We start from the raw sequence: 60,948 nt of genomic DNA on the forward strand, positions 1-60,948 counted from the left end.
GCATTCAGCCATCATTTCAGCAGACTGGGAGCCTCCCTACACAGCCCAGCAGCCCAGAACTGCCCTGGGGGGACGGCACTCACCTGTGACATAGCACAGTCATCCCTCAACAGAGGACCCGGGGTGCACAGCCTGGAAGAGGGGACCACTTGCAAGTCTCAGGAGCCATACACCAATACCAAAGACTTGTGGATCAGTGGCAGAGACAAACTGTGGCAGGACTGAACTGAAGGATTAGACTATTGCAGCAGCTTTAAAACTCTAGGATCATCAGGGAGATTTGATTGTTAGGGCCACCCCCCCTCCCTGACTGCCCAGAAACACGCCCCATATACAGGGCAGGCAACACCAACTACACACACAAGCTTGGCACACCAATTGGACCCCACAAGACTCACTCCCCCACTCACCAAAAAGGCTAAGCATGGGAGAACTGGCTTGTGGAGAACAGGTGGCTCATGGACGCCACCTGCTGGTTAGTTAGAGAAAGTGTACCCCACGAAGCTGTAGATCTGACAAATTAGAGATAAGGACTTCAATTGGTTTACAAATCCTAAAAGAACCCTAACAAGTTGAGCAAATGCCACGAGGCCAAAAACAACAGAAAATTATAAAGCATATGAAAAAACCAGACGATATGGATAACCCAAGCCCATGCACCCAAAACAAAAGATCAGAAGAGACACAGCACCTAGAGCAGCAACTCAAAGAACTAAAGATGAACAATGAGACCATAGTACAGGATACAAAGGAAATCAAGAAGACCCTAGAAGAGCATAAAGAAGACATTGCAAGACTAAATAAAAAAATGGATGATCTTATGGAAATTAAAGAAACTGTTGACCAAATTAAAAAGATCCTGGACACTCATAGTACAAGACTAGAGGAAGTTGAACAACGAATCAGTGACCTGGAAGATGACAGAATGGAAAATGAAAGCATAAAAGAAAGAATGGGGAAAAAAATTGAAAAAATCGAAATGGACCTCAGGGATATCATAGATAATATGAAACATCCAAATATAAGACTCATTGGTGTCCCAGAAGGGGAAGAAAAGGGTAAAGGTCTAGGAAGAGTATTCAAAGAAATTGTTGGGGAAAACATCCCAAATCTTCTAAACAACATAAATACACAAATTATAAATGCTCAGCGAACTCCAAATAGAATAAATCCAAATAAACCCATTCCAAGACATATACTGATCACACTATCAAACACAGAAGAGAAGGAGCAAGTTCTGAAAGCAGCAAGAGAAAAGCAATTCACCACATACAAAGGAAACAGCATAAGACTAAGTAGTGACTACTCAGCAGCCACCATGGAGGCAAGAAGGCAGTGGCACGATATATTTAAAATTCTGAGTGAGAAAAATTTCCAGCCAAGAATACTTTATCCAGCAAAGCTCTGCTTCGAATTTGAGGGAGAGCTTAAATTTTTCACAGACAAACAATTGCTGAGAGAATTTGATAACAAGAGACCTGCCCTACTGGAGATACTAAAGGGAGCCCTACAGACAGAGAAACAAAGAAAGGACAGAGAGACTTGGAGAAAGGTTCAGTACTAAAGAGATTCGGTATGGGTACAATAAAGGATATTAATAGACAGAGGGGAAAAATATGACAAACATAAACCAAAGGATAAGATGGCTGATTCAAGAAATGCCTTCACGGTTATAACGTTGAATGTAAATGGATTAAACTCCCCAATTAAAAGATATAGATTCGCAGAATGGATCAAAAAAAATGAACCATCAATATGTTGCATACAAGAGACTCATCTTAGACACAGGGACACAAAGAAACTGAAAGTGAAAGGATGGAAAAAAATATTTCATGCAAGCTACAGCCAAAAGACAGCAGGTGTAGCAATATTAATCTCAGATAAAATAGACTTCAAATGCAGGGATGTTTTGAGAGACAAAGAAGGCCACTACATACTAATAAAAGGGGCAATTCAACAAGAAGAAATAACAATCGTAAATGTCTATGCACCCAACCAAGGTGCCACAAAATACATGAGAGAAACACTGGCAAAACTAAAGGAAGCAATTGATGTTTCCACGATAATTGTGGGAGACTTCAACACATCACTCTCTCCTATAGATAGATCAACCAGACAGAAGACCAATAAGGAAATTGAAAACCTAAACAATCTGATAAATGAATTAGATTTAACAGACATCTACAGGACATTACATCCCAAATCACCAGGATACACATACTTTTCTAGTGCTCATGGAACTTTCTCCACAATACATCATATGCTGGGACATAAAACAAGCATCAATAAATTTAAAAAGATTGAAATTATTCAAAGCACATTCTCTGACCAATATGGAATACAATTAGAAGTCAATAACCATCAGAGACTTAGAAAATTCACAAATACCTGGAGGTTAAACAACACACTCCTAAATAATCAGTGGGTTAAAGAAGAAATAGCAAGAGAAATTGCTAAATATATAGAGACGAATGAAAATGAGAACACAACATACCAAAACCTATGGGATGCAGCAAAAGCAGTGCTAAGGGGGAAATTTATAGCACTAAACGCATATATTAAAAAGGAAGAAAGAGCCAAAATCAAAGAACTAATGGATCAACTGAAGAAGCTAGAAAATGAACAGCAAACCAATCCTAAACCAAGTAGAAGAAAAGAAATAACCAGGATTAAAGCAGAAATAAATGACATAGAGAACAAAAAAACAATAGAGAGGATAAATATCACCAAAAGTTGGTTCTTTGAGAAGATCAACAAGATTGACAAGCCCCTAGCTACACTGACAAAATCAAAAAGAGAGAAGACCCATATAAACAAAATAATGAATGAAAAAGGTGACATAACTGCAGATCCTGAAGAAATTAAAAAAAATTATAAGAGGATATTATGAACAACAGTATGGCAACAAACTGGATAATGTAGAAGAAATGGACAATTTCCTGGAAACATATGAACAACCTAGACTGACCAGAGAAGAAACAGAAGACCTCAACCAACCCATCACAAGCAAAGAGATCCAATCAGTCATCAAAAATCTTCCCACAAATAAATGCCCAGGGCCAGATGGCTTCACAGGGGAATTCTACCAAACTTTCCAGAAAGAACTGACACCAATCTTACTCAAACTCTTTCAAAACATTGAAGAAAATGGAACACTACCTAACTCATTTTATGAAGCTAACATCAATCTAATACCAAAACCAGGCAAAGATGCTACAAAAAAGGAAAACTACCGGCCAATCTCCCTAATGAATATAGATGCAAAAATCCTCAACAAAATACTTGCAAATCGAATCCAAAGACACATTAAAAAAAATCATACACCATGACCAAGTGGGGTTCATTCCAGGCATGCAAGTATGGTTCAACATAAGAAAATCAATCAATGTATTACAACACATTAACAAGTCAAAAGGGAAAAATCAAGTGATCATCTCAATAGATGCTGAAAAACATTTGACAAAATCCAACATCCCTTTTTGATAAAAACACTTCAAAAGGTAGGAATTGAAGGAAACTTCCTCAACATCATAAAGAGCATATATGAAAAACCCACAGCCAGCATAGTACTCAATGTTGAGAGACTGAAAGCCTTCCCTCTAAGATCAGGAACAAGACAAGGATGCCCGCTGTCACCACTGTTATTCAACATTGTGCTGGAAGTGCTAGCCAGGGCAATCCGGCAAGACAAAGAAATAAAAGGCATCCAAATTGGAAAAGAAGAAGTAAAACTGTCATTGTTTGCAGATGATATGATCTTATATCTAGAAAACCCTGAGAAATTGACGATACAGCTACTAGAGCTAATAAACAAATTTAGCAAAGTAGCGGGATACAAGATTAATGCTCATAAGTCAGTAATATTTCTATATGCTAGAAATGAACAAACTGAAGAGACACTCAAGAAAAAGATACCATTTTCAATAGCAACTAAAAAAATCAAGTACCTAGGAATCAACTTAACCAAAGATGTAAAAGACCTATACAAAGAAAACTACATAACTCTACTAAAAGAAATAGAAGGAGACCTTAAAAGATGGAAAAATATTCCATGTTCATGGATAGGAAGGCTAAATGTCATTAAGATGTGAATTCTACCCAAACTCATCTACAGATTCAATGCAATCCCAATCAAAATCCCAACAACCTACTTTGCAGACTTGGAAAAGCTAGTTATCAAATTTATTTGGAAAGGGAAGATGCCTCGAATTGCTAAAGACACTCTAAAAAAGAAAAATGAAGTGGGAGGACTTACACTCCCTGACTTTGAAGCTTATTATAAAGCCACAGTTGCCAAAACAGCATGGTACTGGCACAAAGATAGACATATAGATCAATGGAATCGAATTGAGAATTCAGAGATAGACCCTCAGATCTATGGCCGACTGATCTTTGATAAGGCCCCCAAAGTCACTGAACTGAGTCATAATGGTCTTTTCAACAAATGGGGCTGGGAGAGTTGGATATCCATATCCAAAAGAATGAAAGAGGACCCCCACCTCACCCCCTACACAAAAATTAACTCAAAATGGACCAAAGATCTCAATATAAAACAAAGTACCATAAAACTCCTAGAAGATAATGTAGGAAAACATCTTCAAGACCTTGTATTAGGCGGCCACTTCCTAGACTTTACACCCAAAGCACAAGCAACAAAAGAGAAAATAGATAAATGGGAACTCCTCAAGCTTAAAAGTTTCTGCACCTCAAAGGAATTTCTCAAAAAGGTAAAGAGGCAGCCAACTCAATGGGAAAAAATTTTCGGAAACCATGTATCTGACAAAAGACTGATATCTTGCATATATAAAGAAATCCTACAACTCAATGACAATAGTACAGTCGGCCCAATTATAAAATGGGCAAAAGATATGAAAAGACAGTTCTCTGAAGAGGAAATACAAATGGCCAAGAAACATGAAAAAATGTTCAGCTTCACTAGCTATTAGAGAGATGCAAATTAAGACCACAATGAGATACCATATAACACCGGTTAGAATGGCTGCCATTAAACAAAGAGGAAACTACAAATGCTGGAGGGGATGTGGAGAAATTGGGACTCTTATTCATTGTTGGTGGGACTGTATAATGGTTCAGCCACTCTGGAAGTCAGTCTGGCAGTTCCTTAGAAAACTAGATATAGAGTTACCATTCGATCCAGCGATTGCACTTCTCGGTATATACCCGGAAGATCGGAAAGCAGTGACACGAACAGATATCTGCACGCCGATGTTCATAGCAGCATTGTTCACAATGGCCAAGAGATGGAAACAACCCAAATGTCCTTCAACAGATGAATGGATAAATAAAATGTGGTATATACACACGATGGAATACTACGCGGCAGTAAGAAGGAACGAGCTCGTGAAACATATGACAATATGGATGAACCTTGAAGACATAATGCTGAGCAAAATAAGCCAGGCACAAAAAGAGAAATATTATATGCTACCACTAATGTGAACTTTGAAAAATGTAAAACAAATGGTTTATAATGTAGAATGTACGGGAACTAGCAGTAGAGAGCAATTAAGGAAGGGGGAACAATAATCCAAGAAGAACAGATAAGCTATTTAACGTTCTGGGGATGCCCAGGAATGACTATGGTCTGTTAATTTCTGATGGATATAGTAGGAGCAAGTTCACAGAAATGTTGCTATATGGTAACTTTCTTGGGTAAAGTAGGAACATGTTGGAAGTTAAGCAGTTATCTTAGGTTAGTTGTCTTTTTCTTACTCCCTTGTTATGGTCTCTTTGAAATGTTCTTTTATTGTATGTTTGTTTTCTTTTTAACTTTTTTTTCATACAGTTGATTTAAAAAAGAAGGGAAAGTTAAAAAAAAAAAAAAAGAAAAACAAGGAAAAAAAAAGATGTAGTACCCCCTTGAGGAGCCTGTGGAGAATGCAGGGGTATTAGACTACCCCACCTCGATGGTTGCTAACATGACGACAGACATAGGGGACTGGTGGTTGGATGGGTTGAGCCCTCTACCATAAGTTTTACCCTTGGGAAGACGGTTGCTGCAAAGGAGAGGCTAGGCCTCCCTATGGTTGTGCCTAAGAGCCTCCTCCCGAATGCCTCTTTGTTGCTCAGATGTGGCCCTCTCTCTCTGGCTAAGTCAACTTGAAAGGTGAAATCACTGCCCTCCCCCCTATGTGGGATCAGACACCCAGGGGACTGAATCTCCCTGGCAACGTGGAATATGACTCCCAGGGAGGAATGTAGACCCGGCATCGTGGGATGGAGAACATCTTCTTGACCAAAAGGGGGATGTGAAAGGAAATGAAATAAGCTTCAGTGGCAGAGAGATTCCAAAAGGAGCCGAGAGGTCACTCTGGTGGGCACTCTTATGCACACTTTAGACAACCCTTTTTAGGTTCTAAAGAATTGGGGTAGCTGTGGTGGATACCTGAAACTATCAAACTACAACCCAGAACCCATGAATCTCGAAGACAGTTATATAAAAATGTAGCTTATGAGGGGTGACAATGGGATTGGGAAAGCCATAAGGACCACACTCCACTTTGTCTAGTTTATGGATGCATGAGTAGAAAAATAGGGGAAGGAAACAAACAGACAAAGGTACCCAGTGTTCTTTTTTACTTCAATTGCTCTTTTTCACTCTAATTATTATTCCTGTTATTTTTGTGTGTGTGCTAATGAAGGTGTCAGGGATTGATTTAGGTGATGAATGTACAACTATGTAATGGTACTGTAAACAATCGAAAGTACAATTTGTTTTGTATGACTGCGTGGTATGTGAATATATCTCAATAAAATGAAGATTAAAAAAATAATAATAAAAAAATAAAAAAAAGATGAAAAAATAAAAAAATAAAAAAATAAAAAAGAAAGTCTTTTGGCAAATTAAAAAAAAAAAAAAAAAAAAAAAGACTCAAGTCTATCCTTAAAAAATTAACCTGTATATGGAAATATAGTCACTTGAAAATAAAAAAATATAAGAAAGAAAAAAAAAAAAAAAACGAAAGGAAGAGCCATGTTGAATACATGAAAAAGCTTTTCCCAACCCTGGCAATAATGAGTCACTCTAGCTTAAAGGGCCACAACGGACTGAGTCATGAAGTCATAGAGGCATTTGCCATTTGTGAGGAGTATCAACCTAAAAAGAAACACAACATCCCTTAGAATACATATTAACTGGAAAAGGGAATACAAATTTAAAAATCATCTTATTAATGAAGTGGTAGAGAAACATCACTGTTTTAACAAACAAGTGATTTAGAAATATTAGTAGTACAGGACATGCTATTACTAAATAAAATACAGGGTAATATGACAGTTTTACTGCTTTACTGTGGTGAAACTCAAAAATATTCAAAGGAGCTTTCATAGTTTCACTCATAACACACCATCTTCAAAGTTTTATCATCACATAGGCCCAGAGAATGTCCAATGGATCTCCAACCATGGGTATTTTGGGAAACATAACTCTCAAGGTTGAAGAGGAATTGATTCGGTTTCATAATTTAACAGGACACAGAAAAAGAGAACAATTCTTTTAAGGTTAGATGTCAATGAAGGAAATGTATTCTAAAGGCTTTTGATGTGTATTAATAAAAGAAGAAGAAATGAGGAGAATCCACAGTTTCCAATATACATTAAAACAATTAATAAAAACGAAAATTGAGACAATATTTTGAAGGAGTGGAGTGAGTTTTAAAAAAACAAAATTAAAAAAAAAAAACAGAAGTGCTAGAAGTAGCAGCTTAAAAGCAGGACCCTTGGGTCTGCAGGGTAACCCACACAGAGGATGGGACCCAGCTGCTCTGTGTCTTCACTTAGAATCAAATGAGGAAACATGGGCTTTTTTGTGTTTAAAAATAGGCACTGTAATCTGAACCATGCCAAATACTTTGGCATGTAAAATTCTATGTTTAACACATGTCTTTTTCTCTTTGTTGCTTGTACACATACTGCTATAAAATATATTTAATTTTGAAAATGCCCAGTTAGGTAACATTACATATAGAAATTAAAAATGCACAAAAGAAACTCAAAATGTAAAATTCTCATCTCATATAACTTCCTTTCAACTATTATTCATATTGTGAAGTATGACAAACTTTTTAATATTGAGTACGTAAAATGGGCAAGTGTTAGTATCATACGACAATTTTGGACATTTGCATTTCTCCTTTTACATGTTGAAATATGTCATAATATATCACGTAATTCTTTACCCTCAATTTCTTAACATGAAAGGAAAGTAAATTACAAATATTTAATAATCTGCCAAGTTTACTTTCTGGTTTTAGTTCTTCATTGCCCACATTTTGTACTTTGATGCTGCATCTAGCAAAACTGAGATGATAGATATCAAAGTCAGGGATCGCTTTTGAGAAGACAGCATATCATAGCCAAAAAAAGAGGGTAACTGTCTCTCTCTGTACCTCTGTCTGAAGAAAGTGAGGTGTAATTGTTTTGTTGTTTCAAGTGCTGCAATGCTTCCTGGTAATATATAAAATATTTGTGCATCACCTTGTACAAATATGGAATCACCACCTTCCAGTTCCAGATTCCACTGATTGAGAAGCTTTTCTCCACTTTAAAAGAAAACAGTTTGGAACTTCCACTTCCAATTATGAAAGATTAACTTGTACTAGGCTTAGCCTCCACATAGTAGCCAACTATAAGGTTGACCAAAATATATGAGATAATTATTATCTGGGATCAGACAGTAGGCAGCACAGTAATTCCTGAAAGAAGGGAAACACCAGAGGTGAGCTCCATGATCACCCCAGCCTGCAGGATGGGGACAACTTCCTAGTGTAGCATAGAGAACTGGATGCCAACAGAACCAAGGCAGTCCTGCTTAGCTGAGGAGGCAAAGTTCAGAGTTCAACGCTACTGAAGAAGATGGAAATTAGAGAACAAGGTATTAGAGAAAAGGGAGATGGACAGAGGAGTGGTCGCAGAAGTCTTTGTGGAATCCTTGGTCAAGAACTGGGCAGAGAAATTCTCTAAGAGGTCTAGCAGAAAGTGGCTCTTACAAGATTGAGAGGGAAACAAAGATATTAGAGATCATACAGTGTGGGCAGATGCTGCTGAAGTTCTGGCCTAACCAGAGTTGAGAGAATTGGTTAACACCCTCCACATTCAGCTGAAATATTAGAAAATCCATATCTTAAGAGTAAGGACCATGCCCTAACAATGCCTAACCCGAGTGGTGACAGGATTTGGAGATCCTCCCAGTAAGTTATCAAACTACAAAACAAAACTTAATAGTCCTTAAATAAAGGCTATGTGGTCATATTGTTTACACTATGTCGTGCACAATGTTCCACAAGCATTCCACTAAAAATCAATAAATACATGAAAAAGCAAAGAAATATAACCCAAAGTAAAATAAAGAAGGCAGTTCATAAAAAAAAGCCCCCAGGATGATTGAAATTTTAGAATTAGCAAGGATTTTAAAGTAACTTTTAAAAGATGTGCAAGGACTTAAAAGAAAATATGGTCTTAGTGAGTAAAAAGATGGAAAATATCAGAAAAGAAAGGAAATTATTGGCAAAAAGAACAAAATTGAAATCAATAATTAAAAGATACAATATTGGAAGTTAAAATTTATTTGATGAGTTTGTCAGCAGTTTGGAGGATGGCAAGATAGAGTCAGTAAACCTTGAACACATATTAATGAAATCATCCAATCTGAATAAAGAGGGAAAAGGATTTTAGAGGAGAACAGCTCTTCAAGGCCTGTGGAAAATATCAAGCAGTCAAACATATTGTAACTAGAGTCCCCAGAAGTAGAAGGGAGAGATAAGAAGGCATGAAATAAATATTTGAAGATATAATGATTGAAGTTGTTCCATTTAGTGGGAAAAAAAATGTCAAATTACAGATCCAAGAAACTCTATTAAACCCCAGAACAAATACAAGGAAACCATGCCTACACATATCATTGTAAAATTTCTGAAAACCAAAGATAAAGAAAACAGGCAAAGAAAACCAACACATGGCTACAGAGGACCACAAATATGAATAATAGCTGACTTCTTGTATGAAAAAGCTGAAGCCAGAAGACTTGCTAACTATGTGAGTAATAAAAATATTAGCTTTTTTTCCCATTTTAGTTTCCCTCTTAAAAGGAAAGCAAGTGAATCATTAAAGCAAAAATAATATACTTGTAAGGTGTTCTTTACAACCAATGTAGAATGAAATATTGACAAATTAGCATAAGAGATGGTGGTGGTAAATGGAATAATACTCTTTTAAGTTTCTTATATTTGTGAGGTATTGATGTGCAAGTGGTTGAACAGATATTCATAATATTAATTGTTAAATAGACCCTAAAAATAATATATAAAAAGTACAGCTAAAAAGCCATGAAGGAGATAAAAGAGACACCAAAAATATTCAATTAAACCAAAGGAAGTCATCAATGAAGAACAGAGGGGAAGAAAATGATAAAACATAAATCATAGGTCAATATGGTAGACTTTCACCCAACCAAACCAGTAATTACAAAAAAATAAATAAACTAAACACTCAAATTAAAAGGCAGATATTGTACAACTGGTTAAGAAGGCAAAATCCAACAATGTACTGTTTATAAGAGTGTACATTAAAAACAGACACAGAGAAGTTAGATGTTAAATGATGGAAAATATATACTATGCAAGACTTGAGCATAAAAAACAACTGCAAAATTAATGCATTGTTATATTAGTACTAAACAATGTATAACTCAAGAAAAGGAGTATTACAAGAAAAGAAGACATTTATAATAATAAAAAGGTAGATTCAACAGAATACACAAGCTTAAAATCTATGCCACCTCATAAAAAAGCATCAAAATATATAAAGCAGAAACCGACAGAGCTAAAGGAAAAACAGACAAACCTAAAATCATAGTTGGAGATTTTACTGACAAAACAGGTAAACAAAAAATAGCATGAATATGGAATATATAATAGATCTTGTAGAACATTCTTATCTAAATGACATTAACAGGAGACCAAAAAAAATAAATCTGGTCAAGTGAAATAAGAGCATTCACCAAGATAAAGTATATACCAGGCCATAAAATAAAATCTTAATAGATTTAAAAAATTAAAATTAAACAAAGTATGTGCTCTGACCACAAAGAATTTAATAGAAATTGGTAAAATTAAGATATCTTGGAAATTCTCATATATTTAGAAATTAAATAGCATGTTTTTACATGAAATGGTAGGAAAAATCACAAGGGAAATTTGAACTGAATAATAATAAAAGCAAAACGTATCAAAATTTGGGTGGTGCTGCTTATTTTAGTTTCCAGGATACCCAAGCAAATACCATGCAATGGGTTGGTTTAAAAAATGGGAATTTATTAGCTCATGGTTTTGAGGAAAAGAGAAAGTCCAAATCAAGGTGTCAGGATGGGGATGCATTCTTCTCAGACAGGCATCTTCTGACAATCCTTGGTCCTTTGCTCCTCTGTCATGTGGCAATGCATATGGTGGCCTCTCCTGGCCTCTCTGTTCTCTTCTAGTCCCACTGAATTTCAACTTCTTGCTTCCCATGGGTTTTTTTTCCTTCTGTTAGGTTTCATTCTGCTTATAGAGGACTCCAGTAATGGGATTAAGACCCTTCCTGGGCCATTACCTTCACTGAAGTAACCTCATCAAAAGGTCCTACTTATAATGGGGTCACACTCACAGGAATGGATTAAGTTTAAGAACATGTTTTTGTGGGGTACATACAGCTTCAAACCACCAAACTGCTGAAATAGTTCTTAGAGGAAAACTTAAGGCTTTAAATGCCTATATCAGAAAAGAAGAAAGATATCAAAAGAATTTTTTAATTTTCCACCTTAAGAAGATAGAAAAAAGAGCAATTATATCCAAAGCAAATAGAAAAAGGGAAAAATAGACAGCAGAAATCAAGTAGTAACCAACATAGACAAAATTAACAAATACAAAAGTTGAGTCTTTGAAATATTAATAAAACTGATAACCCACTAAGAAGACTGATTAGGAAAAAAAGAAAATTAGCAATAGAAATGAAAGGTAGGCTATTACTACAGATGTTTAGAAAATAAGGAAATATTATAAAATTTATGCCAGTAAACTAGACAACGTAAATAAAATGGAAAAATTCCTTGGAAATGAAAACTTATAAAACAGTATTCATTTTTTAAAAACTGACAAAAGAAGAAATAGAAAAGCCAATTAGCCCTTTATCTATTAAAGAAAGAGGTTGAAAGTTTAAAAGATGGAAAACATATATCATACAATCAGTAATTAAAAAAAAAAAAAAACAGTCTGGTGTGGTTATTAAGGCTACTAAAGTAATTGAATGTGTAATGCACAATAAACTTCTCCACAAAGAAAATCCTGACTTAGATAGTTTGGCTGCTAATTTCTACCAAGCTTTTAAGGAGGATAAAATAGCAATTTTACACAAAATATCTCAGACAATAAGGAGAAGGAAGCACTTTCCAATTTATTTCATGAGTACAGTACAACCATGATACCAAAATGGCAAAAATATCATAAGAAGAGAAAAGTATAATGTCTTGTTTTAGATCTGACATGAAAGAGCTTGGATGTCATTACGCCCATCATTAAACAAGAAAAAAATGAACAAACTGAAAAATCAATGACATTTCTTGGACCCATCAAAGAAACACAGGACAAATTGCCACCATGAAATTTGGAGACACGGGTGAATCCAGAGAGTCACAGGCATGGTCTGATTACCTGGAGCAAGGGCCACTGGACCCATAAAGTGGAAGGGACATTTAAATGGTAATTTTGATGAATTGTTGGAAGTTGGGTATGGACCTAGATTGAGAGTAACTCCTGTGGGACACAGCATTAGAAGGGGCACCCACATTCTCAATATAGGAAACCTACCTGGTTATAACAATAAAAAGCCAAGAAAGTCCCCCTCCTGGCTCTGGTGGGAGGGAGGGGAAGAGTAACCATTGCAAAATATGTGAACTCATTACCAGAAGACCTGCCCTGCAAGGAATGTTAAAAGAAGTTCTTAAACCAAAAGAAAAATGATATAGGTGAGAAAAATGGGTCTACATAAAGAAATGGTAATGTAGAAAGAATAAAAGAAATAAAATAAAATCTTTCATTTTTCTTATTCTTAATTGATCAAAAAGAAAAGTTTGTTTAAAGTAATAAAGTAGAAATATATTGCATAATTATAGCATAAGAGTAAGTGAAATGAATGACAGCAATGTCATAAGGGTTGGGATGGAGGAATTAGAAATATTCACCTGTAAGATACATTTACTATACATTACATTACTTGAAGGGATGCTTAGATTAGTTTAAAAACATATATTGCATGGTTTCTTTATAGCCAGAGCACAAACAACAAAAGAAAAAATAGATAAATGAGACCTTATCAAAATTAAAAAGTTTTGTGCTTAAAGGGTCATTACCCTGAAAGTGAAAAGACAACCTGCTCAATGAGAGAAAATATTTGGAAACCACACATCCAACAAGAGTTTAATATCCAGAATATATAAAGAACCCCCACAACTCAACAATAAAAAAAAATTTTTTTAAGTGGGCAAAAGATTTGAATAGACATTTCTCCAAAGAGGATATACAAATGGCTAGAAAGCATATGAAAAGATATTGAACATCATTAGCTATTAGAGAATTACAACTCAAAACCACAATGAAGGCAGGACAAGATGGTAGCATAGGGAAGTGTGGAATTTATTTAATCCCCTAGAGCAACTAGTAAATAGCCAGGAATAACTAGAAAATAGTCTGGAACAACTGTTTGGGAGACATCCATGACTGGACACACATTGTACCCCAGTCTGGAATGGGTGGAATGGCTCAGATTGAGCTGTAAGTAAAGCACCCCAAACTTTGGATCTGGTGCCCCCCACCCAACACTGGTATGGCAGGCTGAGTTGAAACACTTCCCTGTGGGAAAAAGAAGTGATATCTGCTGGAAGCATGGGAAAGTAGCTAAACCAGGCTCCAATCACAGTTTTAATTTAAAAAATTTGGATTACTGAATACAAGCTAGGAGCACAAATAAACCTGGAGCAAGCAGGAAAAGAATCTGGAGGTCTCCCCTGGCAGAGAGGAGGTGGGGCTGATGGAAAAAAATAAACAAATAAAAACAGGCTTTTGAAGTTGGCTGAACTCAGAATAATGGAAAAGGGCTATGTCCTAAGAAAAGGGTCACATAAAATGAGTACCAACTCTAGTCAGAGAAACTGGGGGGCTGAGACCTGGCTCTGAAAAGGAGTTTCTTTCTTTTTTTTTTTTTCATTCCTCTCATTCTAAGTAGCTCATTAGAGGAAGCTTCAGGCATTTACAAGTCAGCACTGACCCAGGCAAAGGTGGAGTTAAGATACTTACAGAGATAAAGGAAGAAATCAAGTGAAGGAGATAATTCCCTAAAGGGCTTATCTTCCCTAAGAAAAGGGGGCAGGGACCAGCTCAAGTGGCTGCCCTCCCTCAGAGAATTCAGACCTCAGGACCTTGGGATAAAGAAAAAGCAGAAACAGCTTAAGCATGGCTTCTGATTCACCCACTGCCTATGGCAGGACAGACTCTGCTGAGAATTAAAGTCACCTCTTTACACTGGTGGGAAGCTGTGGGCTGAAAATCATCACTTGCTCAGCAGGATATAGGAAAAGAACAGAGTCTAGAGTCCTTACAGGAAAATCTGACAATCTGTTGTGTCTCATCTTCAGGAAAACATGATACTTATTACACCCTCCTCCTGAGACCTGGGCCCATCTGATCTGGAAAAATCTGATTGGAGTAATCAAGGAAACCAGATGTCTAGACAACAACAAATTACAGATGTCTAGACAGCAAAAAATTATGATTCACACAAGGAAAAATGAAGATATGGCCAAGTCAAAGGAACAAACTTATACCTGAAATGAGATACAAGAGTTGAAACAACTAATTAAAGACTCGCAAGCAAATCTTCTAAATCAAATCAATGAACTGAAGTAAAATGTGGCAAAACAGATGAAAGATATAAAGAAGACACTGGATGACCACAAAGAAGAATCTCTAAGCTTGAAAAAAAAAATGGCAGAATTATGGGAATGAAAGGCAAAATAGAAGAGATGAAAAATACAATGGAGACATACAACAGCAGATGTGAAGAAGTAGAAGAAAGGATTCATGAACTAGAGGATAGGACACCTGAAATCCTTCACACAAAAGAACAGACAGGGAAAAGATGCAAAAATATGAGCAGCATCTCAGTGAATTGAAGGACAACATGAAGCACATGAATATATGTGTCATGGGTGTTCCAGAAGGAGAAGAGAAGGGAAAGGGGACTGTTCCAGTTTGCTAATGCTGCCATTTTGCAAAACACTGGAAATAGATTGGCTTTTATAAAGGGGGCTTATTTGGTTACAAAGTTGGTCTTAAGGCCATAAAGTGTCCAAGGTAAGACATAAATAATAGGGTACCTTCACTGGAGAAAGGCCATTGGCATCAGAAAACCTGTTAGCTGGGAAGGCACATGGCTGACATCTGCTTGCTCCCAGGTTGCATTTCAAAATGGCATTCTCCAAAGTGTGAATTTCAGCCTTCAACAGCCATCTTCAAAATGTCTCAAGTTGTAGCACTAAGTTCTTTCTGTTTGTACTCTTATATAAGGCTCTAGTAAACTAACCAAGACCCATGCAGAATGGGTGGGGCTAAACCTCCATGGGAATTATCCAATCAGAATTATCACCTACATTTGGGTGGGTCACATCTCCATGGAAACAACCTAATCCAAAAGTTCCAACTAATCAACTCTAATACAGCTGCCTCCACAAGATTGCATCAAAGATAATGGCATTTTGGGGGCCAAAATACATCCAAACTGGCACAAGGATGTAAAGAATAATGGAGGAAATAATCACTGAAAATTTCCCATCTCTTATGAAAGACATAAAATTACAGATTGAAGAAGCACAGTGTACCCCAAACAGAATAGATCCAAATAGACCTATGCCAAGACACTAATAATCAGATTATCAAATGTCAAAAACAAAGACAGAATCCTGAAAGCAGCAAGAGAAAAATTATCCATCATATACAAGGGAAGCTCAATAAGACCATGGGCAGATTTCTCAGGAGAAACCATGGAGACAAGAAGGCAGTGGAATTATATATTTAAGATACTAAAAGAGAAAAACTGCCAACCAAAAATTCTATACCTGGCAAAAATTGTCCTTCAAAAATGAGGGTGAGTTTAAAATATTTTCAGACAAACAAATGCTGACAGAGTTTGTGAACGAGATACCTGCTCTACAAGAAATAGTAAAGGGAACACTACAGGCAGATCAGAAAATCAAGGGGAGAGAGATTTGGAGGAGAATGTAGAATGAAGACTATCAGTAAGGGTAAAAAGAGAGAGAGGAAAAGAAATTAAAATAAAATATGATATATAAAATCCCAAAGTCAAAATTGTAGACAGTAGATATTATGTTGAGTGAAATAAGCAAGAAACAGAAGGACAAATACTGTATGGTCTCACTAACACGAACTAACATTGATGAGTGAATTTTGAGAGTTAAAGTTGACAACACAGGTTATCATGAAATAGAAGGAGATGGGTCATTTGATGCTGAAGGAGTACAGAAGTTTCTACAGGATTGATTGCATAGATCCAGAAATGTATAGCACATTATTGTGTGATGGTAGCACAATATTGTAAGTACTCCAAACAAAGATGAGTGTGAGTATGGTTGAAAGAGGAAGCCTAGGGGCATGTATAACACCGGAAGGAAAGATAGAAGACAAAGACTGGGATTGTATAATTTAGTGAAACCTAGAGTTGTCAATGATGGTGATTAAATGTACAAAAAGAAGAAAGTTTTTACACAAGAGAGCAAATGAATGTCAACATTGCAAGGTGTTGAAAATTGGATGCTATTAGGGAAAAATACAATCAATACAAACTAGAGTCTATAGTTAACAGTAACATTTTAAGATGCTTCCATTAATTGTAACAAAGGCAGGCTACCAAAGCTAAATGTCTATAAGAGGGGGATATGAGGGAGTGGTATGGGGTTCTTGCTATTGTTGTTGTTGTCTGACCTTTCCATTGTATTTTATTTTATTTTTATTTTCTTTCTATCTTTTATTATTTTTTTTTTTTTAGCTTTCTTTTTCTCTCCTTTTCCCCTTCCTTTGTGGAATAAATGGAAATACCGTCATATAGATTATGGTGGTAAATGCATAACTATGTGATTATACGGGGAATCATTGGATGTTTACTTAGGATGGACTGTATGGTGTGTGGATAGAACTGTTTAAAAAATAAACAGAAGTACACAAGTGCTGGAGAAAATGTGGAGAGAGTTATGTACCTATTCCCCTTTCGGTAGGGAAATAGAATGGTGCAGCCCATCTGGAGGGCAATGTGGGTGTTCCACAGGAACCTAAGAATCAGGTTGCCATATGGTCCTGCAACCCAGTATATATACTTGGAAACACTGAGAACTGGGACACAAATGGACATTTGCACACCAATGTTTATGGTGGCAGTATTCACAATTTTCAATGGTTGGAGGTGGCCTAATGGTACATCAACTGATAAATGGAATGGTGAACTGTGGTGATACATACAATGGAATACTTAGTGGCAGCAAGAAGAAATTAAGTTGTGAGGTTTGCAACTAGGTGAATGGACCCTGAGGACAGTATATTGAGTGAAATAAAACAGAATTGAAAAGACAAACACTATAACACCTCACTAATATGGACTAACTATAATGTACAAATTCTGGGAATTGAATCTGAGGGCTTAGGTTATCATGGGAAGGCTTATTGCAAAGTTTCCTAGATTGTAAGCTCTTATAGCATTCACATCCATCCATGAGTTGTAATGGTTATTTCTAAATTCTGAGATGATGAGCTCTTTGTGTATAACCTAGTCAGTCCCAGTAACTTTGGGTATCTGTGTGACACATCAGACTCAGAGCCAAAGTTCAGCAGCTATGAATGTCAGCATTACCCCATAAAGCAACTGTTGAAAAAGCTGAAAAATAGATCCAACTTCAAGTAGAGATATGAACAAAATGGACTTGGCTGGTACTAAGATAAATGACACTAAAGGGAAAAGGATGATATTGACTATGTCTTAAAACTTCTACTTCTGTGTGAGACCAAAGGAAGAGCTGTTTGGTGAAAAATCTATAATTTTCTGTAACACACTGTATAATTTAACTTGTATGGTCAGTTTATTCAAACAATAATTACATGGAATCTTGAATAGGGAGTGAGATCTGGTTGGTTTGTATAGGTTAGCATGAAGTCTTGCTACATCCCAGAGTAATTTGGGGAGAGAATAAAAAGTATTTGCAAAGCCCCCTTGATGGGACTGGGGGGAAATGTAGAAATATTAAACTTCCCCACCTGCGGAATTCTTGATATTCTTACAAGCATTGGGGACTACCAGTTTAGTCAGGTGAGCCTTTGATCTTGTGCTTGTCCTTATGAAGCTTGTTACTGCAAAGGAAAGAGTCACCCCCAGAGAACTTCTTTTGTTGCTCGGTTGTAGCCTCTCTCTCTAAGCCAACTATGCAGGTAAACTCACTGCACTCCCCACTACATGGGGCATGACTCCCAGGGTTGTAAGTCTCCCCAGCAATGTGGGGTAAGACTACCAGGGATGAGCCTGCGCCTCAATTGCAAGATTGAGAAAGCCATCTGGACCAAAAGGGGGAAGAGAAATGAAACAAAATAAAGTTTCAGTGGCTGAGAGATCTCAAATGGAGTCAAGAGGTCATTATGGATGTTATTTTTTGCATTATATAGATATCCCTTTTTAGTTTTTGGTATATTTGAATAGCTAGATGGAAATACCTGAAACTGTTGAACTGCAACCCAATATCCTTGATACTTGAAGATGATCATATAACTATATTGCTTACACGGTGTGACCATGTGATTGTGAAAACCTTGTGACTCACACTCCCTTTATCCAGTGTATGGACAGATGACCAGAAAAATGGAGACAAAGTAAATGAATAATGAGGGGGGATGTGAGGGGTATGAGTTGTTTTGGGTGCTCTTTTTTATTTTTATTTTTATTTTTTGGAGGAATGAAAATGTTCAAAAATTGTGTTGGTAAGTGTGCAACTATATGATGATACTGTGATCAACTCAACACTCCAGATGATAAATGGTATGTGAATATATCTCAATAAAATTGCATTTAAAAATTCAAAAAAAGAAGTGTAGGAAGCACATTAAGCAGAAAGAGAAAGTAAATGTTATAATCCATTGGAAAAAAAACAGAAAATTACAAGTGCTGGAGAAGATGTGGAGAAATAGGGACACTCATTGACTGCTAACAGGAATTCAAAATTCTGCTGTGGAAGACAGTTTGGTGGTTCTTCAGAAATTCCAAGTATAGAATTACCATATGAGCCAGAAATCCCTCTATTAGGTATATACCCAAAAAAATTTAAAGCAGGGACTTGAACAGATATTTTCATATTGATGACCATTACCAGCACCATTCCCAACTGTCAAAAGATGGAAGCAACCCTAGTGTCCATCAACCAAAGAATGGATAAACAAAATGTAGTATATACATACAATGGAATTATTATTCAGCATTAAAAATGAATGAAGTCCTGAATCATGCGACAACATGGATGAACCTCAAAGACATCATGTTGAGTGAAATAAGCCAAACACTAAAGGACAAATGTTGTATGAGCTCACTGATATGAAATTATTAGAATAGGCAAACTCATAGAGTCTGAATGTAGACTATAGGTTATTAGGGGCTGGATTGAGGTTCTGGAACAGGGACTTCATGCTTAAATTGTACATAATTTCTCTCCGGGTTTGTTGTAAAGTTTTGGAAATTCATGGAGGTGATGGTAGCACAACATTGGGAATGTAATTAACAGCACTGAATTATACAAGTGAATGTGGTTAAAAGGGGAAATTTTAAGTTGTATATATGTTACTAGAATAAAAATTAAAAGAAAAAATGTAGGACTGTACAACACAGTGAACCCCATTGTAAATGATGGACTATGGTTAGTACAAATATAAAAATGTTCTTTTGTGAGTTATAACAAATGTACCACCTTAATGCAGATGTTAATAATAGGGTGGCATATGGAATAAACAATACAAATTATGTACCCTAATGTAAACTATGGACTAAAGTGAATAGTACAATTTTAATATTCTCTCATCAATTATAACAAAGGTACTACATTAAGGAAAAGTGTTAATAATGGGAAGTTATATGGGAACTCTGTATTTTCTACATGATTTTTCTGTAAGCCTATAACTTCTCTAATTAAAAAATATGTTGAGCCTGAGGAGAAAGAAGATGGCAGCAAAGAGAGGAGTGGAAGTTAGTTAGTCCTCCTGGAACAACTAATAAACAGCCAGGAACAACTAGAAAATAATCTAGAATAACTGCAGGGGAAGAAACATGACTGTCCAGTCATCATACACCAACCTGAATTGGGAAGAATGCCCGAGACCACAGTATAAAATCTGTTAAGTAAAAACTGTGGACCCGAGCTAGGAGCCCCCTCTCCCCATGGCCCTAACTGCAAAGCCTCGCTGTGCTAGAGAGCAGCACTCTGAGAGCAAGCAAATATAGCTCAGCTGAGTTCCAAATGAGGTTTTAATTAGCACATGTGGACTGCTCAATACAAACTACATAACCCCAGCAAGCAGACAGAGGCTTCCGGTGATGATTGACTTTGAAGAGCTGGAGGACCTCGCTGGGAGGGAGGGAGAGCCCAGAGGACTGGGTGTTGTCTCTGGCCAGTGGTTGAAACTGAGGGGAGCCACAGACTGACCCTGAAGGGGTCTTTCTGTCTCTTTTTTGGCTCAGTGGAGAAAGACTCAGCCGTTTTGAATTCCCAGCACTCAGACCCAGACAAGGGTGGAGACAGAAGAGGCAGAGACAATTCAAATGCAAATGACCTCTCCCCAGGGGATATATCTTCCCTAAGAGGAAAGAGGCAGTGCCAAGCTCTACTACCTGCCTTCCATTCAGAACCAGACCCCAGAGCTTGGGGGAAAACAGCCACGGGCCACACCTCCTTACACCAGTCTGGAGCTACAGGCTGACAGGTGCCACCTGCTGGGCAGAAAAGAACAGTGACTCAAGGCCTCACAGGGTGCATCAATCTTCTAAGACACCCTCAGGGAGACCTGAAACTATTGCCTCCTTTCAAGACCTGAGCCCATTCTGGTCTAGGAAAACCTGATTGGGGTAACCAAGAAGCCCAGATGCCTAGATAACAGAAAACTACAACCTACACTAGGAGGGGTGAAGTTATGGCCCAGTCAAAGGAACAAACTTACACTTCAGCTGAGATACAGGAATTTAAACACCTAGTGCTGGATCAATTCAGAAAGTTTACGGAAAATTTGGCAAAAGAGATGAAGTGTATAATGAAAACACTGGGCATACATAAGGCAGAAATTGAAAGTTTGAAAAAACAACTGACAGAATCTATGGAAATGAAAGGCACAACACACAAGATGAAGGACACAATGGAGACATACAACAGTAGATCTCAAGAGGCAGAGGAAAACACTCAGGAACTGGAGAACAAGGCACCTGAAAGCCTACACACAAAAGAACAAATAGAGAAAAGAATGGAAAAATATAAGCAATGTCTCCAGGAACTTAAGGACAAAAAAAATGCAGGAATGTACATGTCATTGGTATCCCAGAAGGAGAAGAGAAGGGAAGAGAGATAGAAGCAATAATAGAGGACATAATCAATGAAAATTTCCCATCTCTTATGAAAGACATAAAATTACAGATCCAAGAAGTGCAGATCTGTACAGAATAGATCTGAATAGGCCTATGCCAAGACACTTAATAATCAGATTATCAAACATCAATGATAAAAAGAGAATCCTGAAGGCAGCAAGAGAAAAGCAATCACATACAAAGGAAGCTTTATAAGACTATGTGTGGATTTCTCAACAGAAATCATGGAGGCAAGAAGGAAGTGGTATGATATATTTAAGATACTTAAAGAGAAAAACCACCAACCAAGAATCCTATATCCAGCAAAACTGTCCTTCAAAAATGATGGAGAGCTTAAAATAGTCTCTGACAAACAGACAATGAGAGAGTTTGTGAACAAGATACCTGCTCTACAGGAAACACTAAAGGGAGCACTACAGACAGAAAGGAAAACACAGGAGTAAGAGGTTTGGAACACAATTTTGAGAGATAGTAGCACAGCAATGTAAGTACATGGAACAAAGATGACTGTGAGCATGGTTGAAAGAGGAAGGTTAGGACATGTGGGACACCAGAACAAAAGATGAAAGATAAAGACTGGGACTGTATAACTCAGTGAAACCTAGGGTGCTCAACAATTGTGACAAAAGGTACAAATATGTTTTTACATGAGGGAGAACAAATGAATGTCAACATTGCAAGGTGTTAAAAGGGGTAGGATTGGGGGGAAAATACAATCAATGCAAACTAGAGACTACAGTTAACAGAAACTGTTATGCTTCCTTTAATATAACCAATATACCAAAGCTAAATGCATATGGGGGGGAGACATAGGGGAAGGGTATGGGACTCTTGGCATTGATAATGTTGTCTGACTCTTTATTCTACTTTAGTTTAATGCTATCTTTCCTTTTGTGGCTTCCTAGCTGTCTTTTTTTTTTCCCTCTGTTTCTTTTTTTCTTTTTCTCCTGTCTCTCTACTTTCTTTGATTCTTCCTCCTCCTTTGTGGAAGAAATGGAGATGTCCTTATACAGATGGTGGCGATGGCAGTGAATACATAAATACATGACTGTACAGGGAACCATCAATTGTTTACTTAGGACGGAATGTATGGTGTGTGAACAAAACCGTCTTAAAAAAAAATGGGATGATGAAGAAGCCTTTGAGGACACTATATTGAGTGAAATAAGGCAGACACATAAGGAAAAATATTGCAAGGTCTCACTGATATGAACTAATTATAATATGTAAACTCATAAACATAAAATGTAAGTTATCAGAATATAGGATGAGGCTAAAGAATGGAGAGCGGTTGCTTTACACAAGCAGAATGTTCAACTAGGGTGAACTTAAACATTTGGAAATGGACAGAGGTGATGGTAGTACATTGTGAGAATAACTAACAGTGTTGAATGGTGTGTGAAGGTGGTGGAAAGGGGTAGCTCAGAGTCACGTATGTCATCAGAAGGAAAGTTGGAAGTTAAAAGATGAGAATGCATAAAACAGTGAATCTTGTTGTGGACAATGTCTGTGATTAACTGTAAAAATATTAGAAATCTCTCTCATGAACTAGAACAAATGTATGATACTATAACAAGAAATTAATAATAGAGGGGCATATAGGAAAAAACATATACCTATTGCAAACTATATACTACAGTTAGTAGTATTTTAACATTCTTTCATCAACAGTAACAAATGTACTATAGCAATACTATGAATCAATAATGGAAGGGGAGTGGTTAGGGGTATGGGAGGATTTGAGTTTCCTGTTTCTGTGAGTCTTTATTTCTTTTCTGGAATAAGAAAATGTTCTAAAAATTGAAAAAAAATTAACTCTGGTGTTCGATGCACAACTGTATGATGTGATTGTATGATGTCGGATCTTTGGATATTGGATAATCTCAATTTTTAAAAACTGAAAAAAATGTTAAAATGTATATTGCAACTAGGATATCTAAAACAGTCTTTTACAGAAGTATAATTGATATGCTAAAAGAGGAGATAACATGGAATCACATAAAATGCTCAATTAAAACCAGAGAAGGCAGAAAAAGAGGGAAAAAAGAGAATTACAAGACAATATCCCACATAAATACAGACACAAAAATTAACAACGTTATAGCAAATAGATCCAACAATATATATAAAAGCTAATACTTCACGATTAAGTGGGGTTTACCCAAGTACTAAACTCCACTGTTTCAACACTTGAAAATTAATCTGTATAATTTACTACATTACAGAATAAAAGAGAATAATCATATAATTGTCTCAATAGAAGGAAAAAAAGCATTTGACAAATTTCAGCAGCTACTCATAATGAAAACTCACCGTTTATTAGGAACAGACATAATTTTTTTATTAGGAACAGACCTTCCTCTATTTAATAGGAAAAATCTACAAAAAAATTAAAGATAACCTCATTCTAAATGATGATATATAAAATATTTTCCCCTAAGAGTATAAAAAAGACAAACATTTCTGCACTCATGGCAAGGACAATAAGGCAAGGAAAATAAATTAAAAGCATAACTATTAGAAACAAAGAATATTCTCTGTCTTCTCAAACAACATGATTATGTTCATAGAAAATCCTAAGGAATCTTTAAAAAAAACTTAGCAGAATTGGTAAGTGAATTTATGTTTTCAGGAAAAAAGTGTACAAATTTCGTATCTATTTCTATGTACTAGCAACAAGCAAATGTAAAATAAAATGAACCCTGAATCCACACCATATAAAAAATTAATTCAAAATAAATAATATAGCTAATGCAAAAATTTCTAGAGAAAGACAGGAGAAAACTTTTATGACCTTACATTAGGCAAAGTATCTATAAGCAGGACAAAACAACACAAACCATAAAGTAAAATATTGATAAATGTCATTTCATCAACATAAAACCAGCTCTTCAATGCCCCCTTTAAGAAAATGGAAAGTCAAATCACAGACTAAGAAAATACTTGCAATGTATATATCTGATAAAGGGCAGGTTTTTGGAATTTTTTTTTAAAAAAAACCTTACAATTCAGCAAGAAAACAAACAAAAAAAAACATATTTTTTTAAAAGTATAGAAGACACAGACCACAAAATAAAATATACCAGTAGACACTAAGTACATGGAAAAATGCTAAATTCATTAGTCACCAGAGAAATTAAAATCACAATGTAATACTACTTCGTGCCCACAAGAATTGTTAGTATTAAAAGAACAGACAAAAGCAAGTATGGGTAAGGATGGAGAGGTAGCAGGAACTCTCATGCAATACTGTTATGGGTATGATACAGCACAACCACTTTGGAGAAAAATTTGGCATTTTCTTATAATGTTAAATAAACATAAAACTCAGCAATTCGTCTTCTAGTTAGTTACCCAAGATAAATGGAAGCATGTTTACACACAAAAAAATGAGGGGTGGGGGCAGGCCTACACATGAAGATTTAGAGCAGCTTTATTCATAATTGGCCAAAAATAGAAATGGCTCAAATGTCCATGAGAAGCTGAGAAGATGAACAAATTGCAGTATAGTCACATAATGGAATATCCCCAGCAATAAAAAGAAACTGCTGATACACATAACATGAGTAAATTATATTGAGTAAAACAAGAAGGAAACAAGACTAGATAGAGATAGCGATAGATACAAATACAGAGACAAATATAGGTGATACAGATACAGATCCAGATACAGATACGGATAGGCATAAACAACCCATGACAGAAATCAGATCATTGGTTGCCTGGGGTGGGTAGCAGTCTGGAGACTGATACAAAGGGGCAGGAGGAAATTTCCTAAGATGATGGAAATGTTCTATATGTTGATTAGAGTGATGAGTTACAGACATGTATTTATTTGTAAACTTTTCTTCAAATGTGCTTTAAAATCTATACATTTTATTTCATATAAATTTTATCCCAATAAAGATAACTTTTTTAAAAATGCTAATAGTGTGAACTCTGGACACTTGTAAAAAGATTTACTGAATCAAGAGCACAAGGAAAAGGAGAGGTGGAAAGCAAATCTTCAATTAACAAATTTAAAAGCACATATACATACAAAGGAAATCAACAACAATAAAAACAAGAGACAGACAACTAAAAGGTGAATTCATATGTCAATGAAGCAACTGGAAATCATAGACTGCAAATCATTACATAACATAATAAATAAGAAAAAACATCTTTCAAATCTTCTCTCATTCTTAAATCTATGTTGATTCAGGAGAAAATCAAACCCAAAACATTCCAATTAAACTGGAGTGAATTTATAACTCAGGTATATTTTCTGCTTAAGTTGATGCTTTTTACAAGTTCACTGTAAAACTGAAAATTATATCAGAAATTATGATTATGTATTTGAAAATAAATAGTAGTGCAAAAACTGTCAGAAAAGGCATACTATTTGTACTGGTTTGTACATATTATGTCCCCCAGAAAAACCCATATTCCTTAATGCAGTCTTGTGGGGGCAGATGTATTAGTGTTGATTAGGATGGAACCTTCTGATTGAGTGTTTCCATGGAGATGTGACCCATCCAAATGTGAGTGATACCTTTGCTTAGGATGTGACCTCTTGATTGAATGTTTCCATGGAAATGTGGCCCCACCCATTCAGGGTGGGTCTTGATTAGTTCACTGAATTCCTATAAAAAGAGCCCACAAATAGAGGGACCAGAGAGTAACTGAGAGTGACATTTTGAAGAGGAGCTGCAGCTAAGAAAGAAAATGCCCCAAGAGCAACATTTTGGAGAACACCATTTTGAAACACAACCTGGGAGCAAGCAGATGCCAGCCACCTGCCTTCTCAGCTAACAGAGGTTTTCCAGATGCCATTGGCCATACTCCAGTGAAGGTACCCAATTGTTGATGCATTATCTTGGACACTTTATGGCCTTAAGACTTTAACTTTGCAACCAAATAAACACACTTTATAAAAGCCAATCCATTTCTGGTATTTTACATAATGGAGCAGCATTAGCAAACCAGAACACTACTATAACTGTGAAAAAAGTGAATTTTTTCTGACTATCGCTCAATTATGAATTAAATTTTTTAATTATTGTTAAATGCAATGGGATTTCCTGGAAAAGGAGAGAAATCAGATTATGTTCTTACATTTCCAATTCATTACTTTATGTGGCTAAATTATGTAACTTCTAGCTTTCTTGATCTAATTCATGTAAAGAATGGTACTAATCAAATGTACTTAATAGAAAAGATCTAACATTTAGTTAACCAGAAGTAGATTGAGCCTGCATATAAAAACTTACAGCCCAAGATAAAAAATAATAGTTTGTAATCTTTATTATTTATGAAACATAAAAGACTAGGCTTCACAGAACATAAACTTAGAAGAACTCAGGTATTCTCCAAAAGATCATAGACACCGAACCTAATTTTCAAAATGGGTAAAAATCCAAAGATATTTTTGATATATTTTAAATCACATAACACTTTCTGATATTTCAAAATACCTCACCTTTAAGTTTCAGAAGATTTCAACATGAAAGCCTTCTAGAAACCTAGTCTTTGAAAAAAATAATTCTCAGCATATCGATTTTGGTATCCCTAAAAGGAGTGTACAAATAACTTTTACTTCAAGGCCAACCCAACTCCTTTCAGAGAGCTGTTGAAGTAAAAATAAATTCTGAACTATGTCATTTTCATGATTATGGATGCAATGACTGGTATTTAGAAATAATAGTAATAACGGTAAAATACCTTGTGCTATAAAATTAAAATTTCATCTAATATATCTATTTACTACCTTGGTTAAACTAACCTTCTTTTCCAAAGCTAATTAAGTAACTCAAATGACTAACAGCTCAGGTTATGTAATATCATGCCTTAGTATATTTTGCATATATTAAGCAGTGGGAGATTTTTCCTTCACTGAGTTTAGAAAAGCCTTAAACTTTAATCTATGTAAAATAAGGCCAGATAATCTGATTTGACATATCTTGAGAAACCTGGAGGCTACAGAAACCCCACTGGGCAAATAGATGATTAGTTAATAAAGGAAAAGCAGCCTGATACCAAGGTGAGCAATAATTAAACCTGTAGTGAAATCCTCTAATAGAATTCAATAATGTGACACATTGTTAGCAGAACAATGCTTCCTCAAAAGGCACTGATGGGTAAACCTCAAAGTAAGGAGAGGTTCTGTTTAAGGAAAGATGCAGATGCTCATTCTATGAATTTACTGCTCTCTGATCATGTTCTGTACAGGCAAAGTACTGAATACTCAATGTGTTGGATTTCCACTACTTTTCCAAATTAATGCAGAGAGAAGATGTTAGGAGATGCGTCTTCAATTCATTCATTTGTTCATTTATTTCCTCAACAGTTTTTTGTTCGGTTGGTTGTTTCTTTGGGGGAGGGGAGGTACAGTACTAAGAGGTGGAAAGCCAAGGATGAATAAAAACAAAATCATTGTCATGAAAGGGCTTGTAATTTCACAGATTTAAAGAGGTAAGTACTCTTCAAAGTGCAAAAGGCATAAGGAGGAAAACCCAAACTTAGCCCAAGAAAGTCAGGAAAGTATAGACGTGGTGACATTTAGGAGGAGTCTTGAAGAATGGCAGATGTTTGTCAGGTAGTGAAAGGAATTTCAGGCAGAGGGAACTAAATGAAAAATAATTATGGGGTTAGGAAAATGAAAGACAATTCATGAAGCTATACAACGGTCAGCTTGGCTCATGGGTGGTGGAGTACAGTAAAGTGACAAGTAAAGCAGAGAGGTAAGGAAAGACCGAATTGGGAATATTGTTGACTGGGTATGTAGTCTTTTTCCTATGGACAACGGAAAGATAGAGAGCTCCTCAACAGAGCAGGAGAAGAAAAGGATGAGTGCAGGTTTAAGTGGCTCCCAGGAAGCACTCAACTACTTTTTTCAGACTCATATATACTTGCAAGGTCCCTGGACATCTGTAGAGGGAAAAAAATACTTTAATATTTCACAATCACAAAAATTCATAATTATTACTGTGCTCTACATTAAATATAATTGTGCTACTATTCCTAAGGGGAAAAAGAGGAAAACAACCAGAAATATTTATGTAAACAGTAAATATGGAGAAGTGGGGTGAGATGTGTGCCTGAGAGACCAGTTAAGACTGCCCAATCTAATTGTGATAAAACGAGGGCCAGGGCCAGGTAAAGGCAGTGGGGATAGAGAGATAGAGCAAGGAGAACTGAGGAGAGATTTGAGGCAGAACCAAATGGGTTTAATGGTATTATTAAGCATTTCTGAGAATATAGGTAAAGAGCAGGAAAGCATTTAGGAGGCGTACAGAAAAGTCTGAACAAGAGGCTTCACAGAAGCCATTCTTGAAAAGAAAGAGACCCCACCCCACACCACCCCCTTTTTTTTCACTAATCTATTTGCAAACCACACTTATGAAATCCATTCAGGATTTTCTTGGTCAGCCCTCTGCTGTTCTTCCAAATATAAGTCCCCTAATGTTCCCAAAATCTGTATCTCTCAATAACTGAACATTGACTTTACTAGATTAGGAAGCTTGTTTAAACAAGCTTAGCTATCATGATATTCAATTACACCTTGCAAGAAAATATCAAAATCTGCATGCGATTACTTAGTTATGAGATGATTGAGTTACCCACCCACCCTTTCCCCCCAAAAAAGAGAGAGAGTGAATATGCCCCCATTCTCCAATGTTTAAAAAAAAACAGGGGCACAATGGATTACAATGCTAACCCCTTAAGTGAAAATAAACCTCTGCAGAGATCCACCCTGCATAAACCCAAGGTGAAACCAGAGACATTTTCAGCCTCCCCAAGAGGCTCTTCTCCAAAGCTAAAATGGGTTGGAGCAGGAGGTGGAGGACAGTGTGACAGGTGGGAGTTTCTCCATTTTCCTCTGGAGAAAGTTCTGCTTTGCATCCTTACACCCACCGTCTCTGCCTCTCAGGATGCAACAAAAGTTCAAAATTTAGAAAGATTTCTTATTTCAAGTGAATTGAAGGACTCAGTCTTAATTGGAATCTAAGAGGTAAAATAAATACTTATCCCAGTGATTTGATTTTTCATATGCTGATATAATGATGATGATGTTAGACCATCTGAAAAAAAGACAAAAGTTACATCAAGCTAGGCTTGAAAATTATGTTCCTAAGCCTTACTTATGATAATAGGTTCAAGCAAGTTCTTAATTCTCATTAGCAGTTCTTGATCTAGGGAGGATTCTTTGGTTCATCAGCAAAAGCCATGCTTCTACCAAGTAGTTCACTCCCATTCCTCAGCTCACACCCCAGGCTCTCCTACACAGAGTTCCTAATGGCCTGCAGCCCAATCTCACAGCAGTGTGTCATATTCCATCAGGAGCTACTGTGCAAATAACATATTTCCATTTTTAAAGTCTCAAAAATGTCACAAAAAGCTTTTGGCATTTACATGACTCAGACTTACACCCTCTAATTCTCTCTGCAGCTAATTTCTTATGTTCGATACATATCCACCACAGGAAACCAGGAATAACGATTGCAGGAGAAAACTGAAGTTCGGCAGCCCAGCCATTAGCATTCACAAGTCTAAAGAGTAGGGATTTAAATGGCACTATTGACAGTTATTTCTTATATAAGGAAAATCAGGACTGTCAACATGTGAGACATTAAAAAATATTCAGTAATTTTAGCTATAGCCTGTAGGGCTTTTTAATGCATTCCTGAGAACTAGCAAAAATCTACAAAGATGTGCACCAAGAGGGCCTAATAGATCAGAGGAGAGAAATTGTATTCAATGTGGGTAAAACAGCTTGCTGTATGTTCTCCAGCTACTGATCTTATCTCTCATAATCATGCCCCATGCTTCGTTTAATGTTGGACCACACTCACTATGAGAGGAAATTCACGCTTGCATTTTATGAGGCTCAGCATGCAAAATCCACATGCTATGTTTCCATTTCTTCTGTCTCACTTTACATAGATTGGGCTTTTATCTTTCTGCTGAATAACATTTGTTGTTTTATTTTCTACTGCTTAATATACAAGGGCTTACCAAAGGAAATGGAGAGACCAGTGGCAGGTCTATCTTAGCCCCAGGAAGAGATTCAAATGCACTCTGAAAATCTGCTCATTTGAATTTGGTTGAATTGTAGGCATTGCCCCAGATGGGAAAAATGTGCATGATTCATGATTGCTCATTGTTAGAGTGTTCTAGGTCAGGTAAAATGGCACAAGCTCCCGAATAGTGTGCTGTACATACAGCATGCTAACACAAACTAAGTTAGTAACAAACAACTTTTATTTTCTTTTTAAAAGAGCCCTAGTGGCCACAGTTGTCTGCAAACTTGGATCTCTGATTCATTCATTGATTCTCACACAAGAGATTAGTTAATTAATTGTTATCAAAATGTACAAATGTCTAAACAACTAACTTACATCATTTGATTTTGTCCACAAACGATTCAGCCAGCTGGTTTCATCAACAGAATAATTGGCTACTCTCCTATAACATAACCCTGAGAAAATGATGAGCTGTACCATAAGTATGCCAGATGTCTGTTACAGAGCAAGCATCATTTCTTTCACTTTTTTTTATCTTCCTTGATCAACACATAGGATAGGGTTCTTGAGTGATACATTTTCACCAGGTCATTAACGTAATCATTAGTTTATTTCCAAGTGAATTCAGATTTCCTAATCAAAATCAGGCTCTAGTAAGGTAGTTTCCTGGAAGACTCAAGCAGAAGACTCAGAAAACTCAAGCAGAAGATTTTGCATGATGTGATGAACAGATTAGACATCTTTGATATAAATAAATGCATTTTAAATAACTGTGTGCTTTTATAATACATACCAATTGAATGGAGCATTACCAAATGTTTTCTTTTAATTCAAATTCATCCTGAGTTGCTTTGGAAAAAATTTTAGCCAGTAGACCTTATATAAGGCATCATCTCAATTGTGATTTGGATTTGACTACAGTGAAGCCTTTATATAGTTGCCTCAACTAGAAAAGCACTAAGGAAAATATTAAAAGCAATGCATATGACATCTCTGTCATCAATACATATGTATATAATAAATACATATATTTAATAATTTTCTATTAATTTTAATCTAATTGTAGGGTCAGAAAGAATATAAGAACCTACTTTATCCCCAGCAGGAAATGATTTAAGGGGCACAGACACTTAGAATGATTTACGTGCCACTCCCTACCTTTTAAAAAAGAATGCCTTCTCATTGCTTGACATTAATTTTTCATGCAATAATATGTATTGAATGCATTCCATATTCATGCCCCATGCTAAGGGAAAGAGAGGGATACAAGAATGTATAAACTCAAATAGCTTTCTAATATTCATTCACTGATCTATTCATTCAACAAACAAACTTTTTTTGCCTGTGAGGAAGTAGACAGTAGGTGATGCTGAAAAAAGGAATAGGATGAGGACTCTATCCATTTGGATCTCACATTTAACTGAAGAGACCAACATACCCACAAATATTTATTGCACACTGTGTCAAGTGCTAATTATAGTATGTGCCAGGCACCCTTGCAATGTAATGGAAAAATGGATTCATCCTACAAAGAAGGGAGTGGTGGAGAAATGGTTTGGGAGAAGCGAAGGGAGCTAGGAAGTTTCACAGAGAAGTCAACATTTAAGGAAAGCCCTCAAAAGTGATGTTACCCAAGGTAGAGAGAGAAATCGGGGTACCTAGAGAGAATGGAACAGGGTGAAGAAGGGCAGAGGGTTTGGAAGTGCGTTAGTGAGGCCCTCCAGTTTCAAGAAATTGAGAGATGTAGGTGCATTAAATCCATTGCAACGTCTTCCCTTCCGTTCAAAGCAGAATTCAAAACCCTGTGGCCCTCAGATCATTTTTGGCTCTGGACATGTGCCTGACCTACACAATGTTTGAATTGGTGGACAATATTTCAGCATGGGAAGAACTAACAGAAATCCAGACTTTGAGCTTCTTTTGAAAAAGTAAGATTCTAGCAAGTCAGGAGCAGAGTATCTACATGGAAAGAATCTTCTGGAGAGAAGCAGTGTTTGTCCCCTTTCGAGAGGCATGCACTTTCCAGTTTACTATAATCCTCACTTGACCAGCTTCACTCATTTATGTTACCTGACAGGCCCTAGCTGGTGTTTTATTTGAGATTCCTGATTTAAGGTTTTAATATTTCTTAAAAAGGCAATTGACCCTGGAAAGAAAAAGATGAAAAGTAGCTATGAACTGTTAATCAGTCACTTGTCATTAATACTTTAGGTGTGAATGAAGCGTTGGAGAGCAAGTTGGACAGAGGAATGGCAAACAGAGAGCAAGGTCATTATTAAAGTGCTTCATTTGGGGGAGAATTTAGTGAGCTTGGAAAGAAGAAAGAATAAAGGAAGCAGAACTTTATAATTTTACACTTTTACCAGGATCAATCAAAAAGTAAATACTCACTTCAAACTAGGAACTCACCATGAACATTTGAGCTAAAACACTAACCCTTTTATTAATTCTTCACTGCACTTCTTTATTTCTAGACAGCGTTCATGTTTGCAAGCCTATCATTTTTAATGGCTAAAATTCTAACCCTGTCTCAGGGATCCCTTGAGAGTTATTGGCCCTAGGCCCACTCACTGAATTCCAATCATGGACGTTATCTCCAGGTAATTGAAATGTTCACTTAAAAAAATAAAAAAAGCCAACTATCACATAGCGTTGTTAACCTTCTTCTCAAGATAGCCTACTAGGTGTCAGAATTATCTGTAATGCCTCAGGGCTTTTTTGAATAGTGAATATCTTTGCACACACTGTCAGCATACACCATGTAGGAATAATTATCATCATTAACCTGAGACTTATTAAGCTGCCTGCTTATTAATATGTATTGCCATTCACTATAAGTGCCAAGTTGAGGCAGAAAAAACAAAAGAGATAGCTGAATAAAGATGGCATGACAGCCTTCAGTAACATTATTAAAATATTTAGAAAGTGAAGCTAATGAGTTCACCTTTCTTTTCAAAACACACATAATCCAAATGCTCCTAACCTTTGAAAAGAACGTCAGCTAATAAGATTGTATAATATATAAGGGGAAGGAAGACAGATGCTTGAAAGAGAGCCCAACATCATGTATCATTCATTCATTGAAGACAATGGAGAAAATGAATGATTTGATCAAAATGCTTGAGAATTACTGAATTCCACATTCCAAATGTGACATTTGGAAACCATGTGCTCAGAAGCCACAAATCAAAAGCAGATGAAACATTTGCACTAGCTTTCTAGCAGCCCTTTTTAAAGAGTTCCCAAACTGTAGGGGGTAAATCCTATAGAGGAAGGTGCTGGGCCTTAACAATTGAAGGGAATTACTGCACAAAATCAGGACCAACCCTGGAGAGAGGCCGTGGAATGAATGGATAGCATCATCAAAGGGCCAAGCAGCATAGTTAGGGATCCTCAGTGTCAGGGTGTTCAGAGCCACAAAAGAATCATGATTTTATCGAAGGCATTCTGTAAGAAGAAACACAAAAATTGGTCCAGTGAAGAACACGGAAAATAACTAAAAGTTTCCAAAATTGAGAATATTTCATGACAAATGAAGGCATATTTCAGGCAACCAGATTTCAAAGGAAAAGTTACAGTTGGCCCCCAGTAGCCTACCCTCCCTTCCTATTTATTAGTTTCCAAATGCAATTTGAGGTTTCAGTTCTCATCTAAAAATTGTGCCTAGACCTCATTTTTCCATTATCTCCTGAGAAAGAGTGACTAGGACAGCCAGAAATTTCTGCACAATGAACTTATATAGATGTAGCTTCTTCCAAATAATGGTCCCACAACCTTTCATGCCCCCCAACACTTCTACACCCCTTTCCTTGCTTATACACATATATAATTGTTTTAGTTTCAGTTACATGTATGGCGCCTGAACTGTATGTAATTTGGGTAACTCTGTTTCAGAAAAAGGTTATAATATTATGAGTACAAAATTAGGTATGAATGTGAATATTTATTTAGAGTAAGAAAAGAAACCACAGGAAAAGCAAAGGTAAAAAGGTGGAAAATATCACAAACACTATGAAAAATCGAGAAAAATGATATATAAGGCTTCTATTTAATTAAATCTCTGACATACCCTTATAATGTATTTCTTCTATTTTTGGCTTCATGTTCTTTAATCACTACTACATGTGACAATAATATCATTTTCTATAAAAAGATAATTCAATCTTTCTTGCAAAGTAGTTGATTAAATTTGCTTTTATTAGTAGTAGCTGAGACAAAACATGAAATGTCAACGTAGACGTCATTACCGTTTGTAGACCTGCTAGAAGTTCGTACCCTAAAACACAAGAATTCTGACTGATTCTATTTTGCAATATTCCCATAAAAATTAGAATAACGTATGGTACATTTTGAATTTTATAAGATGCATTACTGAGTATATTTATGATCAGAGGGAATTTCCATATTGACTAAGTGTCGAAGTTAATTGAATGTTCCATTTACAATTTTAAACATCTGATGACTGGAAATATTTTCCACAAACCAACTTCTGGTTTTCTATCATTCAAACCTTGTTTCTCACCCACTACCCATGTATTTCTGGTGCTAAGCACCACAAGACACATTCATATCATGATAAGACCTTTGGACTCAAATACCTGGGTGAATTAACCCAAAGGACATGTGGAGTACTTCCATTCCTGTATCTGGACAGCTAGTAACTCAATTACACAGAAAGCAGATTGAAACCATATAAATCTATACCACTAAACCCAAGTTGACTGAGCTTTCCCTTGGCCTGATCTGTGACATCCCCCTCCACCCCACAAACCATCTCGCCATCCCCACCCACCTCCCTCATTGCAGGGCCACCTGACACAAGGAGAAATGTGAAGGAAAAGAACTGAAAAGGGAATGAATCAGAAGTATTGATCAATCATAGCTAAAATACTTTAGCAAAATCTATCAAACAATATAACCTTGTGGACACATTTCCAGGACCTCTCCCATTGCCTTAGAAGTAGTTTAGCCTTCATTAGATTCAAGGTAACATCTTTTTGCACTGTGCAAAGATCTGGTAAAGTTTTTATCTCTCAAAATTTTATGACTTCAGGCATACATACAAGTGTATAGAAATGTCTTACTTTCCATGGCATTATGACAAATGACACAATGGTTTGGCTTAAACTATGTCAATTTATGGACTCATGGTTTTGAGGCTAGGAGAAGTCCAAAATCAAGGTGTCAGCAGAATGAGTCTTTCTCCCCCAGAGACCATGGCCTTCTGGTGACGGTTGCCAGGGATGCACGGGTTCCTGGGCTTTCCCAACACACGGCAATACATATGACAATGTCCTCATCTTTCTCTTCTGGTTCTGTTGACTTTTGGCTTCCAGCTCCTCCCCTTGGCTTTCTCTCTATAAGTCTTCCAGTAATAGGATAAAGACTCATCCTGATTCAGTTGACCACATCTTAACTAAAACAGGTCCTATTTAATGTGTTTTTACCCATTAATCGAAGATTAAGAATATGCTTTTTCTAAGGTCCATAACTCAATCTACCATAAATGTTAAGGTTTTAGAATTAAAATAAAAGCATTAATTGAATAATTTGGTAAACTCACTAAGAGAATGTACGTAACTGAGCATTGAAAACGAAGACATAAAATCTGTAAAATGAAGGAGTGATATTGGCTAGTTTCAGTTCCAGCATCCCATCACTTTTAGAAGCTCAGGATCACATCCAGTTTATTGGTACTCAATTACAATATCCTGTGCTGTGATTTTTTTCAACGTAATTATCTCTATTCTTTTTAAATTGTTTGCTGAATGTAATCTCTCTCTCCCTCTCTCTCTCTCTCTCTCTCTCTGCCCCCATCCCTCCACCCCCTCCCCCCCTCCCCAGCCCTCTCCTCCCTACATGCATCCTTCTCTGGAGCAGTTTAAAAAGAAAATACATAATTCCTCCACAAAACCAGGTGACAAATGAATCAAATGTACAACACTAAAGAAAGAAATTTCCTACTCAGCTGCTGTTTTTAAAAGGATTTGATTTTGTCTTCCCAAAAGAGGGAGGGGAGTTAAGAGGAGTTGAACTGTTAAACAAATGATGCAAAATGCCTACTTCCCTACACATCTCTAGAGAACTTCTTTTCAGAATTCCTTGTCTTTCTTTTCCATTTGCATAGCCATCATTTCAGCCTTGATCCTTATCTTTTTAATATAAGAGTAGTTAACCAGCCAATCTCTCTTAACTATTTTATCAAATTAATCTATGACTCTTTCCAACTCAAATGAAACTTCAGTGATGTAAAATTTCAGGATTTTATTTTATTAAACCCTTGAAGCCATTGTTTTGGTTGATCAGATATATCTGCACTGAATAGCTGATATATGAATTGCACACTGTAGAGTTACATCACTGCAGCATTTTACATCCAAAACTTTAACTCTGTATGCTCTGCTGCAAGTCTTGCCACATTTCTTATGGAATCATTGCCATGAGCGGAACACTTAGTAAAGTCAAAGTCAAGGAAGGGATTTTATCTAAACAATGTGAAGCACTTAAAAGAGGCTATTTATTTGATAGGGTTGTTTATTTAATTAAGATAGAGATTAATTTATTCCATTAACCTCTAAATCTACTTCTTCTCCCCTAATCCCAACCCACCACCTACCACCCCACCACCCCCAACACTGCTGCAGCTCTCCAGTGTGGAGCTTTGCAAAGGAGTTAAAGAAGTAAGGAGGTTCTATTTTCCTTACATATCTAAAGTTAATATAAATAAAACTGTAATCCCACTCTAAACAATTGAAAGGAAGAAAGAAAAAAGGAAGAAAGCAAGGAAAACAAAAGGGGAGGGAGAAAGGCAGGGAGGAGCTGAGGGGGGAAGGAATTCCAAAAGTTTCAGAGAACACAGAAAGTGCTAGGCTTTACCAAAGCTGAAGACACCATAAATCCCAGTCAACTTCCCAAGGAAGCCCAATTCCAGGGCTGGCATCTCCAGAGCATCTGAAATACTAATAGCATTTCAACTACTCTTTTGGCTGGAGAAAGATTTGAGGTAAGAATTCTAAATATTTTCAGTTTTTGAAAGGTTGATACTTTTGCAACTGCTGACTCCCACCTGATCGCAAACTATCTAATAACAAATATCTAGTGAATTCAGTGATTGGCCTGAATATGATGAAGTTGTCTATATATATTAATCAAAAACTACTGTGATTGATCACATTATCCAAAAATACATGATCATTACCAAGCCAAAAAAAAAATATTAAAAAGCCAAAAATCTGACAGAGGAACCTAAGATGGCGGCTAGGTGAGACAGGGCAAAATAACACCTCCATGAAAAATAGTAGTTAAAAACCAGAAGGTGACCGAGAATACTGGTTTAGCGACGCACCAGCTGGGCAAGGTCTGCTAAAACCACAGGGGCCATACACTTGGTGAAACCAGGAGTCTGCATTCTGAAACGAGTGAGTAAGCCAGCTGAAAGACCCACAGCCACGCTGCAGTGTGGGAAAACCAGGGGTTGGCATTTGGAGAAGGACTGGTTCTTTAAAAAAAAAAAAAAGGGGGGAAAACCCAGGAGTGGCTGCATTTGTGACGGTGAAAACTGCACAGTGGAAGCACAGCAGAAGCAGTCTCAGCCGGCCTCTCAGTGTCTGGCATGGAGGATAGCCCGCTGCAGATTCCCTCAAGGCCAGGGGAGCAGAGGGGAAAGCCGGAAGGAGAAAGAAACCCTGCTGCTTGCAGCCACTCCCTGGCGGGCTGGAGACACTCTTGCCCGGGGCCATGCCCACAGCCCAGAGCAGCACCAGTTGTCCCTGAGCTGGGAAGGAGGAACCATGAGAGGAGAGGGGAGGGATGGAGATGCCCTGTTTAGCCATCTTTGCATCAGGCTGAGAGCGCCCCTGCACAGCCCAGCAGCCCGGGGCTTCCCCTGAGGGATGGCATACACTTGTGATGTAGCATAGACTTCCCTCAGCAGAGGTCCTGGAAGATCACAGCTGAGACGGGGGGCCCGTTCGGAAAACCCAGGGACGCTACGTCAATGCCAGTGGTTTGTGGGTCATCATCAGAGAGGATCGGGGGCAGAACTGAAATGAAGGCTTAGACTCTTGCAACAGCCTTGAATCTCCAGGAACACCTGGGAGGTTTGAATATTAAAGCTGCCCTGCCTCCCTAGCCACTGGGACACACGCCCCACATTCAGGGTGGACAGCTCCAGCAACACAACCAAATTGAGTTCACCAGCTGAACCCCACAAGAATCATTTCCCCACAAACCACAAGAACAAAGGTGAGAACTGACTTGAGGGGTATAGGTGACTTGCAGGCGCCATCTGCTGGTTAGTTAGAGAAAGTGTATGCCACCAACTTGTATTTCTGAAAAATTAGATTGGTATTTTTTTTTTACAACTTGAAAGAACCTTATCAAGCAAAGCAAATGCCAAGAGGCCAAAAACAACAGAAAATCTTAATGCACATGATAAAACCAGATGATATGGAGAACGTAATCCCAAAGACCCAAATCAAAATATCAGAAGAGACACAGTACTTGGCACAATTAATCAGAGAGCTACAATTGAGGAACAAAAACATGGCAAAGGATATAAAGGACACGAAGAAGACCATAGAACAGGATATAAGCAACATAAAGAAGACCCTGGAAGAGCATAAAGAAGACATTACAAGAGTAAATAAAAAAAATAGAAGATCTTATGGAAATAAAAGAAACTGTTGGCCAAATTAAAAAGACTCTGGATACTCATAATACAAGGTTAGAGGAAGCTGAACAACAACTCAGTGTCCTAGAAGTCCACAGAACAGAAAATGAAAGAACAAAAGAAAGAATGGAGAAAAAATCGAAAAAATCAAAATGGATCTCAGGGATACGATAGATAAAATAAAACGTCCAAACTTAAGACTCATTGGTGTCCCAGAAGGGGAAGAGAAGGGTAAAGGTCTAGAAACAGTATTCAAAGAAATTGTTGGGCCAAACTTCCCAAACCTTCTACACAATATAAATACACAAAGCATAAATGCCCAGCAAACTCCAAATAGAATAAATCCAAATAAACCCACTCCAAGACATATTCTGATCAGACTCTCAAATACTGAACAGAAGGAGCAAGTTCTGAAAGCAGCAAGAGAAAAGCAATTCACCACATACAAAGGAAACAACATAAGACTAAGTTGTGACTACTCAGTGGCCACCATGGAGGCGAGAAGGCAGTGGCATGACATATTTAAAATACTGAGAGAGAAAAATTTCCAACCAAGAATACTTTATCCAGCAAAACTCTCCTTCAAATTTGAGGGAGAGCTTAAATTTTTCACAGACAAACAAATGCTGAGAGATTTTTGCCAATAAAAGACCTGCCCTACTTCAGATACTAAAGGGAGCCCTACCAACAGAGAAACAAAGAAAGGAGAAAGAGACATAGAGAATTTTAACAGACATATATAGAGCCTTACATCCCAAATTACCAAGACACTCATTTTTCTCTAGTGATCATGGATCTTTCTCCAGAATGGACTAATATGCTGGGACATAAAACAAGCCTCAATAAATTTAAAAAAAAAATTGGATATACTCAAAGCACATTCTCTGACCACAATGGAATACAAATAGAAGTCAATAATTTGTGAATTGTAACTCCACTATTTACTTCCTACATGATGTAAAATACACAAACTCTAATGACGAATCAGTGGTTTTGAACTCAATGTAAAATATGTAAGTTTTGACAAGAACTATATAAAGGTGGGGGAATGGAGGAGGAGTATAGGAACATAGTTTATGTGTCCTATTGAAGTTAAGTTGGTATCAAAGAAAAACAAGATTGTTATGGATTTAAGAGGTTAATTTTAAGCCCCACAGTAAACACAAAGAAATTATCAGAGAATATAACCATAGAGATGAAAAGTAGAGTATGAGTTAAGAGAAATGGGGGAAGGGCCAATGGGGAGTTAAGAAATGAGTGTAGGGTTGCTGTTTGAGGTGAAGGGAAATTTCTAGTAATGGATGGTGGGAAAGAGCATTACAACATTCTAAATGTGATTAATCCCACTAATGGAAGGCTAGGGAGGGGGAAGAATGGGAAGATTTAGGCTGTATATATGTTTTCACAATTGAGAAAAAAAAAAAGGACAGTCTAAATAGATGACAATTGAATGCCAAGGATGATCATGGATGGGATCTGAGGATGGAGGACAGGAGGTTCAAAGGGATACAGTTGAGACATAGGGGGAAAAAATGAAATATAGAATGTATGCTTTGAATCAATGTTGAATCTCTAGTACTTCTTAGCTGCATTTAATGGGATTGCATAAAAGAATGTTCGTGTTCATGGGAATTGTATATGTGAATTATAGTGTTTGTTCAAGGATGGGTGCAGCTAGCACTCATACTTTCAGAAGACAGAGCCATAGATGATGGATGATAGAGAGGGAGGGAGGGAGGGAGGGAAAGAAATACCGGCATGACAGCATATTAAAGTTGGTGAATTGGGGTATCAGGGGAGGGGGGTCAGGGTATGCTGGAGTTCTGTGTATGGGGTTTGTATTGTTTTTGCAACTGTTCCTATAACTTTGAATTTATTTCAAAATAAAATAAAATTTTTTTAAAAAGCCAAAAATCTGAAGGTGGGGGAGGGAATTTAATTTAAATCCATATAACCAATTCCTCTATTAGGTATTTTGGTGTTAACTTAAAACCTCTATGTCATGGCCCAAGTGGTCCTTTGTTGCTGAGAGGCCAGAGAAGATGCCGGGCATGTTCAGAGGCATGAACTTTTTATTCAGGGCTTACTTACAAGGGAAAAAATGGAAGTCGGTCATGTTGCCCAGAATTCAGGAGCTTCTCTGGATGGATTCAGGAGCTGCTCTGAATGGTGGCCAGTTCAGAGCACAACGTGGAAATAGTCCACACTTTGGAGGGTCTGAATAAGCTAGTTATAAGGGCTCCAACATGCCAGTGGGTATGAGAGCATAAGGTGGGGAGCAGGGGTCATGCAATGTAGGGAGGGATTGATTGTAATCAATAGGGAGGAGGGGAGGATTATAGATTATCTTGTAGATAACAGTATCTCAGGGAATCTCAGGTAGAAGGTAGTTGTGGGAATAGATTACACTTAGCACCTGATATTACAAGGAGAATAGGTCAAACCTTAACTGACCCAGGTCACGCAAGCTGCTGTGTGCAAACTTCAAGGCCCTTGGTGAATTCCCTGTGCCCAGGGATCCCACACCTTTATGAACTAAATTTAGGAGACATATCCATTTACCTTTCATTCATTCACTTTTCAACTCATCTATTCACATTTTATTTATTTATTTGATGTATTTATTCGCAATTTGTTCACCTATTTATTGAACATCTTCTATATTGTTCTCAGAGACGATTGAGTTACATCACAAAACTAACAATATCTCCAGGCCTCGGGAATCTTATTCTACTAAGATATTCCAGATATCATATGAGAATTTTACTTTCCAAAAATAGGAAGGCTTTGAATATTGAATCATTTATATTAATCAGACATTGGATACAGAAACCTTGAAATAGCTCTTATGTCTGGCAATCCTATATAAAAAAATGTATGAGTGATTTTAAGGGTTTCCTGACCAATGTAAAAGAAGTAAAAAAAACATTATTTATTTTTCAAGGCTAGTAAAAATATTTTCAAGGGTAATTCTGACAACACACAATTGTCAAATTCTTGTCTTAGTCACTGACTTAAATTCTTAACCTCCTGGAAGAGATTGTACTCTCCCCTAACAACTTTGGGACTGGAAATAATTCTTTCAAAATACAGTATCTTAGATACTAGGTAAATTATTCTCATTGTTTTTAAGGATGAACATGCTATTTTACAAAGAGTATTAAAAGTATAGGTCATTGTGCCAGTTTGGATGTATTTTGTCCCCCAAAATGTTATTATCTTTGATGCAGTCTTGTGGGGGCAGATGTATTAGTGTTGATTAGGTTGGAACCTATTGACTAAATGTTTCCATGGAGATGTGACTCAATCAACAATGGGCAAGACCTTTGATTGGATAATTTCCATGGAGGTATTACCCTGCCCATTCAGGGTGGGTGTTAATTGGATCACTGGAGTTGTAAAAAGGAGTTCACAGGCAGGAGCTCAGAGCAACTGAGAGTGACATTATAAAGAGGAGCTGCAGCTAAGAGAGGACATAATGCCCAAGAGCACCATTTTGGAGAACACCATTTTGAAATGCAACCTGGAAGCAAGCAGACACCTGCCACGTGCCTTCTGAGCTAACAGAGGTTTTCCGGACACCACTGGCCATTCTTCTGCGAAGGTACCATATGGTTGACACCTGAGCTTGGATGCTTTTTGGCCTTAAGACTGTAACTTTGTAACCAAATAAACCCCCTTTATAAAAGCCAATCCATCTCTGGTGTTTTGCAAAACAGCAGCCTTAGCAAACCAGAACAGTCATGATTTAATTTCCAGTACTGACATTAACTAAGTGACTCTTCACAAAATGAGTATTTTATGATTCTTACACATGTTAGTTTAGATTACCTATTTCAGCAAGTATTTATACTCAGTGAATACATTTCAATATCTCCAGCAATTTGGTTTATATATATGAAAAAGCTCTTAAATCCAATTGCATAGTTTACACATCATCCAAGCAGGTTTTATAATAACTGTTTCATAATTTTTCTGGATATATTAGGAATTTTACATTTAAACTGATTTTCATTTTAATATGCTCCAAAAATGAAATTTGTACGATTGCTCCCTAACAAATATATTATTATTCATATCCAATAGTCAAAGAATATTAAAAACTACAATTCAATAGTCCTTTAAGTAGCTGAAAATTTGATTTGTTTCATCATCTTAATATTTTATAACAAATCAACCACTGGAACTTTTGACAGCTAAGCTTAAAGGGCAATTTTCAAAATTCTAAATTTTTAAAATTACTGACAAACACCATTATTTGTGTAATATTGAATATTGGCAAGAAGAGTCCTGGGAAACTTACAGAAACATATGTCTAGGTGTGTAAGCTCATGAAATACACACTAGATTAATATTTTATCCAGGTTTGTTAAGGGCTTCTCATTTGATATTGATGCAGTCATATTATCTTCCTGTTCTGTTTCCCCGTCTACAAGAGGGCTAAAATGTTACCTACCTCCAAGAAATTGGCACTGATAAGTGAGAAAATCACCAAAGTCTCCCATGGCAAACATCATACCCTGGAAATAAATTAAGCACATCTGGAAGCAACATTAAAACTCTTTCAGGCCACTGGGGTACAGCTGCAATCATTTGTTAGTAAACGATATTCTAGCAGAGTAGATGAAGGCACTTTTAAGAAATGATTTTACTCCCAAAGAGAAACTAAAACCTTGGGAGATTCCCACTGAATATTCAAAATATAATGAGATTTAAATCACATTTGGAATAGATCTGCTTTCTTTCCACTCTGTGCTACCATACTGATACGTTGTTTTTTGCCCATCAACTGAACTTGGATTATCTTCAAAAGTCAGGAAATTAACTTGCATCTTCACGCCCTTTAGTACCCAGCACCAGAAGCTCTATGAACTCCTACTGTTTTCTATTGCTCTTGGTTTTATAGCAATTAAACTTCAGGTTATCTGAGCCAATCTCATGTTTTCTTTTTAATATCTTAGATTGATTCCACTCCTGATATTTCAGGCTCTCCATTTGAAACCAGAGGATGCCTGCTTAATTTGTCACAATTTTAAAAATAATAATTTGAAAGACAAATAAGTCATATCATTTGAATTATTTTCAGCCTATTGACAAATAGACTACTTGAGACACTGGGAAAATGTCTAGGCAGTTTCCTGTCACTGCACTGCTCTGTACCATAAAGAGGCCTGGGTTACTATGAAATCTACCAGGAAACGAAAGGAGTGGAGAGTCAAGACAGATACCAATGTCAGAACACTGATACCTTAGAACTGCTTCTAGCTTAACCATAGCGTCCCCACCTCTTTTATTTATCTTGTTGTGATGGCAAAAACAAAATAGAGAAAAGGGCCAAATCATTGAATCCCTGCAAAGGTGTCCCAACTGTGAATGGGACCTGTAGTGACCAAGTCATGACCTTCTTTTTGTTTTCTTTTTTAACTAAGAAGCACTCAAGCTATCTAATAAAATTAATATGAACGCAGCTTTTTATACACACACCTTGCCAGAGTAAAAATTACTAGATACATTTTTGACATTGTTCCATGTAAAAGACTAACGATAATTAGCTGTAGAAAATTATCACCTGTCATAGAGTACCCATCTCAGTTGTTGTCTTCTGCCTGCCACTGGACTTGTAACTGAAAAACACTTTCACGCCTTGTGAGTGACAGTTTTTAAATCAACAACACTTTCACGTTAGTCAGAAAAGAGTGCAGGAAGAGAAACACACCAGCATGCTCCTCAGTGGGAAGGTAGACCATGTTGTCATTCAAAAGGGAGAAATGTGGAACTTGCATGTCCCACAGGCCTCAAAAAATATGCAATTTCTCACTTTCCAGGCCTTCACTGCTATAACTCACAGCTTAATGCAAGACACTCACAGCCTTTGACACAGGAAATTTCGCACAATATCCTAAAATATTGGTTTGCCTATTTTGTGCTATCATCCAGCTGAAGAATAAAATTCCTCTTGGAGCCTAAAATATAAAGGGTAGCAATATATTTTTTGCTTTCATGACTTTGGCCTCTGACAGAAGCCTCAATTTATTATAACTACTAGAAGGGGCTACATTTTAGTATCAAGTACTGTAAGTCAACCCCAGACACACAAGCCTGCCGACTCTAATTCATTTGGAATGAGATGCCATTCAATCAATTATTTTCCCACTGAGAAGATTTGTGTTGCCTTTTAAAGCGAAAGAACTCAATATACCTTCAGACATGATTCGACGTTCACTTAAATTTTGTTGACAATTGTGCTTTAATGAATAAGTTAATATGGCATAGACTAGAGTAATCAGATGTTAAAGCTAAAAACACCTTTCTTTCCTCTGATACTTACCTCAATGACTCAGACAAATGACTTAGAAAAACTGACCATGTAGAAGTAACAGTACACAATCTCCTGGGAGAAAAAGGATGCTGTAGAAAAAGAAAGTTGATTAAAAATAAAAGGATAAAATGAAAATTAATTTTTTAAGACTGGTGGATGGAAAAGATATTTAGAATTTTCCCAAAATACTTGTATCACCAAACTAAGTATTAGTAAAAATAAAATAATAATTTCATTAATTAAGAGCAAACCAAAACCAAAATATATGTTGAGCTCCTAAAAATGCACAGCTATTTACTAGAAGATGTAGGCAGAAGAATTTGTTATATATATTTGAAGGAGACATGAAAACACAAAGATTAAAGATTAAACAGCTTGCTAAACAACAACAGAAAAATTATGAGTGAATACTAAATGAACTTTATAGACAATAAGTGCTAGAAAGTTATGGAAAGGCAAAGAAATCTATAAAATATGAGGAAAAATAGCTTCATAATCTGAGAAGAGGTGAAAAATGTATATAATCTGGTTGAATTCCCTTTTCAGAAAAGTGTTCCCAAAGCCTAGAGACCACAATCCTTATTATTTTCCTCTTTTAAGAAGGGTTAAAAAGCAATCTATAGAAGAAAGTACTTTTTGATAGGCTTTAGAAAAATGTGATCAGATTACTAGTAAAATATATAGGAGAAAAATGGGGCAAATCACTCATGAACATAGGTGCAAAAATCATAAACAAAATATTAGCAAAATAAATTCCCCAAAGATTTTTTTTTCATCTTGCCATAGCTGGATTTATTCCAGGAATTCAAGGATGGTTTAACATAAAAAAAATGTATGTTGTTATAATTCATCTGTATTCAAATTAAATTGGCAAAATATATGTTTATATCAACTGATGCAATAAAAAAAGTACTTATTAAAATTCAACTCTCATTCATGGTAAGCCTTTTATCAATAATGGAGCAGTCCTAATCTGATAAATTGTAGCTAACTAACTTTGCAACCAACAAATACGCTGAACTGTGAAACTTCAGCAAACTTTCTTTCAATTTCCAAGTTCAAGTGCTTGCTTTGGTGGCACATATACTAAAATTGGAATGATACAAAAAAGATTAGCCATGGCCCCTGCCCAAGGACGACACCTAAATTCATGAAGCATTCCATGTTTTTTGATTTTGCAGATTGAACAAGAAAAATTGGCATCTATGAAAATGCAAATGAAGACAAAGATAAGAGGGATAAGGAAGAAAAAGAAAGCAGCAGAGAAAAAAGGGAAAGGTCTCAAAGCCCAAGAAGACACAAATCCAGATATCCTTCCCCTAGAAGATGATCTTCCCCTGTCAGGAGAGAGAGAAAGTGCAGTCATTCTCGATCTCCCCATCACAGAATCAAGAGCCAGAATCCTTCCCCTGCTCCAGAAAAGGAGAAAACTCCAGAGGTCCCAGAAACTTCAGTAAAAGTAAAAGAACCTTCAGTACAAGAAGTCACTTCTAGTAGTGACATCCTGAAAGTTCCCAAGCCTGAACCTGTACCAGAGCCTAAAGAACCTTCTCCAGAAAAAAATTCCAAAAAAGAAAAGGAAAAGGAAAAGTCTCGATAGAGATCTCAGTCACATTCCAAATCAAGGTCCGGGACTTGTTCCCACTCTCCATCTCATACTCGACCTAGACGGCGCCATAGATCCCGATCAAGATCAAATTAACCTAGGAGGCGGCCAAGCACCCAAGAAAGCAGCCTTCTCCTAGGAGAACTCCACCACGACGAATGCCTCCTCCACCAAGGCACAGAAGGAGTAGATCTCCAGTGAGACGGTTCTCAGGAATTCTTCTGCCAAAGGTGAATTCTGCAGAAGGCGCTCATCAGCATCCTTGTCTGGGAGTAGCTCATCATCAACTTCATCTCGTTCCCAGTCACCACCAAAGAAGCCTCCCAAGAGGACATCCAGTCCCCCTCGAAAAACTCTTAGGTTATCTTCTTCAGCGAGTCCTCCAAAGCGAAGACACCAACCTTCGCCTCCAGCAACTCCACTCCAAAAACTCTTGATTCCCCAACACCCCAGTAGTCAAACTGTGCCAGAAAAAGTCGTGTTTCTGTCTCTCCAGGGAGAGCTTCAGGTAAAGTGACAAAACATAAAGGTACTGAGAAAAGAGAGCCTCCTTCACCAGCAGCCAAGCCTAGAAAAGTAGAGTTACCTGAATCTGAAGAAGATAAAGGTGGCAAAATGGCGCAACAGACTTGTACAGCAGAGATGCCAGTTCAGACGACAAAACCAGCAGTCTTCATCTGACTCCGGCTCCTCCTCCTCCTCAGAAGATGAGCGACCCACGAGGTCCCATGTGAAGAACGGCGAGGTGGGCAGGCGGCGGAGACATTCCCCTTCCCGCAGTGCCTCTCCATCACCACGAAAGCGCCAGAAATAGACCTCCCCACCACCCACCAGATGATGACCTTCTTCTCTAGCTCCTCCTCGGCGGCGCAGCTCTCCCATACTACCACCACGACGGACTCCTTCTCCTCCACCACATCGGTGCTCACCTTCCCCAAGAAGACACTCACCTCCAAAACAGAGGAGATACTCTCCTTCTCACCCGCCAAAGAGAAGAACAGCTTCTCCTCCTCTCCCTCCTAAAAGAAGGGCATCGCCATCTCCACCGCCAAAGCGTAGGGTCTCCCATTCTCCACCTCCCAAACAAAGAAGCTCCCCAGTCACCAAAAGACGTTCACCATCGTTATCATCAAAGCATAGGAAAGGGTCTTCCCCTAGTGGATTTACCCGGGAGGCCCGATGTCCACGACTAAACAAGCGGCATTCGCCCTCACCACAGCCTTGAGCTCCTCAGACCACCTCAAGTCCTCCCCCCATTCGAAGAGGTGCATCATCATCACCCCAAAGAAGGCAGTTCCCATTTCCAAGTACTAGGCACATTAGGAGAGTCTCCAGAACTCCAGAACCCAAAAAGACAAAAAAGGCTACCTCACCAAGCCCTCAATCTGTAAGGAGGGTCTCATCTTCTCCATCTGTCTCAGGATCTCCTGAGCCAGCAGGTAAAAACCCTATGCACCTGCATCCCCTGTCCAGTCTCAGTCACCCTCTACAAACTGGTCACCAGCAGTACCAGTCAAAAAGGCTAAAAGCCCAACACCAAGTCCACCTCCGGCATGGAATTTGGACCAAGAAGGAAGCGGGAAGTAAACGAAGAAAAAGAAGAACAAGAAACACAAAAAGGAGAAGCAGCACAAGAAGTGCAAAAAACCCAAGAAGGAAAAGGCTATGGCTGCAGCTGCTGCAACTACTGTAATCCCTGCAGTCGTTGCTGCTCCCACAACTACCTCAGCACAGGAAGAACCAGACGCAGAGCCAGAGCCTAAAAAGGAGACTGAAAGTGAAGCTGAAGATAACCTTGATGACTTAGAAAAGCACCTGCGTGAAAAGGCCCTGAGATTAATGCCGAAGGCTCAAGTGTCCCCATAGTCTTAGATGGAAATGTTTCTTATGATGTAAATTTTATTTGGTTTGTATGCAATTGGATCTCAAAATTGCTAAAATGTGTTTGAGCTTTAGACTACAACATTTGTTGTAATAATTGCTAGGTTGAAGTTCACCATGTAAAAAGGGGGGCATGGATTTACATTGCAAAAGGTGTCCACAGTGTATTAGTGACATTCTTTCATTGACAGCTGACATAAATTCATTTAGAGTAAAATATTCTAAGCCAAAAAGAAAAAAAATCCTCTTTTTAAAAAAGGAGGTTTAAATATGGTTGGCGTTCTTATGGTTCCTTTAATGCCTCTGGCTATTCCCAGAGGTTTTTTTCCTTTCTTTCTCTCATTTGATTCTTAGCACCTATTTAAGTTATCATGCTTCCAACCTAGTATGGTTTGTAAATTTACCCAGAAATAAGACCACTGTTGAATTACCACAAAAGTATAAATGAATATTCTGATGGCACAATCTCCTGTTGCCTGCGGATTCTCTGCTGAAATGAATCAACATTCGAACTCTAGGTTGAGACAGAAAATGAAAGCAGGTTGTTTGCCAGGACACTGTGGATTTATATTGATGTGTAACAAGTTGATTTAGAGCACTGGAATTTCATTCTATTCTGGTTTTGGTGTTTTGGGTTTTTTTTTTTTTTTTCCTCCTTTTCTTTTGTAAAGGCAATTAGCTAGTCCCAGGAAGGATACTTCAGTTATATAAAATTTGGTTTTATGAAAAAAAAAAAATTTTCCAAGTTCAAGAGCAAGACAATAATGCCCATTATCACTATTTCATTTCAACCTTATACTTAGAGGTTTTAACCAGGGAAATATGACAAGAAAAAAATTTAAAGGACCAGGGTAAAGAAGGAAGAAACTAAAATTTCAATATTTGCAGTTGCTATGACTATCTTCATAGATATGTAAGAGCACATAAAAAGTTATTGGAATTATTCAGTAGAGCCCTGTTTTTAAAATTAATATATGAAAAGTTCATTTCTCCATACCAGCAACAAACAGAAAATGTATATTGTTTAAATATTCTTATTAGGTAGGGTTCTCTAGGGAAACAGAACCAACAAGAGATATCTGTAAGTATAAGATTTTATAAAAGTGTCTCATGCAACTGTGGGGGTGCATGAGCCCGAATTCCATAGGGCAGGATTCACTAGTCCAAATTCCATAGGGCAGCAAACTTGCAACTTCAATGAAGGTGTTCAGTGAACTCCTCAGAAGACACTGGGTAGCCAAAGAAGAAGTGAAAGTTCTCTCTCTTTCTCCCGTAAAAGTCTTCAACTTATTGGATTAAATCCAGCTGATTGAATTCTCCATTGCAGAAGATATGTCCTTCATTGATGTAATCAGTCACAGGTACAGTCAATTGACTGATGATTTAATAAACTAGCCTTCTGATTTATTAACCAGCCACAAATGTCCTTGCAGTAATGGTTAGGTCAGTGCTTGCTTGACCAGACATCTGGATCCTATCATCTGGCCAAGTTGACGCATGAACCTAGCCATCACAATCCATCCCTTGTCAACTTGGCAGTTATAAACATCACCTTAAACCATAGTTCTCTTAACTAGAGCACAATAACAGACATATTTCACCTAACAATACTCAGCTGTCTTGTGTACAACCAGAAATGCACTAAATCTCTCCAGAATAACATGCAAGTCCTTGGGTAACATTGACTCTTAAACTTGATTTCCTTTATCTTAAATGCTGCAAGATGAACAATACAGCCTATGTCATATGATAAGGGGATAAGACAGAGAAGAAAGCAAAGATATTTGCTTTATGGATAAATGCAAACTTACTCAGAACAAAACAAGGAAGAAACATTCATGCCATCATAGTCCTCATTTCTGTAACTGGTCACGTGGTCATGGTTCATATTTATCACTACCTTCTCCCATTACCCATTCTATGTTCCCTTTGCTCTCAGCAATCACTTCAGCTGGTCATGGTACTTTGCCTGGTAGGGTGACCCAAACCTTCATTCCTAAAGTTTCTTGGCCATTGGTAGTCCTGCCTGGATTGGGTTGTTGCAGTTTTTCATTGACTTTAATCACAAGGCATGGTAGTACTAAGAAAAGCCCTAGGGAATCTCCTGTATTCCAGTTAAACTCTTCTTTACCTCTGTTGTGTAGTTGCAGTGCTATTTCCCCTGATAGGATCAATCACCCCAGCCAGTACAGTAATCCCCTTCCTTGCCTGTTTATTCAGAGGCATGAGATGCCCAAAGTGGCCAGATGGCAGTCTTAACTTCCAGTTCAACAGAATGATTGTTTTATCTCCTAGTAGGAACACTCCTCTTTTTGGAACTAAGACTTGTAGACCAGCAGAGTTCAAGATTGCAGGAACAGGAAGCAAAAATGTTCCTAGTGGATCACTAGGAGTGATAGTGAGTGGTACCATTCCCTTTTCCACCCCTTGAATCCTGGACCCATGAATCCTTGCTATGGGAGAAAGAGCCCCATAGGGTGGTTGCTGATTCAGACCATACATAGCCTCCTGGAGAAGACCAACCCAAACCTGCAAGGTGTTGTCACCTAGTTGGCACCATAATTGAGTCTTCAAAAGGCCATTCCACCATTCAATCAACCTAGCTGCTTCAGGATGATGGGAAACATGGTAAGACCAGGGAATTCCATGAGCATGTACCCATTAATTCACTTCATTTGCTGTGAAGTGGGTTCCTTGATTAGAAGCAATGCTGCTTGGAATGCCATGACGGTGGATAAGGCATTCTGTAAGTCCATGGATGGTAGTTTTGGCAGAAGCATTGCATGCAGGGAAGGCAAACCCATATTCAGAGTATGGTCTATTCCAGTGAGAACAAATTGCTGTCCCTTCCATGATGGAAGTCATCTAACATAATTGGCCTGCCACCAGGGAGTAAGCTGATCACCTCAGGGAATTGTGCAATATCGGGGACTGAGTGTGGGTCTCTGCCATTGGCAGATTGGGCACTCAGCAGTGGCCGTGGCCAGGTTGGCCTTAGTGAGTGGAAGTGCATGTTGCTGAGCCCATGCATAACCTCCGTCCCTACCACCATGACCACTTTGTTCATGAGCCCTTTGGGCAATGACAGGAGTGGCTGGGAAAGAGGCTGCCTGGTATCCACCTGTGCCAGTTTGGATGTATTATGTCCCCCCAAAACACCATTATCTTTGATTCAATTTTGTGAAGGCAGACTTATTAGTGTTGATATGGTTAGAATCTTTGTTTCCATCAATATGTGACTCAATCAACTGGGTGAGACCTTTGACTGGATAATTTCCATGGAGGTGTTACCCCACCCATTCAGGGTGTGTCTTAATTAAATCACTGGAGCCATATAAAACAGCTGACAAACAGAAGGAACTCAGAGTAACTGAGAGTGACATTTTGAAGACAGCTGCAACTAAGACCGACATTTTGAAGATGGTTGTTGAAAGCTAAGAGAGGACAAAATGACCCAAGAGCAACATTTTGGAGAATGCCATTTTGAAAGACAACCTGGGAGCAAGCAGATGCCAGCCATGTGCCTTCCCAGCTGATAGAGGTTTTCCAGATGCCAATGGACTTTCTACAGTGAAAGTACCCTATTGTTGATGCCTTACCTTGGACACTTTATGGCCTTAAAACTGTAACTTTGTAACCAAATAAACCCCTTTATAAAAGCCAATCTGTTTCTGGTATCTTGCATAATGGCAGCATTAGCAAACTGAACACCACTGAATGGGTCAACTTATCTACTTGATTATTAAAATCTTCCTCTGCTGAAGTCACCCTCTGGTGAGCATTCACGAGACACAAATATTTTCATGTTTTTTTTGCCAACTTGGAAAGTTCTATCCACATACCTCTTCCCCAGACTTCTTTGTCACCAATTTTCCAATCATGTTCCTTCCAAGTTCCTAACCATTTAGCCAAACCTTTAGCAACAGCCCATGAATTAGTATACAAATGCAACTCTGGCCAGTTCTCCTTCCAAGCAAAATGAACAACCAGGTGCACTGCTAGAAGTTCTGCCCACTGGGAGGATTTTCCTTCACCACTGTCCTTCAGGGTCATCCCAGAAGTGAAGGTTCTCTCTCTCTCCCTTAAAAGTTTTCAACTGATTGGATTAAATCCAGCTGATTGAATTCCCTCATTGCAGAATACATGCCCTTCGTTGATGCAATCACAGGTGCACTTCAATTGACTGATGATTTAATAAACCAGACTTCTGGTTTATTAACCAGCCACAAATGTCCTTGCAGTAATGGTTAGGTCTGTGCTTGCTTGACCAGACACCTGGGCACCATCACCTGGCCAAGTTGACACATGAAATTAACCATCACAAATACCATTTATAAATGCCACAAAAATGTTAAGGATGTATAGGAATTAAACCTGAGAAATATGCATCCTCAGTTTACAGAATAAGTTGTGAAATTTTATGGAAGTAAAATAGAGAAGAAATCAATAAATTAAAGGAATAGAGATAGCATTCTCATAGATATCAAGACACAGTATTGTTTAGATGTCAGGTATCTTCCAAATTGATCCACAAAAATCACTGTGATTCCAATCAAAATCAAAAGAAGCTTATTTGGAGACTTAAAAGTCAATTCTAGAATATATATGAATGAGTAAAAGCTGAAAAGTAAGAAAATAGAGTTAGTGACTAGTTTTGCCAGATATCAAGATATATTAGAATCCTAAATGAAGATATTCTAAAGATAGGGCAAGAATAAAGGAAAGCGAGCACAGAAATAGATTTTTTAATGCATGTGTAGTGGGTGGAATAGAGTCGCCACAAAATTCATGCCACTTGGAAGCTCAGAATGTGACCTTATTTGGAAATAGGGTCTTTGCAGCTGTAATTAAGTAAAGGAGTTCAAGATGAGATCATCCTAGATTTAGGGTCAGCCTCAAATTCAATGGCTGGGGCCATTGTAAGAAGAGGAGAGATTTGAGCCATGCTGCATCAGCCAAGGAATGTCAGGAGCTACTAGAAGTTGGAGGAGGCAAGGAAGGATTCTCACCTAGAGCCTTGGAGGGAGCGTGGCCCTGCCCACACCTTGATTTTGGAGTTCTGACCTCCAGAACCGTAAGAGAATAAATTTCTGTTGTTTTAAGATACCCAGCTTGCAGTAATTTCTTACACCAACCCTAGGAAAATAATAAAACATGGAAATGTAAAATATGACAGAGTTGACATTTAAAATCAGTGGGAAAGGAATGGATTATTAAATATACAGTCCTGAAACAATTAGTTATCCATATGTGACTTTTAATAACGACTCTCTACTTAAAAACATACACGTTGTCCAGATGGATAAAGATCTGCAGGTAAAAAGTAAACTTGAAAATTTTTATAATGAATAGGAAAATATTGTAGAGGGATGTATTTTTTTAAAACAAGATGCATATACACATGGACAAAGAAAATATTGTAAAGCCACCTATTTGTCAAAAGATACCACTAAATACATTTCTGGTCAATTGATTTTTGACAAGGATGCCAAGACAATTCATAGGTGCAAAAAAAAATAGTTGTTTCAAACAAATGATGTTAGGACAACTGGATATCCACATGTAAAATAATAAAATTGGACTCTAACCTTATATCATATATGTAAATTAACTCAAAATGGTTCAATAATCTAAATGTAAGAGCTGAAACTATTAAACTCCTAGAAGAAAACATAGATGTAAATCCTCATGACCTTGAATTAAACAATAGTTTCTTTGACATGATGCAAAAAGCACTAGCAATAAGAGAAAAAATAGATAACTGGACTTCATCAAAATTAAAAATTTTTCTGCTTCAAAGAACACCATCAATAAAGTGAAAAGTCATCCCAAAGAACAGGAAAACATTTTGCAAACCATAGACCTGATTAGTGACTTAAGTCCACAGTATATAAAGAACTCTTACAACTTACAATAAAAAGACAATTAACCAAATTAAAAATTAGACAAAGGATTTGAACAGAATTATACTAAAGAAGATATACAAATGACCAAAAAGCAATTTTTGTTTAACATCATTAGCCATTAGGGAAATGCATGTCAAAATCACAATGAGGTACCCCTTCTCACCCACTAAGATAGGTATAACCAAAAAAGATAAATAATAACAAGAATGTTGGTGAGGATATGGAGACATCAGAACTCTCATACATTGCTGGTGGTAATGTCAAATGATCCAGACACTTTGGAAAACAGTTTGACAGTTCTCAAAAAGCTAAATATAGAATTACCTTATGATACAACAATTCCACTTATGAGTATATACCCAAGAGAACTGAAAATGTAAATCCACAAAAAAACTTCTACATGAATGTTCATAACAGAGTAGCCAAAGAAGTGAAAATAAACCAAATTCCCATCATTTGATGAATGAATAAACAAAATGAGTGTAACTATACAATGGAATATTATTCAGTCATAATAAGGTATAAAGTTCTGATACATGCTACAATATGGAGGAACCTTTAAAACATTACACTAAGTGAAGGCAGCCAGTCACAAAAGGCCACACATTGTATTATTCCACTTATAGGTAATGTCCAGAATAGGCAAATCCATAGAGACAGAAGTAGATTAATGGTTGCCAGAGGTTGAGGGGAAGGTGGAATGGAGAGTGATTACTGTGGGTATAGGGTTTCTCTTTAATGTGATGAAGATGTTCTGAATTAGATGTTCTGGTAATGGTTGCCCACTTTGTAAATATACTAAAACCACTGAACTGTACACTTTAAAAAGAGGAATTTTGCGGTATATGAATTACATCTCAATTGAAAAAGATTAAACCACAGCCAGTCTTCAGGACATAGCAATCTCACTTTTTAAAATTTATTGTACAGAAATATTGGTACCAGAAATTAATGAGAATGTCTGAGAGAGCACTGTTTGTAGTATCCCAAGACAGGAAACAACCTGAATGGTCACAGAAATTATGGTTCATCTGTAGAAGTGAACATCATGTTTTTTTAATTAAAAAACATTTTTATTGTTTTTTCTAGAATCAAATTGTAAGTTTATGTTAAAAAATAAGATTTACAAAGGAAAAATATCCTGAATTCCAGTACCAAGAGATATCATCATTCTAAATCATTTTATGTGTGTCTTTAGATGTATGTTTGTAGGTATGCATGCATGTCTGTGTGAATGCAAACGTACACACACAAACATATTTCTTTCCAATAAAAAAAGTATCATCACGTTGAAGGAAAAGCAATGCCAGTAAGAGTATCAAACAATGAGACACAGATCAAGAGAAGTTATTTGCAACACATATAGACATTAAAATATTAGAATCCATAAATTTAAAATTTTACAAATGAATGAGGAAAAGATACACACTAAAAAAAATGAGCAAAAATTACGAGCAAAAATGTTAAGAGGAAATATGAATAATTAATCAGTACATACTAAAAAGAGGCTCACCATTTTACGGAATGTGGAAAGTACAAGTGAAAACATCAATGAAATCATATTTCACACTAATCAGGAGAAAAAATTCATCTGACAATATAAAGTTTAGCAAGGATATAGAATGATGGAAACTCTTACTGCTCAGGAGGATATAAATTGGTACAATCACTTGGGAAAACAATTTGACAATTTCTAACAAAGTCAAAGATGGAATATTCTATGGCCCAGAAATTCCACGTCTGCTTACATATCCTAGAGAAACTTCCATGAATGATACAAGGTTGCAAATACAAGACTGCTTATGGCAGCATTGTTTGTAATACTGAAAAAAATGGAAATAACCTAAATATCCATATTCAGGAGAAGAGGTAAATGAATGATGGTGCATTTATCCAATGCACAGAAAATGAACAAAGTGGAACCAGATATCCAATATGTATAAATCTTTAAAAAAAGAGAGAATATTAAACAATAAATGCAATGAACAGAAGTATCCACCAAGTTTAGTACCATATGCATAAATCTTTAATCATATTCATGATGTAAAATTGTAAAGAAGTCCATGGGAATTTTAAGTACTCAATACAGGAGAGTGGTTTCCTCAGAGGAGGACAGAGGTGGCAGTGGATGGAATCAGAGGAGATGCATTGTAGCTTTAACTATACTGGTAATTCGTTATTTCTTATATTGTATAGTAGGTACATTAGAGCTGGTTACACAGTTTTTATTCATTTCTGAATGCTCTAAATATTTCTAATTAAATTTTTGAAGAATGCAAAATATGAAAGTAGGCTCTTATGGTTTTGATAGATCTTAGATCAGGAGATCAAAAATGTTTTGTCCCACCTTTTCTATGATTTACAGAGAAATGCTATTTAGAATAGAGTTGTTAAGAATTAAAATTTATTGGCATTTGACTACAATACAATCTGTTGGAGGACTGGAACTTTTATTGTGTGAATGTTCATATAACCCTATGCTACCAGTCTCTTTTGAGCATAATCACTGATCTGTACAGTTGTCCCCGGGTTAAAAAATTTTGTTCACACTTTTTAGTGGATTAAAAGACATTTAGGGAAATATTGCTAAGATTTTGATGCTTCTGGTCAGAATTCAGTATCCTAGGTTTTTACCAGAGGATAGAGAGAGGGCCATAGTTATAATGGGCAGAAGATTTTGAACTAAATTATTTAGTAATATAGTTATTCAAAGAGATCCTCACCTCCCCATGTCTTAGATGAGCAAAGTAAGCCAATCTCTATTGGAGAGCCTATCCAGCATTCTTGCTTGCCAAAATCTGGGATTTCTTCAGAAGTAGTATACAGGACAGTTGGCAGACTTGATTTCTCCACTGCAAAATGTGAAATTGATTATTTTCATTTACCCTTTGAGTAGATTCATTGTGCTTAACATGGTCAAGAACATAAAATATCAATATCAATATCCTGTGAAAGTGCGCAAATAATAATAATAGTAATAGCAATAATAATAATGAAAACATAAGAGACTGTTTCCAGTGAAAATATGAAAAGCTAATTAGAAAGTTCTAGTAACCACTTACTAGAAACAGATGGGGAGTTCATTAACCATGTTTATACATGGCCATGGGATTTTCTGAACATCTTAATGAATTCTCAAAAAATAGATTATGTTGGTTTGATGACTTAAGCCACTTGGGGCATGGAGAATACAACAGAAATACATTCAGCAATTTTTCCACTTACTCCTAAAAATAAACAATTGATCATTGTTTTTATAAATCATGTCCGTAATCTCTTTGTGAATCCCTAATTATCAATCTTTTCTCTGAGAAAAAACTGTATAGAACCTAGACTAAAATATCTTGTATAGTTACACTGAGGGGCAGCTGAATGGCAGAAAAATGGCAGGGAATATTTGAATTCAATGTGTTTATGAAAATTGTGCATTGTGCCTGGAAGAATTACATGGTGTGCCAAATCAAGCTTAAAATATCGTTTGAGTTTCTCTATCAACAATATGCATAAATATTTTTTCAATTGCCCAGCCTCTTCTTCAAGGATAGAGAGACACGTTTTGATAATCTTTATTTTCTGTCCACTTCCAGAACTGATATTCTTTATGTGCAAATCACCTAAAAAGCTTGAGCTGCTTCACTTGTTTTCTGCTTTCCACACACTTGGTTTCCTTCAGGTGATATATATAGGTGAACTGTATCTTAGCAAAATTGAGTCTGTAAGGATTAATAAAAAATAAAAAAAAACTTATTGCACAAGCTTCTTCCAGTTTCATTTCATCAAATTTCCTGACTTCTTGGCTGAGAATTTAATTTAAAAATGGAGTAACAACCTTATGCTGTTGTCAAAGATGTCTGTATCATTCATAGAGTAATATGGGAATATTTTTATTTTAATTTCCTTGGCAGTTTAACAAACATCACTTTTAATTTAGTGAATATGATCTCTATACCTCATGACTCTTACTCCAATTTAATTACTGCACAAGCTTTTGTAAATTTACTCATATGCTCAATATTTCAAAGAAACGCAACAATTTTTGAATCTCCAATGAACTACCTTGTTTGTTGTTGACATTAAGCACTTGTGACAACTCATTGCAAAAAGAAACATACCCAGGAAAGCTTTGTGAAGTTTAGAGACTGAGGGCACTGATCCACTTGAAATTTCAAACTAACTAGTTTGCATTTTCCTGCAGTGTTAACATCACAGATTATTGTAGCTTTTTCCATTTTTCACCCTTATCATAATATTAGTGTGTCACCAGGCATTTTCCCCTAACTTACATATTTTCTACATAAGCAAATTAAAGTGGAAAACAGAGATAATTATTCAAGTGTTTCAAGCCAAAATTTGCTTTTGAATAAAATACATGCAAATATCAAAATAATGGAATCTAGATCTACAATTATGAATCATCTAGCAATTAGAGGCCAGACTTTCCAATATCAGTCATATGTCTCTTACCTTTTTCATTGAAATAACCATTTAATAATTGGAAGGGCTTTGTTTCTAAAACAGCTGCTCCATCACCCAAATATGAAGTTAGAGCATACATAACCAAGGAATTAAACATTAAATTCAAAGAGAATAGTTGAATTTTTAAGTCGATAAATACATTTTAGCTTTAATTATCTTGATCTTCTGCACATATAGATCTGGACACTCTTAGGCAAGTTGGCACTCTCAATTCATGCCTTGAATTTTTTTCTTCCACTCCAAAAACAGTTATAATTTAAATAATAATACTAATAGTTAGAAAAATGCACCCACCCTCAAAAGAAAATAAAGAACCATGCACCATAAACAGACTAGAAACAGGTGCAGAAGTAGAGGCTGAATCTGTGGGCCTGCTGGGCTTCAGATACCAAATCAAAGAAATAGGTCTTTAATCTGGGCTCTAGCCAGTAAAATGACACTGAAAAAAGTCCTCCCATTGCCGGAGGCAACACATAAAACTGGAAACCTTCAGAGGTAGGAGGACCAGGGAACATCTCTCCATTAGGACCTGGGCCTACCAGCTCACTGTTGCATTCGGGGTCAAGACAGAGACAGGCACCCCAAAACCAGAGGACGTGGAATAATGAGTGCAGAGAAGGCAGGAAGGAAGGAAGGAAGGAAGAAGGATCACACAACATAAATTTATGAGAGATTATTACAAATCATCTGAGGATCAGCACTAAGAGAGAGGAGCAAAATCAATAGCTGGGAGACACATTTACTACCAGTGAAAAACAAATAAAAATAAATTTCAAAATGACTGTAATAAAAGTTGTTGAGTTCCTTATAAAAATAAAGCCTTATCTTTAAAAAGTGAAAAGGAAAGAATGAAACCAAAATAGACATAAACAAATCAAAAACAGATAAATAAGTAAGTTAAGAAAGAAAAAGACATGCAGTTACTGAAATTAAACTTAAAGAAAAAAACTTAACAGAAGGAGAAAACCCTGTATTAATAAAAGGAGAAATTTAATTAACTAGGAGATAAACTAAAGAATTCACTTGGAATGCAACACCAAAAGACAAATAGATTGATGTGGTCTGCCAAGGCAAATGGCAATGAAATATAAATATATCTGAAGAGACAATAGCTGAGAATTTTCCAAAATTTAAAGTACAAAAAGTTTAAGTAAAAGCAGATCTGCCCTAGACACAGCATAGTGAAACTACAGAATAATAAAGATCAAATATGAACAACTCAGATGGAAAAGATAACTTTAAAAAAAGAATGACAATTGACATAGACCTTATCCAAAAAAGTACTTAACTTAGATAATTAAATAACTTTCCCAATTTTTCAGTTCCTTTTTTGTGTATATCTTACAGACCATTGTATATGTTAATAG

General features: G+C 36.9%; 1 non-coding gene and 1 pseudogene across 1 annotated transcript; both read left to right on the forward strand.

Annotated features, from left to right (window-relative positions):
* Window positions 1–37,471: 37,471 nt before the first annotated feature.
* LOC119507685 lies at window positions 37,472–49,184 on the forward strand (annotated as a pseudogene).
* LOC119508635 lies at window positions 46,775–46,882 on the forward strand. The gene has a single exon (XR_005211535.1). It is a non-coding gene; the product is annotated as a U6 spliceosomal RNA (small nuclear RNA).
* Window positions 49,185–60,948: the final 11,764 nt, after the last annotated feature.

Source organism: Choloepus didactylus, chromosome 13 (genome assembly GCF_015220235.1).
Source record: "Choloepus didactylus isolate mChoDid1 chromosome 13, mChoDid1.pri, whole genome shotgun sequence".
Classification (NCBI taxonomy): Eukaryota; Metazoa; Chordata; class Mammalia; order Pilosa; family Megalonychidae; genus Choloepus; species Choloepus didactylus.